Source organism: Neltuma alba, unplaced genomic scaffold (assembly GCF_004799145.2).
Source record: "Neltuma alba isolate B1F8T4 unplaced genomic scaffold, ASM479914v2 tig00013725_pilon, whole genome shotgun sequence".
NCBI classification, from domain to species: domain Eukaryota; kingdom Viridiplantae; phylum Streptophyta; class Magnoliopsida; order Fabales; family Fabaceae; genus Neltuma; species Neltuma alba.
Genome location: NW_021637875.1, coordinates 1 through 72,089, shown reverse-complemented (window position 1 = coordinate 72,089; position 72,089 = coordinate 1). Strand labels below are relative to the sequence as shown.

Genomic DNA, 72,089 nt, shown 5'->3' with positions numbered 1-72,089 from the left:
TGGTATGCAGATCTGGTTAATTATCTGGTTTGTGGAACTCTGCCACTAGACTTTAACTCCCACCAAAAGAGGAAATTTCTTCACGATGCAAAGATGTACTTCTGGGAAGAACCTTACTTGTTCAAAAGATGTGCCGATCAGATAATAAGAAGATGTGTTCCGAAAGTTGAGCAGCAAGATATTCTAGAGTGTTGCCACTCTTCTGCCTATGGCGGGCACTTTGGAGGAGAGAAAACTGCTGCCAAAGTCCTTCAAAGTGGTTTCTATTGGCCTTCACTATTTAAAGATGTATATGCCTTTGTGATCCGATGTGATTGGTGTCAATGAGTGGGAAACATATCAAGAAGGAATGAAATGCCTCTAAATAATATTCTGGAAGTTAAACTCTTTGATGTATGGGGGATTGATTTCATGGGCCCTTTTCCAAAGTCTCTCAATCAAGAGTACATTTTGGTTGCTGTAGACTATGTCTCGAAATGGGTTGAAGCTACGACATGTGTATCCAGTGATGCTAAAACGGTGATCAAATTCTTAAAGAAAAACATCTTTACTAGATTTAGAGCACCTCGGGCTATCATTAGTGATGGCGGTTCTCACTTTTGCAATCACCAATTTCAAGCTCTAATGAAGAAATATGGTGTAAAGCATAGGGTAACTTTGGCTTATCATCCTTAGTCAAATGGCCAAGCAAAAATATCCAACCGGGAGATCAAAAGTATTCTTGAGAAGGTAGTATGTGCAACAAGAAGAGATTGGTCATTAAAACTGTATGATGCTCTTTGGGCCTACAGGACAGCATATAAAACTCCGATTGGGATGTCTCCTTATCGGTTGGTGTTCGGGAAAGCATGTCATTTGCCTGTAGAATTAGAACATGGAGCTTACTGGGCCATAAAAAAGCTCAATCTTGACTTTCAAGCTGCTGGTGCAAAAAGGCTCCTTCAACTAAATGAATTAGAGGAATTTCACCTTAATGCCTATGAAAGTGCAAGGCTCTATAAGAAACGGACCAAGAAGTATCATGATTAGAAAATTATCCCTAAGGTCTTTGAAGCGGGGTAAAAGGTGTTACTTCATAATTCAAAATTGAGACTATTTCTGGGCAAACTCAAATCACACTGGTCAGGGCCATTCACTGTGGTACAAGCTGCTAACCATGGTGCGGTGGAGCTGAAAAATGAAAAGGGTGAAAGATTTCATGCAAATGGCCATCGTTTGAAGCATTATTGGGGTGGAAAGGTGGATCGTCAAGTTTCTACGATCTACTTTGCTGAGCAGCCATAAAAGAGCTGAAGAGTTAGGCTGAAGACTATAAATCAAGCGCTACTTGGGAGGCAACCCAAGCTCTAAACTTGCCTTTTATGTGTTTTTTCTATTTTGGTTTTGTTTTAGTAAATTTACGTTTGATCTTTGTTTTTGTAGGCTTGTTGGTTTATTCCTCAAACTTTGGAGCTTAGCAGGAGTGGCTGATTTCTAATTAGCACAACCAGGGAAGTGCACCTAGCTTTAATCTCCAACAGTAACCTTAACCTTCATTGGTTTGAATTTGTGTTAAATTGAGGCTTGTGGGTTTTGTTTCTGTGTGCTTGTTTGTGTTTTGTTGTTTTTTATGACTGTGCTTGTGTTTAGTCTTGTTTTATTGTGTGTAGGGTGTTTGATTGTGGTAGGTCCAGTCAATGTTTGATTTTTTGTTCCTTCAAGTTTGGCCTTCTCTGTTATAGGCACTGCGTGGCATTTAATCATAAGCCGCGGTGCCTCGTCTGTTTTAGTATCTTCTCTCTATGATAGGCACCGCGGCCCCTTCATGAATCCACCGCGGCGCCTTCGTCCTTGGTATTGGGTGGCCTCTCTGTAAAATCCGTCGCAGCGTTTGAACATAGATGCCACAGCGCCCTTGCTTTAACCAGAGTCTACGGTTCTGTGAAAGGCGCCGTGACTCCTGGGGGAATCTGCCGCGGCGCCTTATCACATTCAGGTCAGTTCCCTCTTTGTGTTTCCTGTTTTATCCTTCTTATTTCTCTCAATACCCACTTTGCCCTTATGTATCTGACTGGTTTTGAGGGTAGATTCACTGTTTTAATTTTAAAACCCTAGTCCTTTGGTCTTTTCACTCTCCTTACCAAATTCAAAACCCCCTTCCTGTTCGAAATTACCTCCCTTCAGTCCAAATCCACTTGAAACTCAATCTCCCTCATCCTGAATTTTTCTCTCTGTCCGTCGTCTCTCTTTCGTCGCCCTATTCTGACCAGGTCGCCGTGTGACCGCCTTTGCTAGGCGTGTAGCATCTCTTCCCCGCAATAGTTGGCCACTGTCTCATCTCCTCCCCAGTGTCTTCTCCTTTAGCGTAATGTCTCTATTCTTTCTTTAAGGTAAGTTCTGTTTTTTTTTTTAGTTTGTTTCTTTTATTTCCTTTAGTGAGTAGGGAAATATGCTACTTGGGTTGTGCATTATGGTTTAGAATAATGATTAGGTAGTTGACAAAGGGGAAGTTTGAGTATTTGAGTTAGATTGTGGATAGAGTTAGGGTTTTTACTGAAAAGGTTTTCATAAGATCTTGCTTGGGAATTTCATCTATTTTGTTTTCCTTTTGAAAGAGAAAAATACAGCCTATGGCTTGAAACTTGTTTAGTATTCATGAAAATTTTCCAACTAGTTCTTCTACATTGCCCAAGTTTTATGATAAAGGTGAAAAGTCAATTTGCGTTCTTGTTATTCTTGAGAAAATGAGTTGTTTGAATAGTAAAACCTTTGTGTAACTCTAGGTGAATTGAGAATCCATGTGAATTGAGGTTCAGAAGGACTTAAGGAATGGTGAGTGTATGTTGTTGGGATTGTTTGAGGTTTACTTTGACTTTTGATCTCATACTTTGATGTAAGTTTGGGGCAGAGCTTTCTTTTTTTTTTTTAGGTTAGTTTTCTTTTGTTTCTTCTTTGTCGGTTGTTTTATGGTTATGGTGTGTTGTTTGCTTAGTTTGTGTGTGGTGTGCTTTGCTTTCTCTTTGCAGGCCCCCAGGAAGAAAGCCCGTGCTACCTCCCCTGATCCTCCAATCAAGGAGCTTATTGAAAAGAGAGGGTTGCATCAAGAAAGGGAATTTCCTTGCACAAACAAATTTGGGTTTTATAAAAAAGCAAGGAAGCTCAAATTCTTAAATTTGATTGGTCCTAGAAACGAAGAGAATGAGAAGCTGGTCAAGAAATTCTATATTAGAGTGGCAACAAATTTAAGTAATGAGATGTTTATACGGTACCAGCGTGTCCTCATTACTCCAGAGTGCATTAGAGATCACTATGAGCTTCCCGAGGTTGAGAAGTGCCAATATCAGTGGTATCTCAGTAATCAAAAGGAGATTCCTCTTGATGCAATCTCAGTAACACTCACTGGTTCTGATGAGATGTGGGTGAGACCTAAGAGGGGCCAGGCATATATTATTCCGAAAGGACATGATACCTGAGGCCAGAATCTAGTTGCATATTGTCACAAGGAACATTATGCCGACCACTCATCTCAGTGAAGCCCCACAGAATCTAGCACTTCTGATGTATCTGTTTATGATCAAAGCGACAGCGAATGTAGGGAAATTGATTTTTGATGCCATATGGGATGCTAGCAGAGCCCACAACACAAATCTCGTCATGCCTCATCTCATCTCGGATCTGTTAACTAAAGCGGAGGTAGAATGGAAAGAAAAAGATCGAAAGTTCAAGCCGGTTTCACCATTCAACTACTCTAATTTGGTTCCTGAATGAGAACAACAAAGGATCACTGAAGCCATGTATGTTGAACAGTTTCCCGAGGAATATAGGAGGGAACAGGAAGCTCAAGCCAATGCCAGTGTCGACCCTACCACTCGAAGCTTGGATCTCCTCCATGAGAAATTGGACAAAGAGATACGTCACAGGAGACGTAGACAGAGATGCATAGAGGAACTGTTAGTCCAGATGGCGAGGAGACTGGACATTGACGTGTCGGATGTGGAAGATACAAGCACTGAGGCAGAGTCACCGGGAGAGGAACATGAAGCTGGAACTTTTGGTGTTGGTATTGGCTTGGGTGATGATATGGCCGTCAATCCATTTACAGAGGGTGATGAGGATCAGGGGGTCAGCAGTCCGAGGAGGAGAAGGATGATTAGCTGGGGTCGTTTCTGCTGCTGTTGTTGCTTGTTTTGTTGCTTTTGTTTATGTGTGTGTTCTTGCAAATTTCTTGGGTCTTTTTTTTTTTTTTGTGATGTTGTTTGCTTATATGGTTCTGAAAAGGCTACTGATGGCCTGTTGAACTGACTATGACTCTTGAACAGTATCTATCACTGTTGATTATAACTGCGTTAACTGCTGAGAAATGATTGAAAATGTGGATGGTTAACGGATCTTTTGATTGATTAATTTGTGGATACCATTAGTAATTGATGATTTTATTATGGTTATCTGATAGCGATACTATTGATAGTTGTGCATACTGCTATACTTGTACAGAAAGAAAAGCAAAATTTTGACCTTTCATGCAGTGAATATATTGTTTTTCAATTCTGACTGCATGCCCTGATCTTTACTTCCTCTTGTTGACAGTGAGGACACTGTCAATTTTAAGTTTGGGGGTGAGGATTGATTTTTGTGGATAACAAGATTTTTGTGGATAACAAGATTTTTGTGGATAACAGGGTTAAATTTGAAAAGTTTTGAAAGGTCGCTTTGTTGAGTAAATTTTGAAACGGTTGAAACAGTAGAAATTTTGTCAGCTTAAATTTTTGCTCGGTTGATTTTATGAAAGATGAGCTGAAGTGGCGAGTTGCTAGTTGAGAATGTATGAATGGTCCAATGATTGAACAAAGTGCTTAGTTACTATGCTTGATAGGAAGTTTTGAATTGCTCTTTGATGCTTGAATTGTGAGGTTAAAACCTGTGTTTCTTTAATTTTGGAGAAACTAATGCACTAAAAGGGTCAAGACATTTTAAGTGGTTATGTTGAGGTTGAGTGGATAATTTAGCCTTTATACTTTTATTTCAACTAAATTGTTTCAAAACCTTCTTCTGATTTCTCAAAGTTTATGGTTTGTTCTATATAAATTTGAAAAAGGATTAGGGCAATTCTTAAATGCGTTTGAGCCTTTCAAGCTGACAGTATAGATTTTGTCCTTTAAACCCATACTTTGAGCCCAAAAAAAAAAGTATATATGTTCAAGTTTTGTTTCAAACCCTAACCTCTTCCTAACCCAAAACCAATTGAGAAAAACCATAAAGTCCCTAGCTTTGAGATAAATGGAAGTTGGAAGGATAAGGAGTTTGATGAATTGTTGAGATTTTGAAAGGTTGGTAGGGGTGGTTCAAATATTCTGAAAATTTAAAGTGTTAGGAACTAAGCTGTGAGTTATTGTTTTCAATGTCCTTTAAAAAAACAAAAAAAAACAAAAAAAAATATATAGATAATTTTGGTACAAGTTTGGAAGAATGAAAGTGTTTGAAGTGAGTTCTGATTATTGAATATCTATTGATCTCAAAGTATTTGTATACTCTATTTTCCTTTTCTTTCCTAAGCCATCACCTCTTGGCCACGTTATAAGCCGAAAAGTCCCTTTGATTTCAAATGTATATAGGGTGAGTTGTAGACAGAGAGAGAGAGAAGAAGTTAGGCTTATTAAAGGATGCGGTTGAAGGTTAGTATGTTGGCCAAAGTCTCCCATTCCACTGAGACAGTATCATAAGAGATGCTCATTGACTCTATACACACACTCACACTCCAAAATCATTGAAAGTTTGTTTTAAGCTCATGAAACTTTTTCTTTGGGTGATTCAGTAATTTCCTATCCTGCATATTTTCTTGAGCATTTGATAAGGATATAACTGTTCCTACAATCTTTGATGTGCAATTTGTTACTTAGTCGCTGGTTTGTTGTTTTACTCGAGGACGAGCAAAATTCTAAGTTTGGGAGTGTGATAACCTCTCAAAATTCCTACTAATTTAAGTTGTTTTAGCGCTCTTTTATTGGGTTTGAAAGTCAATTTTGCAGGAAACAAAGCCTAAGGGGAGTAAGGAATTGAGACCAGAAGTGGAGAGATGAAAAGAGGTCATCCACCACAGCTTATAGGAGAAAACACCACGGCGGCTCGAACAGAGAGGAATGACTGCATTTCTGTCAAAGGCGCCGCGGCGCCCAAGCTGTCTTGGGAGGAATCCTATTCGCTGTAATTCGCCGCAGCCGATTATCACATGCGCTGCAGCGCCTAAGCCTCGAAGCAAAGCCATTCTGTGAAATCTGCGCTGCGCCTGAAGGAATCTGCCGCTGCGCCTAACCCCTCGCAGCTGTGCGTTTTATGATGTAACTTAAAAAATTAGGGCATATAGAGGGGGATACTGGGTTTTTCAAATATACTTCGACTTTGGAGTGATTTTGGAGGTTGGCTCTGCTAGGGTTTGGAGCTTTGGAGGCTTGGAAACTTTGGGCTTGAAGCTAGAAGAAATTCGAAGCTTGTAACTCGATTTTTCTGGGTTTTCTTCTTCTTCCCTTCTTGTTTCTGCTATAACTACTAGATACTCTCATAGTTGTAGTTCTTTACTCGATATGTATAGCTAAATCCGTTTTTCTATGATTATTTTGATCTATTGTATGGATTGAGACTTGGTTTTACTATTTCTTGAGTGTTAATGATAATGTTCAGTTGTTTTTACTTTGAGCTTAATGCTTCCTTATGTCTGGCCATCATTTGGAATGATTGTTTGATTAGTTTAACTTGAGAAAGTTAAGTTAATCTGTGAACTTTGGTAAAAACGTGCTAGTCCGGAAATTTAACTGAGTAAATAGACGGTTTGTTGATAGAACAGAGATGTATCTGTTGACCTGGCATAGACTACATGGGTTTTGGTTTTTAAAGTGCAACCTTTTCAAACAAATGCAAGAGATTGCTGTGTTTTAATCGTGATTGCAAACATTTGGTTTTGAGTTGAGAAAGCTTAATCAATTCTGCAAACCCCGACTAACTGAACTTATTGTAAAGCACTACTTGAGAAGTGATTAATCCAGTTTCATGAAGTACTTTAGTGAAGAATAACCCTAGTCTCTTAATTGTTTCAAAGTCAAGTTGATTTTATACTGCTTTAAACCATTGTTTTCCTAATTTCATTTCACAAACTCTTTTACAACAATTGTTTCACTTAACCTAACCAAGAACACAATTATGATTTTCAACTCATCTAGCCTTAGTATCTGAGGGAACGATACTTTTTATATTACTTGCAACCCGTCCACTTGCGGTTAAGTTAATCGGTGAACATGTGTTCATGCTTCATCATTTATCAATCATTTGTTCGATCATCATATGATCCATAATCTATTCGATAATTGCATATATCTACTATATCTTTTCTTCATATAATTAATCGATAACTTGATCCATCAAAGCTTTATCAATCAAGAAATCGGTCAAGTAAGTTCATCTTACTTTCTGAATATCTGAATATCTGATGATTGATTCTAGTTTTTCTAACTTATTATTTCTAAGATTATCATATACTTATCACTTGATTTGAGGAAGATTATTTCAGGTAAAGAGCCACAATGAATTTATAATGTGAAGAATCAACTTTTATCAGAAGCTTCTAACGGCTAGTTTCAACGGTCATATTCTTTGAGCCAAATGGGAAGAAAATGCTCAACGGTCAAGTACCCAACATCATCTATAAATAAAAGAGTATTCAAAACAAACAAAAAAAGTCTGAGCTTACAACATCAAATGCTAAAATGCCAAATCAACATATTCTCATTTAGAGCTCTGAGAGAAAACTCCCTTTCTCTGTACTTCAGAGAGTGTAACATATGTATTTGTAAGATAGAGAGGAGAGTTTCCCAAACATGCTTAAGATTCATCTATCACTTTTTCGAGAGAAGAAACATTCAATTTTCATTATCATTATCATATTGTATCCTTACGGTGTGTAAGGAGGAGTATTTACCTCAGTGTGAGGTTGCTGTTGAATAGACTGGATAGTCTAAGGATTGTAAGTGGCATCACAAGTGCCCGGATTAAACTTATGGTTGTAGTGGTTCTCAAGTACCCGAGTTAAACTTGAGGTAGATAGTTGATTGAAAATCTCAGGGGGAGCTTGGGGACTGGACGTAGGTCAGTGAGGACTGAACCAGGATAAATCGCAGTTTGCATCTTCTCTTACGTTATCTCTTTATATTTCCAGCTAAACCATTTTACTACTGTGATTATTCTTCTGTCAATTCATTGTTTTTATACTCAGAATTTATTATGAATTTCGTTATATTGCGAAAAGGTTTTTGATTTTAATTAACACCCAATTCATCCCCCTCTTGGATGATCAGCCATTCTTACAAATAGTAGTACTATATTAGCCCTTGGCATATCAAGGTTAATTTCGAGCACGCTTGTTATTTGTGGCTTCAGTCATTTTTGTTATTTGTGGCTTTGGTCATGTTTGTATTCATAACTTTAGCTGTGCTTGTATTGGTGTTCCATGGTTAACATTGAGCTCGCTTGATATTCATGGGCATTGTCACCGCACTTATATTTGTGGCTTCGGTATTACTTGATAGTTACTTGCCTTCATGGACTGTGTGTCCATGCTTGTTGTCCGTTCTGTTTAGGTCTTCAACTAAGGGGGTGTTTGGGTATCATCCCAAACCATGGTTTGGGAAAAATTTGCCCAAACACCCATTAAAAATCAATAACCATGGTTTTGGCCCAAAAGCCATGGTTTTGTAAGAAGAATTTTGCATATGCTTCTAGAAAAAAAATGGGAGTGTGTCAGCTGGTTTCAAGGAGAAGTATTTTGACCAGACATATATACCCCTTCGGTCCTTCACTGTTCAGAGGTAGTATATTGTTTTTTTTTTTGGACCAAAAAAGAGGTAGTACGTTGTTATTTATTGTTTTTTCAGTTTTTTTTTACCAGAAAATATTTAAAGCAAATTAATATTTTTCTGTTAGAAAACAATAATCATTTTTTTATAAACATATTTAATCTTATAATTTATAAATATATATACACATATTAATTATTTATTAATTATATTATCTTATATATTATTAATTATGTTAGTAAAAATTATTTTATTAACAATTTTATTCCTTCAAATTAAAATATATTATAAAATCTATCCCTCATATAATTATCATATTAACTTATGTCTTTTTTAGTAATTTGTGTATGTAAAAAGTGCTTCTGGTAATAACTATCCAAATACTCTCACTTCTCAGAATCACTTTTTACAAATTTATTCTTCCCAGAATCTATTCTCCAAACCATGATTTGGTTTTATCCAAACACCCCCTAAAAAGGGCTTTTCACACTATTTTATGGTTTGACTTCATACATAAGTTGTTTAAATGCCTAGTCATTTTTCTGTATTAAAAGCTCTTTCTATAGTTTCTTTTGTGTCCTAATGCCTTACTCAAAAAAAGTAAAAGCAGCGGTAAATAATTTATTTTATAAAATTATATTTACATAATTTATCCTTTTTTTTTAGCATTTGTTTATCTTATTTATAACGTGGGATGCTATTCATTGAAAAATTATTTTGGCCTCAAATAACACTGCTGACCCCGCATCTCCAATTGAACTGTGAAGAGCTTCATTGCTAATCAAACCTTTTGCGACTTGGATGCTCTACGTAATCTGTAGTTAGGATGTTTATTTTCTTTGGAGATGTATATATTTGAATTATAAATGAAACAAGGGTGCTCAAGATTGTTATAGTAATCCTGACAATAAGAATAGTATTATAACTATTAGGTCAAGTGTTTATTTATATGTTTAGAGGCTTAAGGAATGTGAATTCTTTCATATTCTGTGCCAATCAATCTTAAATTTCAGAACGTGACATATTATTTTTAAATAGATTAAAATATTTATGTAATGAATATAATATAATACATTCAATAAAATTTTTTGAGCCAAGAATGTTTTGTTTAGATTCAATGGATAATATTATTTAATATATTAATTTAAAATAAAGATATTATATAAAAATAAAAAAATCCCTTATTACGTCATCTGGATTTTTTATTTCTTTAAAATTTATTGTTCATCTAAATTAATTATATAATTTTTTTAAGAATTTATTGGCAAGTTTTTACCGTTTATTTTCAGTTTTTATTATTATTTTATTTCTTAACTATTAATTTATTAAAAATTGTAGAATAAATGTATGATTTATATTGATATTTGAAGATAATATTAAATAATTATATAATATCATATAAATATATTTAATCTATTTTTTAGACAAAAATATGATTATATCTAATTTATCCATAAGAGTATTTTGATTAAGCTGTAAAGAAAAAATTATATATGACCTGAGGATAAATTTATTAAAATTTTATAGGCTTAATTATATGATTTGTATTTATATTGCAAAAAGTTTTATATAGGCATAAAAAGATTAAGAAAATTAGTTAATTTAGTTGTTTATATAAAAATATGTGTTGATTTCTCTAAAATAAACCTTAAAAATTACCTCTTGATGAATACTCCTATATGCAAGGAGAGTTTGGAAAAAGAATTATAAATCTAAGGGATAAATTAGACTGACTCTTATATTTAAAACAAAAAAATGACACTAACTTTTAGAGGTAACATTTATAGCTACCGTCTCACTTTTAGCGACGACTATGTAAAGTTGCCACTGAAAGTCAGACTTTCAGTGGTGACTTTTATTATCGTCACTAAAAGTAACATATTCAACGGAGAATATTATTGTCACCGCTGATAGTCTAACTTTCAACAGCGACTATGTAAAGTTACCGCTGAAAATCTGACTTTCATCAGCAACTATAACTATTGTCACAGAAAGTCAAATTTTAGTGGTGAGTTTTTAGAGTGCTGTTGAAAGTGGTCGCCATTTTTTTTTTTTTTAGGTAGTGATTCTTGAGACAAATAGACCCATGTTATCCTTTATCTAAAGAGAAACCCATCAAGTTACCCTATCTCATTATTGGCGGGAATACACATCCCATCACACTAATCGCACAAACTAGAGAACTTTGATGTCGAGCCTATTTTAACAAACAAATAACACTTGATATCTCTAACAGAATTCTTCACTATCGCATATATATAGCTAATATTACAAATTTCCACGAATATTTAATGATGTCTTTCCAAAAATGTGATTTTCTTATTTCTAACAAAAAAAAAACTATAGGTCTAGTTACATATTTTTTGAAATCGTGGTAGGAAAAACCTAGGTACCCCTAATAGTTTAGGAAACGGCCCTTCACATAAAAAAGAAGAAGAAAAAATCATCTTAACCACCCATTTTCGTCGAGTGTAGGCAAGTTTTGTTTGAAAAGAATGACTTTAGATGGCTTGCAGAATTTGAAGTGTATATGAAGCAAAGATCCTTATAGTATTATAAGTTTTCTAAATCTGGAAAAAAATTTGGCTACTGATTGTGCTGGCCTTAAAACCATTTTTCCAGCATCTTTGGCATTAAATCTGGGGAGACTCAAGGAACTTGACGTAAGGCGATGTGATGCGTTGGAAGAAATTGTTGCAAAGGAAGAAGCAGTAGCAGAGGGAGCTAGCAGAAAATTTGAATTTCATTATTTAACCACTTTCACTTTGAGGCATTTACCAAGCCTCAAGTTCTTTTATCCTGGAAGATACACTCTGGAATTTCCCAGCTTGGAGAGTCTATCCATGTTTAATTGTAATAAGTTGGAAATATTCGCATCAGATTTTCGAAGCCGCCAAGGAGCAATAGGATGTTAGGATGAAGCTAATATTAAAACTAGTAGACAATCTCTTTTCATGGATGGAAAGGTAATTTGATCTTCATTTCCATCATTCCTTTACTTCCGCCAAGCTAATATTAAAACTAGTAGACAATTCTTATTCTTTTCTCTTCTTTTTTTTTGGTCTTTTTTTCACTAATAGGTTATTCAGAACTTGCACTATTTAACTCTTAATGGGAATGATATGATGATGTTATGACATGGACATTTTCCTAATAACCTGCTTCACAAACTGAAAACTCTTGAGCTGTGTTTTGGTGATTCCTATGAATCAATAGTCACATTACCATTTAAATTCTTTCAAAAGGTACCTAATCTAGAAAGTATTGTGGTAAGTAATTGCAATGCATTGGATGAGATATTCCCTTCTCAAAGACCCAAAGATATTGATCTTATCTTATCATAAATATACTCGCGTAAGTGAGAGAATTACGGCTAGATTCACTGCCTTTGCTCTCCTCTATTGGGTTAGATAACTCCTGGGTGGAGCCAATTGTTAAGAATCTCATAGCCCTACACATATGGACTTGTCCTCGTTTGACTGGTCTGGCGCCTTCTTCTACAGTATCATTTTGCAATTTGAAAAGACTGACAATAAGAGGATGCTATGGGTTGGTTTCTGTGTTCTCATCTTCAGCGGCCAAGAGATTGGTGCAACTTCATAGTATGGAGATAATTCACTGTGAATTAATGACGCATATAGTGGATTAGGGCACTGATGAATCAGATTCAGATGAGATAATTATATTTGAAACGCTTAGGCATATAACTTTAATGCATTTGCCAAGACTGTTGAGTTTTTATACGGGGAATGCCACCTTAGAATTCTCAGCTCTAAGAGTGACTACCATAGAAAAAAGACCAAAGATGGAATGTTTCTCTCAAGGAGTTGTAAGAGCTCCCAACTTTATAGGAATCAAAGATTCAAGGGAGGATGAATGTGATTGGCACAACTATAGTGATCCCAACACCACACCACAGTGCAGAAATTGTTCAATGAGAAGGAAAGTATTCATTCCCCAGCAGTTTTGTTTTATATATCCCTTTTGTCTTAATGTTGTATATACATGCACATATATATGACCGTAATGACATTTTTAATTTCTTCTTTTTAAATGATTGTTAATTTATAATTAACTTGTTATAATTTAATAGAAAAATATTTTGAATTAAAAAGGTTAAGGTGCAAATTTGCATTAAAAGTTTTTATTGAAAATTGCTGGGCACCCAGAAGGTCTTTTTATGTAAGTTTGTCCCAAAAATTTAAAATTATATCAATGTTTCTTCCTACTATTAAAATATTTAATAGTCAATGTCACTATTTTAACAGTTAATAAGTTAACAATGTTATTATTTTAAATTTACAGGGCAATTTGACACGTAAAAAAACTTTTGGATGCCCAGTTCTCCCAAGTAAAAACACTCAGAGTAAATTTACATCTTAAGCCTTAAAAATAAAAAATAAATAGATGGAGAATTTCTTATAATTATTTTGACTTAAAATACTCCTTCATTCTTTAGACTCTGGTGGTATTCTAGTTAAGTATAATTATAACTATGCAATAATTATTTTAAATAGCCATATTTTTAGGCTTTTTTGACTATCTTAAATTAGTTCCATATTTTATTATGTTTAAATATTTAAAACAATGAAGTGAGCGAGTTACTGTGTTTATATTTGAGTAAAATACTCTAATCATACTCCTACTACGTCTTAATTCCACAGACCTTCAATCTATTTTGAAAACATATATTTAAGTCTAAAATGTTATAATACTGTTAAAAATATTCTAAAAAGAATCCAAATATATATTTTTAATTAAAATAAATTTTATTTACTAATTTGTCCTTCATATTGAACCTCTAATTTACTAAACAGCTTGCAAACTTAGAAAGAAGAAAATTGCCATGGCCAACTGCAGGAACTACCATGGAGAAGACAAATGCAGCTATGGAGAATCATGAAAATAAAAAGGTACGAAAGTTATGAAGAATCTGTTCCTTCTATCAAATCCATGAGAGTATTTCAAATGTCCAACTGTTTTTTTTTTTCCTTCTCAAAAACAAAGCTCTTGTGTGGCATCTGCGCGATGATATGAATATCCACTATGCATCTAAGAAACTAAAATAAATAGGAGTAAAATATTTTAACCACCCTTACATTTTTGCTTAATTACATGACCCCCCCCTTCATTTTAAAAACATACAGTTAAGCCCAAACTATTAGGTCCATTAGGAATATTTTAAGAAGATGCCTTTTTTCACTTAGAAAGTATATTAGAAAAATTTTTACTTACTAATTTACCATTCATAATACTAAATCCTTAATTTTGGCTAAAATTTTTTGGAAGAATATTTCAATTTTTTCCTTTCATTAATTTTATTTTTATTTTTGCAAATATTTATTTGTTTAATTTTTTTTGGGGCAGAAATTTAAATAACTTAATTAATGGAGACCTAGATTAATTCTTTGAATAAATTTATAATTAAGTAAATATGCTTATAAATGCTTGTAACAAAATTTTGTTTGAAAATTCTAAATATTAAATTTAAATTATTATACATTCTCCCAAACTTACATCATTTATATTATATAATGAAAAAAAGTGTATCTAAAAAGTTGGGAGGAAAGAAAATGGTAGGAGAGAAAATGCAAAGAAGAAAAAATAGAAAGAAAATCTTATAATCCCTTCTACTTAGATGGACAAGAGAAAACGGGGAAAAAAAAAACAAGAAGAAATGGACAAATATTTAAATGAACAAAATAATGTTACTTCCATATTAAAACATATTAAATTTCATAATGAAACAAATATACTGATATTAACAAAATCAAATTATTTGATAAAGATATATTACCAAATTGTTATTTTTAAAACTAAATAATTTTATATAAAATGTTATATTTGAAGATTAAATAATAAAAATTTAATATAAAAATAAACTATATATTCTATGGGATATAAAATCTCTGTAATTGAAAGACCAAACTCCCACTAAGAAAACACCAAAATCTGTTTCTGCAAAACAAATAGATTTTAATGATTTTCTTACTGTTATTTTTTAAAAATTTATCAGGTTAATATAATTTTTGGTTCTTAAAATTTGAGCCTATTTTTGTTTTTAGTCTGTTAAATTTCAAATACATGGTTTTAATCCCTAAAATTTAGTCTATCTTAAAGTGTTAGTCCCGAAAGTGTAACAGTGTTAAAATATAATAAAATGTCATAAATACTATTAAAGTGATGATGTAAATTCACCAAATAGCACCCAGCTAGATGTTGTGTCGATAACAGAAGGGGAAAAAAGAGCATGTCCTCAAAATGCAACTCTCTCTAGCTTCCTGTTTGTTCTTATTCACTATTTGTTTCTAGGAGCTGTTAACTGTATTGCACTCTGTTATCCACACAAGATCCAGTTAGATGTGATCTGGTAAGTCCACATCACCACCTTTAATGTCATTGATGGCATTTCAACATATTTTGAGACAATTGTGCTTTTAGAGACTAACATTTTAGGATAGGCTAAATTTCAAGGGCTAAAACTACAGGTTTGAAATTGAAAGGACCAAAACCAAAGTGAACTCAAACTTCAGGAATCAAAAATTATATTAATTAAAAATTTACAATTGAATAATAGGATGAATCGGGCGCCTTTCTTTCCCTTTTTCCAACGTTTTCGATAACTTGTCATTATTATTGAACTTGTTAATATAAGGGGTAATTATTAATAAATAGTTGACGTGAGGGAGCCCAATGTAAGGGGAGGGGTGGAATGTTCATTTTCTTCTCATTTTCTCTCCATCTGTGGAGAGAAAAGTTGAAGAGAAGAAGAAAAAATGGGGTGGGTTCACACCCATCTTCTCACCTTCTTTTCCTTCCTCTCACTTTTTCTTTATTTATCCCCCTATTTTTTTCTCTCTAATTCTCTTTCCTCCCTCATTTTCTCTCCATCTAAAAATGGAGTAATTGAAACCTATATAAATAATTCTTAATTGAAGAAGGGATATTTTGGTCAAAACGAAAGCTCAAGAGTCAGACTTTTTGGTCAATTAATTGTTAGATGGATAAAAATTAAATCTTAAATATGTAAAAAGGTTTGTGTAATATATGTTTTAATTTTAATGAGGAGAAGGAGGGAGGGAGGGAATTAAAAAAGATGATAAGGGTATTTTAGAAAAACATATTATGTTCACTAATTTAATTAGTATCCTTAATCTACTTAAATTAGTTAATTATGTCTAAGAACTACAGAATTGTTTATAATTATTTGGATTTAAAATGTCATTAAACAATTATAGATTACTAATTAAATTAGATTAGAGATGATGAGACAACTTAAAATATTATAAAAAGTGACCAAAATTATCTCTTAAAATCCCTTCTTCTTTTTCCTTCTGTCTATTTTTTTTGAAAGATACTTCATATTTAAAAAAAAAATTCACATTCACTAACAAATCGTTGGTTGTGGTGATATTGGCTTCATTCTCTTAAAGAAGAGAGCATAAGTTTGAATCTAAAAACCAATTATGTTGTCTAGATATATTGTATTTAAATCTGAATTTGACATAGGTTAAGATAAGTTATCCTCCGCTATAGAGAGAGAGAGATATATATATATATATATATAATATACATGTATTTTTTTGGTCAGAATATATACATGTATATTGACGAAAACAATTCGAGTTGTTAGAAGATAGAAGAAAGAGAAGGAAAATTTCTCCCCATTTTGCCAAGAAGAAAATTAAAATGATTGTAGATAGTAGTCTACTTGACCTGTGTCTCAATTACGGATTCTAAATGAATTTTATATGTCAAATATTACCCCAAATAGTATCATAGGATCAATTGTTTTGCTTGCACAGCTTGCAAGCTTTGCACGTGAGGCATCATATTTGTTGAAGTTTAGTGATCACCCTGAGCTACCGGCAATATGGGAGGGTGTCATTCCAGTCCCACACAGAGCGTTCACTAACTTGAAGACTTTGTCAGGGAATGGTTCCCAATCTTTGACTCATGTGATTCCCTCCCATTTGGTTCTCTTCCTAATCTGTAATTTGAAATCATTAACAGTGCGAAATTGTGATTCCGTAAAGGCAATATTTGAGGTGGACCCGACATCCACCCCTTTCTCTTTCCCACTGAAGAAAATGGTATTAAGAGAATTACCCAATCTGCAGCACGTTTGGAATAAGGACCCTCAAGAAATTCTCGTCTTTCAATCTCCGCAACATGTGTATGTTCAAGGATGCAACAAACCAAAGAGCTTGTTTCCAGCATCGATGTCCCGATGCAAATTTGAAAGCCTTGAACTACTAAAAGTTGAATGCTGTGAGGAATTAGTAGAGATTGTTGCAAGTGAGAAGATTGTCTCAGAAGAAGCGGCCAGAAATTCAGTTATCTTCCCTAGCTTAACTGTGTTGAAGCTATGGAAATTGCCAAAGCTCAAAGTGCATCTATTCAGGACTGAACAATGTGAAATGGCCAAAGTTAAAAGAATTGGATATATACCAATGTGGTCACCTAAAGAATATTGGATTGGAATGGCAAAAGCTAGAAACCTTGAAAATTAGTAGCTGTCCCTATTTGATTAACTTGGCACCTTCCATATCTTTCTAAAAGCTAAGGTGCCTACGTGTGAGTGATTGTGATGGACTGATATATTTGTTCACATCCTCGACGGCTAAAAGTTTAGCTTTACTTGAAGAGTTGATTGTATGGCGATGTAAATCAATGCAAGAAATAGTGACACATAAAGGAGATGAACCAGATGAAGAAGATGATGAGATAACCTTTGGGAATCTCAAAACTTTGTATCTTGAGTATCTCCCAAGTCTTGATGGCTTTTACACAGGGACGTACCATTTGAAATTCCCATGCTTGCAACGAGTTTCAATATACCGTTGCCCTCAAATGAAGGTTTTCTCTCATGCTGACATATATGCACCGGATAATGTAACTGTTACTTCAACTTATGATGTTAGAGCCATCATAGAGAAGGCTTTTAAGAAGGAGGCAGCCTGAGTTATTATAATTGACAAAGTTTGCAATGCTATTGGCAGGTATATAATTAGTACCTGCTTCTCCTTAAAGTAATACTACATCCGGTTCTTATTATAAAAGCTATACAGCTAATTTTGAGAGATTAAGAAAATTAGTTAAGAAAAATAATTGTAACAAATGTGTGTTGACTTTTCCAAACTATTCTTTTTTATCGGATATTGAAACCATTTCTTAGTGAAAACCCCTTACAATCAATACAGATATTTTAGGAAAAAGAATTATGAGTTCAAGATTCAATGTGGGGACATAGTTTACCATATTTGGGATGCCAATGGAAATTACTAGTGCGTTGTTTTGTTCAATTTTTTTCAATCCAGGTCTTTTGTTTATTGTTTCAGGAAGTTATCCTCTATAACACAAGTTTATTTTGGTTTTGCTCCTCTTTCATATGGCTTTAAAGTCTATAGTAAGTGACATTAGCTACAGTGTTGACTAGAGGAGAAATAACAAGTCAAAATAAAATTTCTAACTATTGTGTGTGTGTAACTCCTTGAAATTATGCAGGTTGAGGGAACCAGCCGACCATATCGTTTTCCTTGGGTTGATGATTTAGAAATTGAAGAAAAAGTTTGTGTAGTGCCTCGGTTGCAGATTGTAAGTTGTAAATATTCAGACTTGGAAAACCTCATTGTATTCCAATTTGAGGTTGTTTCATTTATATTTGAACCAGAAGCAACTTTGAACAAATTGTTCATTCGGATGAAGATGTCAGAGACATGATAGAGAAGGCTTTTAAGAAGGCAACTTGATTTATCATAATAATTGAGACATTTTGCAATGTTGTTGGTAGGTAAAATAATTTAACCAGTCATTTGAAGACCTACTACTTCTGATTAGAAAATCTATTATTTATGCTGATAGTCGTTTGTACATTGTTTTACTTGTTTCAGGAAACCATCCGTGTGGCTTTCTGATTTGGGTTGATGGATAAAGTTGATCTCTTAATACGAGGTTATTTAGAAATCGAAGATTAATTTGGTGTGCATGGTTTTTCAGTGGCTAAGTTGTAATTTTCTGATAATACTCATCCAGACTGGAAAACTTTTTCTGAATCCCCTTTAGAGGAAGTGACATTTGTGTTTAAATCTGAAGCTACTTTGGAGCAGTTGTTTGAATGGCATTGAATAAACTTGTTTAGCTAATATCATACCCTCGACCATGCACGTCTTTCAATTTTTTTTTTTTGGGTTAGATCTGTTTTTATATCTTAAAAAACAGAGGCAGATATAAAGGGTATAAATCGAAAAAGAAGTAACATAAATTAGTCTAGTTGTACGGACATATTCTCTAATTTTTCATTGGAAGAAGCAGAAATGAATAATTTGCATGAGCTGGTATCTATATGATTATTGTTAGAGAATTCGTGGATCCGGCGCTCAATTCCTGAGCCACTACTTGGATCATTAATTTTGCAAGTTCTCTGAGAATACCCTTGGAGCGCATTCTAGCAAGACAAGAAAGCATTGAAGTAATTAATTTTCTCAATTTACTCCATCCACTCATATATACTGCGGCTAGTACTGGGATTAAAACAATAATATACAAAAGCTCTCTTTTAATTTTATAGCAACTGGGGGTCACACGCAACATGGTCGGCCATCTTTTAATTTTATATTGAAGGAAAAGCAAAAGCATTTTCATAGCTAATGTTGATGAGTCTTTGTTTAATTTAAAAAGATTAATTTGCGGTTTAGGGTTTATATCACCAAAAAAAATTAATTTAATTTTTTTTCCTAGTCCTAAATATAGGACTTAGTTAAATATTTTATTTTGATATTAAATATAATATCTTGATCTATTTTGTTTTCTGAACTTATAATTATTTTTCTTAAGATATCCCTATAAATTGCATCTATGAAAGAGAGTTTTTATTAATAGCTAGAATAATGATCTAACAGGTTATTTAGAAAAAACAATATACAATTATAACAAATAATTTTAATATTCATAAATTATTTATTTAGTTCGCATGCATGCGTGTTCGCAGGGAGTGCATGCAATATTACAAATTTTAATAATTGATAGTCTTTTTTTTTTTAATATTTGATAGTCTTTACAAAAATGTGTCCCTAATTTCCAACAAAAAGTAATAAACTATGGGTCCAATTACATATTTGCATTGGGCAGAATGGAAAGAAAAAATACTTTTCAGGAAATATGACCAAAAATAAGTAAATTAGGAACAAAAGTTGTAAATTTATAAAAAAAAATTATTCTCTCCAATTTTAAATGTAAGATTCATTTCATGGTATAAATTATATTATAAAATGGTCTTATACTACATTTAATATTGGAGTAATGTTAATTAATTTATATTGTTAATTTATTGTCTTTTTTTTTTGCTTAGGTGGTCTCCTTCACTAACTTTATTAAGAAAAAAGGAGAATTATGATGAGATCTTAAGAAAAAAATAATTACAAAATAAGTTGTAGAAATTATCATTTCTTACCCTAGAACTTGTTATTATATAATGTTTAAATTGTTATTAAGATTTTTTAGTAATTATTTTTTTTTTAAACTTTATTATAATTCTCCTTTGAAAAATCTCACTTTAGCAGGTGGCTGTCATCCTCGATCTATTGGGGCCGAGGCGAGGGGGTGGGTTTTTTTTTTTTTTTAAATACAGGAGGGGGGAGTAAAATTATTTCACCAAATTCTGAAATTTCATTTTTATTCAACAAATTTATGTGGCATTTGATGATCTTGGGAGAGTAATTTGGGTTTTTTTTTTACTAATTTAGTCTTTTTATTCATTTTCCAATTAAATTTTTTATTTTTAATTCCTTTTTAAAACATTTTTGTCATATCATTAGGAGATAAGATGAAATTTAAAAGGGGAGATCTCAAATTGACTTAGTAAAGAAAAAAAGAAAGAAAGTATGTACGATGTGAGAGCAGTCATGCCAGTTGGTCGGATTCCAACCCCATTTTCCTTTTTCTTTTGTCTGTTTCCCTCATTTTTCCTCAATCATTGATTTCTTTTTTGACCAGACATATGAGCCAAAAGAACATAATTTGGATGAGGTGAGTAGAATAAATTTTTTGATATGTGCAAGTGACTTTTATTTTAAATCCTTTTACATGTAATTAAAATTAAGTTGAGTAATAATATAGAAAATGAGTTACATAATGTCTTTTTGGCAAAATAATTTTTTAAAGAACTTTTCGTTGAAATTTTCAATTTAGTATTTACTAAAAACCAAAAACGATGTGGCAAATTAAACCAATAAAAACAATAAATAAAATAAGGCCCCCATAGCCATGTGAATTCATACAAAAGTATGAAAATACATTTTATTCTTTTCTCTATTTTTCATATTATAGTTATAAGTTGAAAAATATTGATATAAACTATAAAATTTATTTTTGAAAAATTATATTATGTTTATCTCACTAACAGTAAAATTTCCTTTTTTTAATTTAAGTCTTATTTTTAAATTTTTATATATTTATTATGGCCAAATTTTTTAATTTATTAATTTATACTTATTTTAACAATCCAAATCAACGTGAATGAATAAGGGGTGCCGCTGGTTGATGATAGTACTAATAATTAAATATAACTTGATGTAGCTGGCAAATATATATATATATATATATATATATATATACACACACATATAATTTGATGTAAACGCAAAAGCAAAAAACATTTTGATTTTTTTTTTTTGGGCCAAAATATCCATACGCCTTTCTTGAATCATGATTTTTTTTTGTTTTTCCCTCCAAGCAGCTAGTCAACAGGATCAGAGGTGTGGGTGGATGAAAATCAAACTGCGATTTTAGAAGTGATTCAAGTATATAAAAAAAACGTGTAAATATTTTTTTAAAGTGCTTTCCAAAACTCCCAAACACGCTCTAGGAAAAATTGGGATAAGTCACACGTTAAAAAAAATTAATTGATGAATGATTGTTATGGATGGAAAATTTAACTTTTTTTTTGTGAAATTTATTTCTCTTATGTGCTATTCTTCTTTTCTTATGTGTAATTATTTTCCCTATATATAAATTAGCCCCTCATATTCAAATAATATTTTGTGCCAATAATTTTCCCTTTGAGCAATTTAACTTTAGCTTAAATAGAATTTTTTTTGTCTTAAACATAATATTTCAATCTATTTTATCTTCCAAACATATAATCTTTTCTTAAGATATTCTTATAAAATTGCATATATGAAAGAGTAATAGCATAATGATCCAACAAGTTATTTTAGACAAACAAATATACATTTATAACAAATATAAATTTAAAACAATTAGTATTTTTAAATATTACAAATTTATCAATATAAATTTTTTTATTATATTGTAGAGAAGAATTCAATATTTCCTCTAATTTTCTTACTAACTATTGAGATAGATTGCAAATTCAAATTGTATTTTTTTTCTCAAGTTATTCAATCATTAGATAATTAGTAAAAAAGCCTAATTATTCAAAAAATTAAATATCACAACTCATAAAATCTAATTATTCTATATAAAAAACTCAAATTTTGTCCTTTTATAATTCAAATTCAAAGTTCTCTTCAATATTAGTTTAGTCAATAATAGTAAAACTGGAGGTGCATGCATACAAATCTATTTGTCGATTCTGAATTTCTATCATACGTTACATCTTCCAATATATTGTATAAATAATACAATTATTTTTTTATATTAATTTTCATAAGGAACTTATTAATATTCTTATCTTATTGCTGTAATTATTATTGATGATAAAGAAGAATTGATTTAAATAAAACATAAAACAATTTCTTTCTTTATGTTAGTAATTAAGTGTCCAATGATAAGATCAATGATGATGCTCTTATTAACACCAACTTTAGAAATATATTAATTTTTTGCAATTAAAATATATCTATATTATTTTATTATTGATTATGTTATTATATAAATTGTTCTAAGATTATAATCCAAAATAATAAAATTTGAAATTAGCTGTGTATTGTGATGAAATATATTTACGACGAAAATTTTCTTAACAAACAATTTAATGGTGAAATTAGCAACGAAAATTATAGTAATAAAAAAATTCATCGTTAAAAATTCAGTGACAGAGCTTAGTATTAGGAGAGACAAGCTGTGCACAATATAACCAGCAAAGACTTAAAAGTCTCATGAGGAGAGTTGTCCATGATGAATAACTCAAACATGATTATTTTGAATAGGGGAATATGCTCAATTGAGGGGGGGTGGGAACCACAATCTTCCACACTCATCTCATGAATAAACAATTCTCCATTGCTGTTTATGATTTTTTTTTTTTCCTTGTATCGTCATGCTGGCAATGTGTTATAAAAATAAGAAAGTTGGAGAATTAAAAAAAAAAGGAATAACAAGACAAGAATTGGGAGGAAAAAAAGTATTGTTATGAAAATAAAAAAAAAGTTAGAAAGTAGAACAAAATAGCAAGATAAGAATTGGAAGAGACAATAAAAGAGTATTGCTTATTCACTTATGGGTTACCAATACCTGATATATAACCTTTATTTATTTAAGCCTCCAACCATTAAAGTCTAATCCTAAAGTTACCAAAAAAAAAATAAAGAGTATAATGACATTAAACATGAAAAACTTCTTCTGAATCATTTACTCTGAAGTTTATGAATTTAGAACATTTAAAAATAAAGAATCCTACAAAAAAAAAATCTTAAGATTTGGGATCATGGACATCAAATATACACAATATTTATAACACTTTCAATTTATAGCAATCAGTGGTCACACGCAACATGGCCGGCCATCTTCCAATTTTACACTGAAGGAAAAGCAAGAGCATTTTCATAGTTAAAGTTTAGGAATCTCTGTTTAATTTAAATTTAAATTTTTCTTAAAATTGAATGCTCTTGTTATCAAAATATAAACCAATAAATTAGGAGAATATTTTACTACCGCATACTCCCTCTTATCCTAAATATAAAAGTTAGTTAAAAATTTTATTTTGATATTAAATATAATATCTCAATCTATTTTATCTTCTGAACTTATGATTCTTTTTTTGTTTTAAAGATGTCTCCATAAATTACATATATGAAAGAGGGTTTTCATTAATAAAATAATGATCTAACAGGGTATTTTAAAAAAATCAATATATATTTATAACAAATAACTTACTTAATTGGCAAAAAAACAAATAACTTACTTAACTAATTTCTTAATATTAATAAATTATTTATTTAGTGACATATATTATTCGAGGGAGTATATGCAATATTACAAATTCTTAACGACATTTGATAGTCTTTGTGAAAAAAATGTCTCTCTAATTTCTAACAAAAAATAATAAACTATGGGTCCAATTACATATTTTTATAAGTCAAAATGAAAAAAAAATTTAAGGGAAAAATCACAAAAAATAATAAATTAGGAACAAAATTTTTAAATTTATAAAAAAGCGTTATTAATTAATTTATATCGCTACTTTATTGTTCTTCTTTTCTTGCGAGGCCGCTTCCTGCGGTAGTCTCTCGGTCTATGGAGGCCACGGTGAGTGGCTTCTTTCAAAATACATGAGGGTGAATAAAATTATTTCACCAAATTCTGAGATTTTATTTTGATTCAAGAAATTTGTCTGGCACTTTGTGATCTTGGTAGAGTAATTGGGTTTTTTTTTTTTCTTGGGACTCATTTAGAAGGTTGTTCTTTTTCTTTTTATTCTTTTCCAATTAATTTTTTTATTTTAATTCTTTTATAAAACATTTTGTAATATCAGCAGGAGATAAGAAGAGATCTAAAAGTCGAGATCTCAAATTGCATTCATAAAGGAAAAAAACAACGAAGTGGGTCCGCAGTGGGAGCAATCATGGCACTCGGTCGGATTTCCATTCCACCACCACTTTCCTTCTTTTGTCTGTTTTACACATTTCTCCTTCATCATGATTTGTCTATTTTTCATTAGACACATAAGCCAAAGAACATAATTTTCAGGAGTAAAGTAGATGCAAAAGAGTTTGGGAACTCAGACGCATTTAAAACATATTTTCACATAAGTTGAGCTTAAAAAACATCTTTATATGCTAATTTGAATTTTATAAAGTCACTTTAAGAAAACTAATCCAAACACTTCAAATATGATAAATTGTATGTGGATAAGAAGAGTCGCAACATTGAAAATGAGTCCCACAGTGACTTTTTGGCAAAATAACTTTTAAAAGAAATTTTCATCAAAATTTTTAAGTTGGTATTTATTACTGCTTCGAGTTAGTAGATTAATTTAAATAGATTAAAAAAATTAATTAATTAATTTATTTATAATAAATAAGTATTATATTTCTTAAAATATCTTTGTCAATTAAATATATTAGCTATAACTAATTATTATTACAAAGATAATTTTTTTAAAAAAAAAAAATAAAATATAAGAGACAAAATGAATTGGAGTTTTATATTTATGACTAAAGTAAAAGTCAAACAAACTCTTATATTAAAGATTAAAGATAGTAAAAAACAAAACACAAATTAGATCAATAAACAAAATACTCTTCCCATTCTAAATATAAAATTTTTTTTATAACGTGTACAAGAGCCTCTGGGAACGGAGGAGTGAAAAATACAAGGCCCCATGTGAATTTTCATTTGATATCATCCGGTAACCTGACATTTTTTTCTGGATCCCATCGCCAGGTTTCAAGGTTCGTGGCTTTTCTTCGCCGTAAAGGTTCTGAAACTCGAACCTGGGAATCAAAAAAATCTAGCCGGGCTTTACAATGCTAGACCTACTTTTAATGTTGGCAAGGCCCCGTGTTAAGTCTTACTTACGTAAGTGTGAAAATACGTTTTTTTATTGTTTTCTCTATTTTTCATATTATAGTTATAAGTTGAAAAATATTGATACAAAACATAAATTTTATTTTAAAAAATTAGCTTATCTATATATCACTAACAGTATAATTTTCTTTTTTTTTTATGTAATTCTCAGTTTTTTTAATTTTATATATTAATTATGCCAAATTTTTTAATTTTGTAATTATTTTAGCAATTCAAATCGAGATGATGGAACAAGAGGGCCGCTGATGATGATAGTACTAATAATTCAAGATAACTTGATGTAAAGCAAAAGCAAAAACATTTTACCAGACTATTACCGGTATATGATAGGAAGCAATTATGACGTGGACAAGCTTATCACTGTTTCTCCTTTTCTTTTGTCTTTTTCATGCCCTGTTTTTTTTTTTTTTTTTTTTGTGAGTAGGCAAGCAGAGCTTGCAGGCAGGGATCGAATCTTGATAAGGGCCCCCAACAGGTGGCTGCTATGCCACTGCACCACACATGCTCTGGCTTTTATGCCCTGTTTTGAGTCGTGATTTCTTCTCTGGACAAGTTAGTCAATAAGACTAGAACAAGAAGGAGAAAAGATAGAAAAATGACATTTTAATATTGAACTATCATTTAAATAATAGGAAAAATTATTTTGAGTCAAATTGGGACTAAATGTCTTTTAATTTTTTTAAAAAAAACTATTAAGCATTTTCACCAGTTGCTCGGTCACCAAAGTTCAATTTTTATTTTGGACTTTGTTTTCAAATCATTAATAACAAGTTTGGTATAGTAATTAATCACAGATTTTTCAAAAAATTAAAAAAATTATATTTTTATAATTTCAATAACATAATTAACAAATCATGTAACTATATTAATAACTCTCATAACGTCATTAACAACTCTCATAACAAATCATGTAATGTATAACACCGCCACTTACTTCACCAAAACTAACCATGACAAAAAGAAATAAAACTAATAAACATACATTATCATAGTTATTTAGAAGCAATCACATCTTTAAGGGCTAATCATAATAGAAAGGCATTCAACCTCAATTAAGATTATCGTTGTTAGAAAAATACCTTATTATCTGTAATCATAATATATACCCTCATATAGCACATTCACATGCAAATCATATTAAGAAGGATTAGTCGCAACCAACATAGTTATAAAATAACATATCTTTGATTGATAAATTATAATATATAGCAGTTCAGATTTGACTATCTTAATCGATATTAATTGTGAAAAAATCATATTAATTATTTCTTATATCTCTCCTCTCTCTCTTATATTTAGTAAGATTAAAGGAAAAATCATATTAGCTATCCTGACAACGTTTTATATTTTGAATAACCATTTTTTTAACCAACTTCTTATATTATAGATCAAAGAAGTAAATAATTTGAAATTTTATGTTTTTAAATTGATATTGAAATTAAATCATTTTTTATACATTAATATATCACTATAGGACGTTTCAACTTTTGACATAGTAACATATTGCTTTTGTCATTTGAGCCTATACAACTTGTTCTACAAAATTTACATAAGATGTGTTTAATTTTTTGTTTTGGTGAATAGAGTTTATTTTAGAATTAAAGTGCGAATCTACAGATGAAAATTTTGGCATGAGCATCTAGCATTATAATTTTTTTTTACGTGCAATAGCATACATGAAGTTTTGAAAATAATGCAAAATGTCACGGTTGTTAAGTTAATAAACAATGACCGTTTAGCAAACTTGTCACAAAAATTTTTTCTAAATGATGCGAAATATCGTAACCATTGAAAACTTCACATGTATTTTTGTATTATTTTGGATATTTCATATGTAATTTTTGCACAATTTTTCTGATTGACTTGTTAAAGCTGAAATACTTTCTTCCATTATAAAAAGAGAGGGTTGGTACGTGATAGCATGGAAGTTATGAGTTATAATGCGCAGAAAATTGTTCCAAATGTATTGCTTCTGTTTTATAATTCTTGAGTCACGTTGCTACTTGGAATCCACCACCGTTTCCATTTTTTTTTCTTTTATTTAAACTCCACACCACTGTACAGATGAATAACATTGAATGAGTAAAGTAATATCCACAGTTGATTTTATTTATCAGAAGTATTTAATATCCTGATGTTATTTTAATGCATCCAATATTCTGATTTATTATTGTGGTGAATCCCATTCTAATTTATTTTCTTTGTGTTCAATAACCTGAGTTTAGTTTATTTTTTGGTTACATCTAATGTCCTAGTCTTTTTTTATGATTAGGATGTTAGATGCTGCTTTATCTATTATACATTATAAATTAAAGATGTGAAAATGAGTCAGAATTTACTCTAAAAAAAAAAAAACATTACTTCCTCCTAATTCCTATTACGATACATTTTTTTTGAGTGATGCTTGCTATAAGTATTAAGTGAGGCGTTTAATCACTTTTATTGTCTTATTTAAAGTCTTATACAATTTTTTTCTTAAATACCGCTAATTTTTCAATAAAAAACTCATTTTCAAACAAAATAATAAATTATAACCTTATCTCTTTAGCTCTAATAAGGAACACGGCTTTAATCCTTTGCCCTTGAGAACCGCTGCTCTCCTTTATCTAGATACTACGCCGTTTTAGGTCAAATAGGGATGTTGGACATTTTTTTCACACACAAAAAAATAAAAAAACAGAGTATACAGTGTCTTCAAGTATTTTTTTTTTTAGTAGTCAATATGCTTTTTTTTGGGCAGCCATGAGCAATATCCTTAATGCATGTGCTCAATTGCATTGAAAATTACTTTTAGAATAGTAGGTGCTATTGAATAACATGTCAAGCTGTGTTGAGTGCTAAATGGTAAACACTGAGTGCTACTAAGGGCAAAAATAGTGAAGGTGGACTTTTATGTGAAAAAAGTATCAATTATCCTAAATATTTTCAGTATCATCTAGTATGGTAAAATTTTTTTGGTGCACTTACATTGTAAATATTTTTCTAATAGCATGCAATGTTTTGCGAGTCAGTAATCTAAAGTATTTTTTTAATAGCACCTACTATCCTAAAATGATTTTGATGCATTTTAATTGGTTCTAAATATGAGACTTTAATCTACTTTATCTCTTAAATTATCTATTTTTTAAGGTAGTTATTGCAGTAATTACACATGTTAATATAATGATCAGCAAATGGTATTTTAGAAAAAAACAACACCTATTTATTATAAATAACTTATTAATTTTTTAATTTACATAAATTAATTAAGTAACTTTATATTAAAGACTCGAGATGATTGAAGTTTGGAGGTGACTCATAGCAGAGAGATGATAGGGTAAGTTTTTCTTCCGAAATGTACAAGAGAGAATATTCAGAAGGAAAGGCACGTATATAATATCCATAGGTCGATCTATATGTAAACTTCCAGATCACACAACTAGAATTATGCTCCTTCCCTCATCATAAATCCTAATCTTTATAGTGGTTCATCCACCTTATAAGATTATTTTGGGTTTATTTAAATATTAAATGGATTTTTACTCATTTTATTCTTCCATCATTATTTTTCGCATATATTATCTCATTGTTTTTCTCACTTCCCTTACCACATATAAATAAGCATATATTTGGGGGGGAAAAAAGAGAGAGTATATTTTCTATATATTTATTATTTTTAACGAATTTAATAGTTTTTTAGTTATTATTAAAATCTTAATAAGAGAGACATAGGAATATACTGGACTAATGGGTCTATTTGATTTGAAACACTTGAATTATACATCATCAAAATTATACATAATCTTAATACCAAGTACCAACTCTGGTAATTAATATAAAAGTTAGTTATAAATTTAATTTGATTTTAAATATTTATCTATTTTGCCTGTAAGTAATTCACTTTTTATCCAAAATAGTTCCAATACATATGATTAAGAAGGATTTTTGCAGAAGATAATACTTATTTATTACAAATAATAATTTAATTAATTTTTTAATATTTATAAATAGTTATCTCGCTGTTGTATCGGCAGCTCATTCATGAAATTCAATCGAACGTATCATCTCACAGGTGACCTTGCCCATTTCCATGTGATGATTGGTTTTGTCGCATATGGCGTTCCAACAAGCAAATATTGTGCTCCTCGATAATCGAATTGGAGTCGGCAACAATTATGAATTATGATCTTCCCTCAGATAAGTTCAATAATTGAAGTCTTCCCTCCTCCGCTGTTAGCCTCAAGACACGGGACGACCGCGTTTAGCACATTAAAGTCTTTTATCGTTAATTTAACATTTTGAAATATTTTTTAATATTCAATACCCTAAAATATTTTGTAGTATTTTGTTCTTAAATTTAAGGCACTTGTGTACTTAAAAGATACTTTAGTATGATGTTAGATGACTTTACAAACTAATTTAGAATGTTAAATGCACTTAAAAAGATACTTTAGAATTCTTGATAAACCACGGAATATTTTAAGGAACGAATGTTCGTGAAAAAAGAAATTGCTTCTGTAAACCCTATTTTAAAAGTGTCCCCAATCAATAGCTGAGACTTAACAATTATTTATGTTGAAATTAAGTAGACAGAGTAAATCTTCATTTAAATTTAATCTATGGAATCAAACTTCTGAACATTCATTTAATTGAGATATTGGGCATATGAATCAAGAATATTATATTTAATTTCAATTTTAGACAAATTAACATTAAGATACAAATATGTTCTAAAAATTTTTACTTAGAAATGTTGAACACCCCAAAATTTTTTTTTGTTTTTCCAGTTACGGAGGGACTATGCTAGCTAATTCTCTTCTTGTATCATTTTGCCTGTCATTACAAAAGGAAAAAGAAAGAAAGAAACCGTATCCCCTCCATTTTTTTTTCTTTTCAAAATCTCATATACACCACTATATTAAAAAAAGGATAGTTTATATTTAATATTTTATAAATTACTATTTTATGAATGAATAAAAAGAAAATATTTAAGTCACAAGTTACTTCTATTTTTACCAACAAGTTTCTTATATCTATTATGTCAAATTTTTCATCATGTGTCACATTTTTATCATCTAAGCTTATAATTAAATAATAATATTTCAAAAATAAATTGTATGACCATGTGTGATAGGAAAACTCATCATAATGAATTAAGAATATAAAGAACTTAGTGTAAGTATTATCTTAAAGAAAACTATAAGAATTTATAGATTAATTTTTCTTACTTTAAAACTCAATTTTCTCATTTAATTTTTAATTTTTATCCGTTTTAAAAAGACTTCTGTAAATAAATAAATGATGAAATGTGAAAAACTAATAATCAAGGTCTCAAACTGCCTTAATAATAAAGTAGTCTAAAAGAAGCAACTGGAGCAATTATTATTTTACTTTAATAATTCCTGAGGCACCTTGCCTCCTGCCAGTTGGACGCAGCACTTTTTTACCTCCTTTTCTTTTGTCAGTACTCAGTAGGCGGGGTTTTTTGAATCATGATTCCCCTTCATGAGGAGACTCTCGGTAGTCGGTAGGACCGTAACGGCTAAAAGAGTAGAGCCAAGGAAAAAAAAGAAAAAGGGCTATAAAACTATAAAAGTAAGTGATCACTCAAAATAATGTATGAAGACATCCAGGGTATGGGACAAAATTAATTATAAATAATTTTAGGTTAAAGTGTATATTTGTATGAAAATTTAAAATCATAATAATTTTATCTTATGCCTTTAAAAAATAATATTAGCAGTTAATATTTTTAACTATATAAGATAAAATTGCTATGATTTTAAACTTTTAAAATAATTTATATTAAAAAATTTCAGATGTCCTGTATTTTTTATTAAAACTTCCAAGATAAATTTGTAACCGAACATATTCTTGATTGGCTATAGTTTGAAGATGTTTAAATATTTATATATTTTTCATATTTTATTCTTAAATGATTATATTTTTTTATTTCATTTTTTGACTCAATATAACACTTTAATACATTTATTTATAACTATCAGATTCAATCCTCAAATCAAATCTTAGCATATGAATTATTTTTCATAAAAAAATTCATATTGATAAAGTTTTAAAATTATATTAAACTGTTATTAAAAATAAAAATTGTATATGGCAGTAATTAAAGGGAGAATTAGATATAATAAACATCAATCAAAATAAAAAATATTTTATTTTATTTCATTATTAAAAAATTATAATTAATACAAAATGTATTTTAAGTTTTTAACTATTTGCATTTAAACAGCCTTTGCGGATATGCGCATGCGGAAAGGGGACCAGATGGAACGCGAATATGTGATGGGGATGAGGGGTGGGAAAATTCACAGATAGAATTACCGACCCTCCTTTGTAATTAAAATATAAAATATAGTGTATAGTTTATGGGAAAAATCTTAGAATAATACTTTTAAAATTTTAAAATCCCAACTTAAGAATTTATTATAAAAATATGTTGTTATTTGCTTTTTAAATGTAGTCAACTGTTATTAAGATATAGTAAATGAAATTAATTTTACATTTTAAAATTTAAGAAGTATTGTTTTGGGATTTTCCCTATGTGCACATACCTTTGCTTAATATATAAGTTATTAACAAAAAAAATTTATTCATTCATTTTTTCATATTATTTATAAGTGGAAAAATATTGAATTATTAATTTCATTGTCTCCATTAAATACTTGATGTAGCAGAATAAATAATTTAAATACATGCAATTCAGACAAAGGTTACCATAGTTTAAGATACTGAAAAAATACTTACTCTTTTTCTGTGTGAAAAAAAAAAAACTTTACCTTCACTAATTTTGCCCAAAACGGCCTAGTGTCTGGGTAAAGGAAGGCAGCAAAAGGATGGATGCCGAATTCATCTAAAAAGATCGTTGGAGGTGCCTCGTAGCATAGACATGAGAGAGTAAGTCTATCTAAGTCCAAAAAAAAAAAAACTATCAAATCGCACAACTAAAATTATGTAATGGGTTTATTTAATTTGGAACACTTAAATTAGCAAAATGTATCAGAATTATATACTGCTTTTAATCCTTAATATAAAAAATAATTAATTAATTTGAAAATATTAAAAAAATTAGATAAAAGATGTTTAGCTAGAAACAAAATCATAATTTTAAAAGTGTTTTTATGGTATGCGAAATAAATATATAGAGGAGTTTACTTCAATTTGTAAAAAATAAGCTTTTAAAAACACTTTTTGAGCAATCTATATGTTATGAGTCCCACATTGGGGAATCTCACAAGTGTTGTGGGGTTTATAAGTTCAAGGGGCTCTCCCTCCCAAAAGGCTAGTCTTTTGGGATTGGGCTCTCCCCTTAGACTTATGCTCATCACATTGGTGCTTTCATTGAGAGTTGGCCAACCGGAAAGGGCTACCTGCGGAGGGTTCTGACGGGTAAGAAGACCGAGTAAAGTGCCGTAGAGTGGAGTCGCCGGGGACGTCGGCTCTCGAGAGGGGTGCTCTGTTATGAGTCCCACATTGGGGAATCTCACAACTCTTAATGAAAGCACTAATGTGATGAGCATAAGCCCAAGGAGAGAGCCCAATCCCAAAAGACTAGCCTTTTGGGAGGGAGAGCCCCTTGAACTTATAAACCCCACAACACTTGTGAGATTCCCCAATATGGGACTCATAACACTATACCCCCTAAGTTGATTAAGGAGATGTTTAGCAAGACTAATAAGTGTTTTTAAAAAAGTATTTTTTCCTAAAACAAGACAATCTTTTCACATATTTACTTTATATACCGTAAAAACACTTTTAAAACTATGATTTAGTTTTTACACAAATACTTCCTAATTTTGACTTTTTTGAACCATTTTTTTTAATCATGTACGCGGGACATATTCTTCAATAGGAACTTCTTGTAATCAGTATGCACATTTTAAAAAAAATAAATAAATTTAAAAGAAAAAGTAGATTAAAATATTATAATTAAGATCAAATTTAATTTCTATTTTACTCTTGATGAGCTACTATACTCGTAGTCCGTGAAATTCAACCAACCAATATATCATCTCACATGTGTGAATAGAATCTCGCCGATTCCCATGTGGTGATTTGTTTTGGGGCATATCACATTGCAAGAAACAAATATGATATCACTTAAAAAAATTGACTCCTTTCAATGAGTCTTCCCTTCTCCCCTATAGCCACAAGACAAACGCCGTTTTCCCTACAAGTCGGATCAAAGCACACCATTGATTCTCTGCTAACAAGGTCTTTCTCTTTCTCTCTGAACTTTACTTTCTGAATCCGTTTCACTTGCTTTTTTCACTGTGTTCTTTGTGCTGATCGTCCTTTTCTATTTGTATTCTGCAGTACTTGCTCAGTGATTTCGGTACTTCAATCACTCACGATTCCAAAACCATGGCGTTCCTTCTGTTCATGTTCTAGTTCATCCTTGTTTACCGTCTAGTTTTCCTGATCTCAGACAGAAAGTCATTCTTCTGCACCAAAAGAAAATCCCAAAAAAAACAAAAAAAAGCAAAGAGAAAAAATCCAAAAAAACAACAAAAAGAAGAAAACCCAAAAAAGAGCGACAGAAGAATGGAGTTTGCAACAATTATCATCTTTCATTAGAAGTTGAATAATTGAAGTCTTCCCTCGTCCGCTGTTAGCCTCAAGAAACGGGACGCTGCTTCCTGCAGGCCAGACCGGCGAACTACTGTTCTTTGATAACAAGGTCTTCCTATTTCTCTCTGATCTTTATTTTTTGAATATATATCACTTGCTTTTTTTTTCAGGTAAATATTCTCTTAACGCATTCACTAGGCTAAAGTGCTAAATTATTTTACGGTGAATCCAACATTGAAAAATATTTTTTAATGTATATTTAATATCTTAAATTTTTTTTTGATATAATTAGTATTTTAAAGTATTTTTTAGGTGTGTTCAGTGTCATAAAATATTTTTTAGTAGATCCAGTATTAAAGCAAAAAATTATTTAAACTGCTAGATGCACTTTTGTAAGATACTTTAAAGTGCTAAATGTATTTGGAAAAAAATGAAAGAATTATAATGAGGTCTCAAAGAAAAAAAATAATTACAAAACAAGTATCATAAGTGCTAGATGTATCTGAAAAAAATGGGAGAATTATAATAACGTTTCAAAAAAAAAAAATTACAAAACAAGTTTTAGAAGTTGTCATTTAATATCATGAGATTTATTATTATAGACTGATTCGGTTGTTATTAGGGCTTATTACAAAACAAGTTTTAGAAGTTGTCATTTAATATTATGAGACTTGCTATTACAGACTGATTCGGTTGTTATTAGGGCTTATTACAAAACAAGTTTTAGAAGTTGTCATTTAATATTATGAAACTTGTTATTACAGACTGATTCGGTTGTTATTAGGGCTTTTTACTAATTTTTTGTTGGGACCTCGTTATAATTCCCCATGCAACTTGTTTTTATTTATTTATTTATTGTGTTCTTCATGCTAATCATCCCTTCGTATTTGTCTTCTGCGTAGTACTTTAGTATTTCATCATTTCATTCCCTCACGATTTTAAATTCATGGCATCTAAATTTTTCATATATTTAGTAGAATGTATGCGTTTGTCTAAATTTATAAAGCAATTAGTATTCTTTTTCTAGCAATCAATACCCTTGATATTAACAAAGTACACTTATCGTAGAGAGGGATCAAGAGAGATGACTACAATTTTTTTTTTTGGGTGAAAGAGATGACTAAAATTGAGTTAGAACTTTTTGCAAATATTGGATAGTCTTCTGATGTATTATTTTCTCCCATATTGTCAACTAGCTTCAGTGACTCAAAAGTAGTACTCTCTCCTGTCTCTTGTCTTGAATATAAAACTTATTTTATAATGTAATTTACATTATAAAATGGGTCTTATATTTGTGATCGGAGGAGTATATTTTTAGAATTAAAAGTGGTGTGAAATCAAATCCTGACCAATTTTTTGCAAAAAATTCGCCAATCCAATCTAAAGTACTTTGTAGTTTATCTAACCCATGAAGATTTTTTTTTCTTTTTTAAGTGTGTATAGCATTTTGAAATATTTTTTTCAGGTGTATTTAATATTTTAAAATATTTTGTGATTCAATTTTATTTCTTAAATACTTTTCAGAAGCACTTTTAATTTTATTATTAACTCCCAAAAGGTCCGTTGAGTAAAGGTAGTTATCTTTCATGTTTTCAGTATTGAAATAATCAAAGATTAAGGTTGAAAACATAATAAGATAAGTCTAGAAAATACTGAACATGATTACTGAGAATTTGCAAAACTAATTATTAAAAGTGTTAAAATGAATACTAAAAATATGAAAGATAACTACAAAACATATGAAAAACAGTGATAAAAAAATTAACTGAAAAAAATTTTAAGAATAAAATTATATCACAAAATATTTTAAGATATTGGAAGTATCTAAAAAAAAAAACTCCTTCGATCCTTAATATAAGACCCATTTAACTAATTTGATTAGATTAAAAAAGTTAGGTAAGTTAGTTAATTATAAGAAATGTGACATATTTTTCCTAGAACACTATAATCATCTTTCTTAATATCCTCTTTTCCTCTTCTACTTGATTGTGGTTGAAGGAGTATTCACAGGGATAATTTAGAAAAAATTAATAAATATAATAAATATGTATTATATTTAGGATCAAAATCAACTCAATAATTAAATCTTATATTAAGGATCGGAAAAGTATTTCAAGATAGATTAATCATCAATCCAATATAAATTATTTTTTTGGGTCAAAATCCAATATATTTAACTGCCAATACTGTTTTGGTGGCTCCCCGATCTAGGTAGGCTTAAAGACAGAAGGGGCTTTGGTCTTTTTATCTTTGCATTGTGCATACCCTGTGAAAAATGCACCCGATTTACATATGCACTGAACATTTTCTTTTTGGCAAAAAGTTTACTTTTGGTGTTTTCTTGATACTTTAATTTTATAAAGTGCTTTCTAATCTTCTAACCCTAGTACTTTTAGTTTTATTATAAACAATGTCGCCATTAAAAATTTAAATATTAAGAAAACATTTATAAATGGCGACATTTGATGATTGGCACGAAAATTATCATTTGAAATTAATGTTATTAGAGTTTGGAAAATTGAAAATGTACTTTATAAAATTAAGGTACTAAACCAAAACATTGTATAAAATTATAGAACTAAATGTGCAATCTTCTCTATTTTAAGACTTAATTTATTTATTTTTTTGGGCCCAAATTAAAAACCAATGAAATGGCACAAGACGGTAATCCAAAAGCATTTTATAACAAAAGTTCTTTTAATTTACTTTTTAAACTAAAAATAGACTCAACAGTCTTACTTATAAAAGTGCCGACCATATTTGCACTTGACCAATTGCCCTCGGCGAAAGAGAATCAACTCACTCGGAGTGATTCTTCCGTGAAAAATTGTGGGAAAAATTTAATTTGGAAGTCCTCATAATTTTAACAAAATTTTAATCACGTCTATGTAATTTTTTAATCAGGTTTTTATAGTTTCATTTAATTTTTAATCAGATGCATGTAAATGTTTTTTCAATCAAATCTTTTACTGGACTTTCATTGCTGGTCATGGAGTTAATAGTTTTTTTCCCGTTAAAAGAGGGGCAGTAAAATTAATTCACCAAATCCTGAAATCATATTTTATTCCTTTGGATGTGTCTATCATTTTCTATGTTGGGTGACTGATTTCGGTTTTGAATAATTCAGGGATATTAACTGTCTTTTTCACTATATACAACCTATTAACTAAAAATTTTATTCTTTTACATTTTTTTAATAGTTGAAAACTATGAATTTATATTATTTATATCTGAGTAACAGTATAATTTTGTTGAATTTTTATGTAATTCTTAATTTTTTAATCTATATATTTATTATGTGCCAATTTTTTTGAGTTATTCATTGTTAACTTATTTTAATAATTCACATCAGTATGAATGAACAATTATACTAATGAAATATAAATTACTAATGAAATATAAATTGTTATAAGATATAAAGTTTACAAACAAATTATGTTATTTATGACGACTAGCGGTATAATTTTCTGGAATTTTTAGTTTTTTTTTTCCATGTATTTTCTTAGAATGTGCCAGTTTTCATATTTAGTCCCAAACAACGGAAAAGAGAGGGGCTTATAAGCTAGGACAATTCACTCAGACCAAAATGAATAAACACAAGGACATATCAGACTGTAATAAGAAGAAGAGAAAAGTAGTCCATCTCCATGTGATGATTTGTAATTTGTTTTATGGCATCATGTTTCGGGTACCAATTATGATATTCCTTCAAAAATTCAATCTTTGAAGTCTTCCCTCCTCCATTAGCTATTTCTGTTTAATCTTTACTTTATGAACATGCATCACTTGCTTTTTTCACTGTGTTCCTCGTGTTGATCATCCCTTTGTATTTGTCTTCTATGTAGTACTTGCTCAACGACTTCTGTGCAAAACCATGGCGTTCCTTCCGTTAATGTTCTAGTTCATCCTTGTTTACCGTCTATTTTCCTATCTCAGAAATAAAGTTGTTATAGTGTACCATGAGAAAACAGAAAGGAGAAAACTAAAAAGATAGAGAACAAAAGAATGGAGTTTATAGTGACCATTTTTGGGACAGTGTTCAATGGTATGGTAGAACCTGTTAAACGACAACTAGGTTACCTTTGCAACTACAGAAGCAATGTTCAGGAGCTACGAAGCCATGTAAAGGAACTCCAAGATCAAAGGGCAAGTGTGATAGTTCGAGTTCGAGGTGCTGAAAGAAATGGTGAGAACATTCACGATGTTGTCACCAATTGGTTGACGAAGACAAGTGAGAAGATTGCAGAAATTGAGGAGTTTCAAAGCGATGAAGGCCACCAGAAGACGAGGTGCTCCTATGGTTCATTTCCTAACTTGAAGATAAGGCATAAGCTTGGCAGACAAGCAAGGAAGATGATCCCACACTGTGTTGATCTGCTGCAGCAATCAAACTTTGCCGCTTTTCTTATCGTCCAGAGCCGAAGCATCGGATGTTGCTCTTTATGATGATGGTTATGAGCCATTTAAATCAAGAGATGCCATTGCAGTACAGGTTATGAAAGCGCTAGGTGATCCCACAATTAAAATGATTGGTATCTATGGTCAGGGAGGTGTTGGCAAAACCACTTTAGTTAAAGCAGTTGCAAGGAAGGTGAAAGCAGAAAAGCTATTCAATGTTGTGGTTATGGCAAATATTACGAGCACTCCTGATGTAAGAAAGATTCAAGGAGAGATAGCGGATATGCTAGGCTTGAGATTGGATGACGAGAGTGAGATTGGAAGAGCTGGTCGTTTAAAACAGAGATTCAAGAAGGAGAAGGAGAACACCTTAGTCATCTTGGATGATCTTTGGGCTGGACTTGACTTGAGTCTATTGGGAATTCAATTGAAGGATGATGACATGAATCAGAAAAAAATTCCAAATATGCTAATATTGGTATGACCAGTTGAAAGACGATAAGATGGCAAGTGATTCCAAAAAGTTCAAGATTTTGTTGACTTCTCGACACAAAGAGGTATTGTCAAGTGAAATGGAAGTAAAGGATTCAATTTTTAAAGTGAATGTCATGGAGGAAGAAGAATCAGAGATGCTGTTCAACAAGGTGGCTGGAATAACTGATGAAGATTCTGAGCTGAAATCAATATCAACTAAAATTGTTCTTAAATGTGCAAATTTGCCATTGGCAATAGAAGCAGCTGGAAAAGCTTTAAAGAATAATAAGAACAAAGTTGCTTGGGAAAATGCGCTGCAACAATTGGAGAAGCAAGAAATGATTGAAGTATTAGAACCTGTGGAGTTTTCTACGATGTTAAGTTATGATCGCTTACAAAGTGAAGAGCTGAAGTCTATTTTCTTGCTTTGTGCTCGCTTGGGTAAGGATCCATCAATTATGTATTTGGTGAAATATTGCATTGGTTTAAGGATATTTCAAGAAGTCAACACGATGAAAGAAGTTCGAGGTAGAACAAATGAATCTATCAAGAAGTTAAAAGACTCAAGCTTGTTGCTGGATACTAATTCTCCTGATTGTGTTGCTATGCATGATATGATCCGTGATGCCGCCTTATCAATAGCTTACAAGCATAATGGTGTTTTTACTCGAAGATATGCTGAACTTGATGAATGGCCTGATAGAGAAACATTTGAAAAGTATACTGTTATCTCCTTGCACTACTGCGACATCATTGATGGGATTCCAGAAGGTATAAATTGCCCTCAGCTCAAAGTCTTCCATCTTGATAGTAAGGATCCTTTCATGAAAATACCAGACAAGCTTTTTGAAGGAATGAAAGAATTAAGAGTGTTAATATTGATTGGTATTGATCTATCAGGCTTCCCTTCTTCAATTAAATGCCTAATAAAGCTTAGAATGCTTTGTTTGGAGAAATGTGTGCTAGGTGACAACATATCAATCATTGGTGAGTTGAAGAAGTTAAGAATTCTAAGCCTTTTGGGATCTAAATTTGAATTATTGCCCAGTGAATTAAGGCAGCTAGGAATGCTACAATTGTTGGACATCAGTTCTTGTACTAAACTTAAAGTGATTCCATCTAATGTCATGTCAAAGTTGAATAGGTTGGAAGAGTTGTATATGGGAAAAACCTTGATCCCATGGGGTGTTGAAAGAAAAACAAATCACAATGAAATTGCTAGCCTTGCTGAATTGGAATCTCTTCAACAATTGAGAAATCTTGATATACACATAGAAGATATTACAACTTTGCCTAGTAGCTTGGACTTTGACAAGTTAGATAGCTATAAAATTGTGATTGGGGACTCTAAGATGCTTTTGTTGGAAGATTTTCAGATGCCTTATCAATACAAGGCTTCAAGAGTCTTGGCATTGCATCTAAAAAAGGATATTGACATTCATTCGCAAAGGTGGGTTAAAATATTGTTGAAAAATGTTGAACAGTTGCTTTTAGGGGAAGTAGATGGTCTTCAGAATCTTACCTATGAGTTAGATGTAGAAGGATTTCAAAGTCTTAAGCATTTAACCATTGAAAAAAATTGTGACATCAAGAATATAATCTACTCAACAAAGTGGGAATATCAGGTGAAGGCTTTTCCCTGGTTGGAGTCAATGTGTTTGTACAAATTGGAGAGCCTAGAGAAAATTTGCAATTGTCAACTCGGAGATGTCTCTTTCCAAAGTCTAAAAACCATGAGGATCAACATTTGTGGCAGACTAAAATATCTCTTCTCATTGGACATGACTAGACTTCTCGTAAAGCTTGAAACACTTGAAGTTTCTGAATGTGATTCTTTGGAGTATCTTGTTTTTGCGGAAAGACAGGAGAATATTGGTAATGATACAGAAGATGATAGAATTTCATTACCCCAATTACGCTATTTGACATTGCAATCTTCATCAAAATTAACATGGTTCTACGCAAATGACAAGACGGAGAGTGCCACAAATTGTATTCCACTATTTAATGCAGAGGTATGTACGTAATGAACTTTCAATACATATATTTCTCTTTACTCTTGAATTTATACATTTTAGATTATATTTACTTTAAAATCAAGGGAGTTGGCATGGCTTTTAAAATTTTACTTTCTAACAAAACTTGTTATGAAGATCATAATCAGTTACTTTGGAGGTTGAAATTTCTTGTGCGCTTTTTGCAGGTATCAGTTCCCACCTAGAGAGCTTAGAGTTATCCTCAATCAATATCAAGAAGGTGTGGGGTGACCAACCAGTGCCTAGTTCCTCCTTTCAACATTTGACCGAACTAAATGTGAATGAATGTGGTGATTTAAAATATTTATTTTCATTATCAGTGGTTGGGAATTTAATGAAATTAAAAAGCCTTTTTGTAAGTGGATGTGATATGATGAAGGATATTTTTGACCCAGCAGATATTTGTGCAAGTCAGGTATGCAGTTGCATGGGCTTTGATTAGACACAAAACTAGGCATTATTTTCTTTTGTTATTTTGGTTAAAAATGACTACTTTGATTCATACACAGGATGTTGACATCTTTCCACAATTAAAGGAAATTGAAGTCAACAACATGGAGGAATTGAAAACCATATGGCATGCTCGAGCCAGCATAAATTCCTTTTGCAATTTGGAATCTATGATAATTGGAGACTGCCACAAACTTGTCACTATATTCCCTCCTTACATGGTAGGAAGATTTCATAATCTGGGCATATTGGAGGTTATTGATTGTAAGTCAGTGGAAGAGATATTCAACTTCCACCAGCCTACACCACAAATAAGTGGCGAGGATGAAACAAGCTTGCGAGTTGTTAAATTACAAAGGCTGCCAAAGCTGAAGCATGTGTGGAACAAGGATCCGCAAGGACTTTTGAACTTTCAAATTCTGCAAGACGTTTTTGTCTGTGACTGCCCAAGCCTAGAAAATCTGTTTCCATTTTCTATTGCCAATGATCTTACGAAACTAGAGAAGCTTCGAATCTTGCGTTGTGATGGCATGAAGGAAATTGTAGCTAAAGGTGACGTATCAGATATAAGCAACTTAGTGTTTAAGTATCCTAAGCTAAAAGGTCTTGGATTAGTCCATCTACCAGAGCTAAGGTGTTTCTATCGGGGAACACATGCTATAGAGCTCCAGGCATTGACTTGTTTGTTCCTTGGTCATTGTGATAAGTTGGAAGCATTTGGTACTGAAACAACGCATTCTGAAATGAAACCAATTTTCTCATCGTTAGCAAAGGTACAATAACAACTATCATTGACAGGATATTTGGAAATAGAAATAAATTTCTAAAAAGTAGTATATATGCTTTACTTACACTTGGGTCTCATTCTTTCCTTTTTCTTTGTATGATGGCAAAAAAGTACATAAGCATGTATCTAAGATTTTCTTAATTTAGTTACTATAAATGTTTAATTTCTTCTTCTAAAATTGTACTTTTTCCCATGATGATTTGTAGGTGATATCCAACTTGGAGGTACTAGGAATATATGGGCTGAAGGAAAGGAAGTGGTTGCAGGACACCATTGGCAATAATGTTTATCTAATGCGCAACACAAAAGAACTACACTTTGAGCGATTGAGCAGCATAGAAATTCTCTTTTGGTTCCTCCACATATTTCCTAATCTAGAAAGCTTAAATTTGTTCAATTCTGTTCTCAAAGAGGTATTGTCTGATGGAAGTCATGCTTTCCTCGAGAAAATTGGAACTGTCGTACGGCTTAAAAACATGAGTTTATGGTATTCAGATATTCCATTGAATATAGGCTTTGAAAATGGTGCCATTCTTCAAAGAGTTGAGAAGCTATGCATCGTGGAATGTCACTATTTGGCAAACTTAACCCCTTCCTCCCTAGCGTTGACTCAATTGTCACATCTTGAAGTCAGCAATTGCAACAAATTAAAGAGTTTATTGACATCATCAACTGCAAAAACCTTAGTTCAACTCACCATGATGAAGGTCTCTCAATGTGCAATGATGGAGGAAATTGTTACCGTAGAGGAGAATGAAGAAGTGAAACAAGATGAGATTGTTTTTGGCAAATTGAGAAGTTTAGAACTTGTATCTCTAAGAAACCTCTCCAGTTTTTGTAATTCCCAATGTAAACTTGTCTTCCAGTGTCCGTTACTTGAAGAGGTGAAAGTAAGCGATTGCCTCAAGTTGGAAAAATTCTCAGAGAAAATTTTAAGCCCAAACTTGGAAAAAGTTGATATTGTAGAAGGAGAAGAGGGAGATAAATGGTACTGGGAAGGTGATTTGAATGCAACAATTCAAAAGATTTTTACAGACAAGGTACCTACTACTGTACTTTAACATGATTTTAAGAATTTTATACTAATAAACCTAATAAGATGGTTATTAGCTTTTGATAATTTTGATTTCTAAATAAAAATTCTATAGTTTACTCTTTTATTTTGTTACCTTTTTCTCCTGGTCTATGTAATCATCACACTTCCTCGGTCTCTAAAATGCATATCCCCTTCTAGAGTTATCACTTTGTTCTTGGAAATATTATAATCAATTATCCAAGTCAAAGAAAATATTTTTATTCTTGTAGTGAAAAGTTGCATTCTTGTTACTTTATTGAGATTAGCCTAATGACATCTAAATTTATTTCATTTTGTAGGTTCTTTTTGAGTCCTGTCAGAATATGGAACTTTCTTGTTATCCTGGGCTACAACAACTATGGCGGGAAGAAATTTCCTCACCAACCAACTGCTTTAACAATCTAAGAACATTGATAGTGAAGAATTGTTCATTTCTGTCAGAAGTGTTTCCTTCTAGGTTACTTCCTTACTTTAAGAAATTGGAGGAATTGCAGGTAAGCTCGAGTCCAGTGAAGGTTATTTTTGATATTGATGGCAACAATTTGACAGAAATAAAGGGAAAGCCCTTTCATTTGAAAAGAGTGACTTTAGATGGATTGCAGAATTTGAAGTGTATCTGGAGCAAAGATCCTCATAGTATTATGAGTTTTCCAAATCTGAAAGAAATTGTTGTTTCTAATTGTGCGGGTATAAAAAATCTTTTTCCAGCATCTTTGGCAAGAAATCTGGTGAGACTCAAGAAACTTGAAATAAGGCAATGTCATGCTTTGGAAGAAATTGTCGGAAAGGAAGAAGCCGTGGCAGAGGGAGCTAGCAGAAAATTTGAATTCCACTATTTAACCACTTTGACTATGTACCATTTACCAAGCCTCAAGTTCTTTTATCCTGGAAGATACACTCTGGAATTTTCCAGCTTGGTGAGTCTAAGCGTGTTTGATTGTAATAAGTTGGAAATATTCGCATCTGATTTTCGAAGTCACCAAGGAGCAATAAGATGTGAGGATGAAGCCAATATTTCGGCTAGCAGAAAATCTCTTTTCATGGATGGAAAGGTAATTTGATCTTCATTTCCATCATTCCTTTACTTTCTTTTTCTTGTATTGTGAAAAGGAAGTATCTATTTACGCAAATCCTTATTCTTATTCTTTGTTGTTTGTTTTGACTAATAGGTTATTCAGAACTTGGAATTTTTAACTCTTAGTGGGAATGATATGATGATGTTATCACATGGATATTTTCCTGATAACCTGCTTCACAAACTAAAAACTTTGCGGCTGCACTTTGGTGATTCCTATGAAGCAGGCGCTACTTTGCCTTTTAAATTCTTTCAGAAGCTACCTAATTTAGAACGTCTTATGGTTAGTAATTGCAATGCATTGGATGAGGTGTTCCCCTCTCAAAGACCCAAAGATACTGATCATATCATCAATATTCTCGCACAAGTGAGAGAATTAGAGCTCGATTCGCTGCCTTTGCTCTCATCCATTGGGTTAGATTACTCCTGGGTGGACTCAATTGTTAAGAATCTGAGAGCGCTTCGAATGATGAATTGCCCTCGTTTGACTATTCTGGTGCCTTCCTCTGCATTATCATTTTGCAATTTGAAAGAATTGAGAATAGAGCAATGCCACGGGTTAGTTTCTCTGTTCTCATCTTCAGTGGCCAAGAGGTTGGTGCAACTTCGTCGAATGGCGATAACTGAATGTGGATCAATAACACATGTAGTGAGTCATGAGATTGATGAATCAGATTCAGATGATATAATATTTGAAAGGCTTAAATATATAACTTTGAGGCATTTGCCAAGCCTAGTGAGCTTTTATTCAGGGAATGCCACTTTAGAATTCTCTGCTCTGATAGTGCATGCCATCGAACAATGCCCAAAGATGAAATGTTTCTCTCAAGGGATTGTGAGAGCGCCCAACCTCAAAGGAATACAATATTTTAGGGACAACGAATCTGATTGGCACAACTACAGTGATCTCAACACCACGATGGGGAAATTGTTCAATGAGAAGGTAATAAGTATTCATTCCCCAGCATAATTACATACACGTATGACCATAATGACAATTTTAATCAGCATACAATCTGGTTCCCATTTTTAATTGACTGTTAATTTTTAATTAACTTATTATAATTATTATAATTTCATAGAAAAACATTTTTGAATTAGCAAATGACAAATAAATAGGAGTTGAATATCATTGTAATTTTATCGACTTAAACTACTTTTTCATTCTTTAGACGCCGGTGCTATTCTAGTTAAGAATAATTGTATATTTTTTTGGGTTACTTGGAGAAAACTGTAATAATCTTATGTTAGTCAAAACAATACCCCAAGTCAACATAACAACTAATTAACATTTATATTTGCAAAATTAGTAGCTTTTATACAATCAGAATAGTTCTAATACATATTTGCAAACTTTCTGATTTTTGATATATTACAAGATTTATTAATTTTGATTATATTTATATTATAAAACTTTACAATTCTAATTTTTCGTCACATTTGCTGAATTTTATTTATTTAATTTCTTTTAAATGGTCAAACATATATTTCAGCACACATTTTTATTTATCATATTGTATAAATTATTTGAATTTATAATTTAAAATTTTTAAACACACTTTTTCCTGTGAACATTTGCAAAATTGATTAGTTAAGTATAATTATAATTCCTAATGTCTCATTATGCAAGCAATAATTACTTTAAATAGCCATATTTTTACTCTTTTATGAGTATCTTGAATTAATAATTTATTATGTTTGCATATTTAAAGCAACGAAGCGAGCACGTTATTTTATTTAGTTTTTTAACTAACAACATCAACAAACTTTTAAAACGCTATACGTATTCAACTCTACTTACTGATGCTTCTATTTCTATTGGTTTTCATTCAAATATTTGAACTATATATCTTATATGTTTTTTTTTTCTTTTTTTGCCATTTCAAGCTCGATAGATGCAAAGCCATCTCTCTTTTCCTCATGTGTAATCACTATGCATCATGTTAATTCCCGTTTAATCTCATATTTGTTTCAACATTTTTATCTCAACTTCTCCAATTTTTTGCCGTCACCTTCCCACCGTTCTTTCCAACATAATATCAAGGCCTAACATTCATGGCCAGATGGCATCATTGGTCTTGTAAATATTTGATAAAAATTTCCTCTAAAATTAGCGCATATTTTTCAGTCAAAAATAATTTTTAATTCCTTCCTCTATCTCAACTACCCAACTCCTATCTTATATGCAAAACGTGTTGGTCAATGTCTTAGTTATTTTGCAATATAAATCTTCGTTATGTTGCACTTTAACACTTGTAAATTTATTGATTTTTGTTAAAATGAGTTTAATTACGTTGAGTCTATAAATGTTCTTGTAGAGGAAAGTTTAACTTTTTGCGTTAGAAATGAAAATGGCGAAACTATGTAATATTTCTTTTTTCTTTTTTTTGGCAAGCATAATATTCATTGAAATCCCCAAGAAAGTTGTGGGGAAAAAGCCGATGGTAAGAAGTGACAGGTGGCTGATAAACTGAAGTAATATTAATTATTTATGATTTGCGCATATAAATATTATGAAAGTCATAGAAATAACATAACTGAACTGTTTTGCTCGAGCAGCTTGAACAATTTACATGTGGTGTGCAAGAGTTAAAGCTTGGAGATCACCCTGAACTTGGAGACATATGGCAAGGTGCAATGTCAGTCTTAACTGGAGGCTTCAGCAAGCTGAAGACTTTGATAGTGGATCGTTGCCAATTTTTATCAAATTACGTGATCCCTTTCCGTTTGCTTGGCTTCCTGAGTAACTTGGAAGATGTAAGAGTACAAAATTGTGATTCTGTAAAGGCAATATTTGGGGTGGGATCGTTGTCTTCCCCTTTCTCTATTCCCTTGAAAACATTGACATTGCAACAACTCCCTATTTTGGAGAATGTTTGGAGTGAGGACCCTTATGAATTTCTCATCTTCCAATCTCTGCAACATGTCTATGTTCAAGAATGCGGAAGCCTTAAGAGTTTGTTTCCAGCATCAATGGCCCATGGCAGACTTGAAACCCTCGAGGTACTAGACGTGAGAGGTTGTGCGGGATTAATAGAAATTGTTGCAAAGGATGAAACAGTCCTAAGAGGGGCAACTTCAAACTCAGTTATATTTCCAAACTTAACCACGTTGGGTCTGTGGAGTTTGCCACAGCTCAAGTGCATCTATCCTGGATTAGACGATCCGGAATGGCCAAAGTTAAAGGTTTTTCAAGTATATCATTGTGATCAATTGAGAATCTTTCCAACAGATATGGAAGCTATTGTCTCAATTGAAAAGGTATTTTTCCTCTTACATATGTTAATTTTTTTTTTTAATTTGATGTGGCAACAATGACGTCCTCTTTAGTTGTGATTTTGGCCTTTTAATTTATATTTTGGTTTGTCCTCAACCAAAGTTGATCTATTCTTTTAAAAAACACTTGAAACTCAAAATATTGTTCATTTCTTTGATTAAGAAAAGAAAATGTCTGAAATAGATCCTATTACTAGCTTTTCAAGTCTAATAACAACAATTTGGTTCTTACCAGGGTTTTCCCAACCTAGAACAATTGTCACTGAACAAGGCAGACATCGTGAATATTAATCGGCAAGGAAAGTGTGAGGCAAACTTCATTCAGAAAGTGAAATTTCTCACATTACAATGTTTCCATGAGGACACAGATGGATTTCCATATGAACTCTTCCAAAAGGGGTCATTTCCCAATTTACAAAAGCTTCGAGTGGCATGTAGCAAGTTCAAAGACATTTTCAATTCTCAGAGACCTGATGTGGATCTTGAAAATGACATGTTTGCACATCTCAAAGGATTGGAACTAGTTCTTCTGGAATATCTGGAATCCATTGGATTAGAGCAGCCATGGGTAGCCCCAATGCTTGAAAACCTGGAAACCTTGCTAGTAAAAAGATGTCCTCGTTTGAGGAACTTGGTACCATCTGCTGTATCTTTCTCAAAGTTAAAGGAATTGGTTCTAAATGATTGTCGAGAATTGGTACATTTGTTCACATTGTCGATGGCAAGGAGTCTAGTTTTACTAGAGGTGCTGTCTATTGAAAGTTGTGCATCCATAGAAGAAATAGTGTCAAAAGAAGGAGATGCATCTCATGAAGATGATATTACATTCAGCAACCTTAAAAAATTGTCTCTTCTGTCTCTCCCAATGCTTGGCTGCTTTCACTCTGGGAATTCAACATTGAATTTCCCATGCTTGGAACTTGTCTTCGTCCGTCAATGTCCCAAAATGAGATTTTTCTCCAATGGAACCATAAATTCAACTGAACATCTACGAGTTTCAACCAAGGCTGTTGAATACAAAGATTTCCCCCCACAACAATTCACCTGCTCAAATCTAAATGCTTCCATAAATTTGCTTTTCCCTTTACAGGTAAGTGTGATCCCATCTTCCCATTTCTTCATTCATTTTTGAAGCTTTGCACCAGGCGTATGATATTTGTTTCCAAATTTCTATTATATGTATTATTGTTGTTCTCTTGCCCAAAAAAATTAATCACATATGCTCACATTATCGAAAAATGCTTCAGGAGATAACTACAAGATTTTATTTCAAAGTTAAAGAATATTTATCGTAATGTTTTTTCAAATACATATCTTCCAAGAATAATGCTAAATTGCTTTCAAAATTTCTCCATTTATCTTTTCCTTCACAGCACATCTTTACTATTAGATGAAATTTTGAACTCTCCTAATATAATATTTGACAAAAATATTATTAAAATATAAACTTAGAAAAATAAATAAATTCGAATTTTAACATTTGAATTAGCATCTCAATAAAAAAATTATTATGAAAGTTATAGAAATAACATAACTGAATTGTTTTGCTCGAGCAGCTTGAACAATTTACATGTGGCGTTCAAGATTTAAAGCTTGGAGATCACCCTGAGCTTGGAGATATATGGCATGGTGCAATGTCGGTCCCAAATGGAGGCTTCAGCAAGTTGAAGACTTTGATCGTGGACGGTTGCCCATTTTTATCACATTATGTGATCCCTTTTTATTTGCTTCGCTTCCTTAATAACTTGGAAGATTTACAAGTACGGAATTGTTATTCCATAAGAGCAGTATTTGAGGTGGGCAGCTGGTCCACCCCTTTCTCTTTTCCACTGAAAAGTATGACATTGGAAGAGTTACCCAATCTGGAGCAAGTTTGGAATGAGGACCCTCGAGAAATTCTCAGCTTTCAATCTCTGCAACACGTCTATGTTCGAGGATGTGGAAGCCTGAAGAGTTTGTTTCCAGCATCAATATTGAAACGCAAACTTGAAAGCCTTGAAATACTAGAAGTCATATGTTGTGAGGGATTAGTAGAGATTGCTGCACGTGAAGAGACTGCCTTGGAGGAATCAGCCAGAAATTTAGTTATCTTCCCTAGCTTAACTGATTTGAGGCTATTGAAATTACCAGAGCTCAGGTGCATCTGTTCAGGACTAAGCAATGTGGAATGGCCAAAGTTAAAAGAATTGGATGTATTTCAATGTGGTCAGCTCAAGAATATTGGATTGGAAGACAAGGTAATGCTGCTGTTACAATTTTATTTTTTTAAAAAAATTGTAGTTAATAAATGTGATAACCATTAATCCTCCTTTATCATTGTCGTTTCCTAATAGTAATATTTTTGATCCTAGGTTTTTCCCAACCTTGAGCATTTGTCACTTTGCAAGGAAGACATTATGGATATTCGGCAAGCGCCATTTCCTGAAAACCTTCTTCAGAGAGCAAAAATCCTCAAATTGCATGGCTTTTTTGATGATTCAGATGTATTTCCATATGGATTCTTCAAAAAGGAATCACTTCCCCATGTTGAAAAGTTTGCAGTGTCTCATAATAATTTCAAGCGGATATTTACCTCTGAAAGATCAGATCTGGATTGCTGTGCTGATGAGTTCTTTTCACAACTAAAAACTTTAGAACTGATTTCTCTATCGAAGCTCTATTCCATTGGATTAGAGCAGAGTCCTCTACCTGGAAACCTTGAAATCTTGAAAGTGACAAGCTGTCCCTGTTTAATAAACTTGGCTCCATCCACTGTGTCTTTCTCAATTCTAAGGGTTCTTGATGTGAGTGGTTGTGATGGATTGGTCAATTTATTCACATCCTCAACAGCTAAAAGTTTAGCTTCGCTTGAAGACTTGACAGTTAGTAATTGTGGATCAATGCGAGAAATAGTGGCTAAAGAAGAAGATGAGTCAGATCAACATGAGATAGCATTTGAGAATCTCAAAAACTTGAAGCTCAAGTCTCTCCCAAGTCTTGACAGCTTTTGCACAGGGGCTTACCATTTGAAATTCACATGCTTGGAACGAGTTTCAATATACAATTGCTCCCAAATGAAGGTTTTCTCTGATGCTGATATAGACGCACCAGATAATGTGACTATTGCTTCAAATGGTGATCTCAGAGACATGATAGAGAAGGCTTTTAAGAAGGCAACTTGAGTTATCAAAATTGAAACGTTTTGCGATGTTGTTGGCAGGTAAATAATTTAACAATCCATTTGAAGACCTACTTCTTATTAGGAAATCTACTATTATTAATTTAATATCCATATTTATGCTGATAGTTGTTTTTACTCACACACGCACTATTTAGTTTGTGACATCCTTTACTCAATTCTATTAGTTGTTTCAGGAAATCATCTTTGGGTGCAAAAGACAGGCTCATTCTGGTTCTGCTTCTCTCATACTACTTTAAAGCCCATTTGTTCAGTAAGTGACGCACTAACAACAATGTTGATGATTAGATGAGAAAAAGTAACAACTCAAAGTAATATGTTTATTCTAACTCGTACTGTCATTGTTTAAATTTTGCAGGTTGAGGTTATTAGGAATCGTCCGTGTGGTTTTCTGATTTGGGTTATTTAGAAACTGAAGACTGCTTTGCATGGTGCTTGTGTTGCAGATTGTAAGTTGTAATTTTCTCCCATCGCTTATCAAGACTAGAAAACTTTTCCAAATCCCATTTGGAGGTTGTGCCATTTGTATTTAAATCCGAGGCTACTTCGAAGCAACTATTTGAATCGCACTGAATGACGTTGTTTAGCTTAAAATATCATTTGCTTATGCCATCAACCATGTCTTTCTGGTAGTTTAGTAGCTGATGAAGTATCAGAGGATTCGTTCAGAACGTCCTCCCTCTGCTTCTTCCTCTGAAATTCTGGTTTCTTTGATTATTTGAGAGACTTAGCTTCCTCCTTTCTCACTTTTGCTTGAGCCTTTGGTGTTTTGGTCAGTTGTGCCGTTTGAACTTTCATTTATCAGCATTTCCTGTGACTCGAAGGAAGCTTGATAATCATTCAAACTCATTGTGCCAGGGTCTTTAATTAGACTCTTCAATAGCTGTTATCACATTCTGGGTTCATCATTTGATGTTTGTTGGATTATGTTTCAATTAAGCATTTTGTGTTCTATTTTTATATGCGTGGGCATGACATTTGGGATATTTTGCTTTATACATATATGTGGGTTTGTCACAATAGAATCCTTGAATTTGAGGGATCTGTCACGGATTTGTACATTTGTTAACATCCTTAACAGCACAAAGTCAAACTCTACTTGACAACACATGCAACTTTATTCGAGACGTACTGGCTAAACAAGAATATGAGTGTAATAGCATTTACGAAGCTCAAAAATTGGTCTCTAGATAGCTTCCACATAGGGTCAATGCTCAAAACTTGTTCTACCATAAGTTATTATGATATCTGATTGTGAATTGAGCAATCTATTATTCTGCGATATCCACCATTTGTGTGCTTACCTACCTACTCATGCAACACACACACAGAAGATTTAGGGGAGAATGATAGAAAGCAGAGGAGAAGGAACGGAAACAGAACAGAATTTGAAGCTAATTCGAAACGAAAATGAATCAAAACTTGCTTCTATGAGAAGTTTTTCCATGTTTATTACTGCTTTAATTTTGATCATTCGTTTCTGTCCTTTGAAGCAAATTAACAGCATCATTTATTATTTATTATCATTTGTTTATTTTGTTTTATTAGGTTCTGCTCTTCACACATTCCGCTTTGAGGCCAATTTGTTTAGCAAGTGACGCACGAAATCATATTGATAGATGATTAGAGGAGGAATAAAAGTTTATAAACCTCATATCCCAAATATAAGAGGTAGTTATTAGAAGTTTGAGTTTGGATCTAAGTATATAAGATGTCAATCTATTTTGTACTTCATACTTATTACTATTTTTCTTAAAATATCATTATTGATTATACATGTTAAGGGAGTTTGAATCAAGGAGCAGTTTCAACACTAATAATTTAAGAAAGTATTTTAGAAAACCCAACACATATTATTTATAAATAACTAATTTAAATTGTTTTCTCAATCTATTCAAATTAATTAAGTATATTTTATACTGGGAACTGGATATAGTAATATTCATTACTTAAGTATAATGAAGGCCATAGATTACTTATTATATATTTATGCCATCCTTAGTTTCACAAATATTGAAAGATGAATGAAGTTTTTCACTTCATGAGGAGTCAAAATGGCTATAAAACTGATGAAACAATAAATCCCCAAAAACTGCAAATTGTAATTGCTGATTATGAAAGAAACCATTCATGAGTACTCTGGATGTGCTAAAACAACTAGTTTGAATTTGCATCTACTGCCTCCTTGAAAACCGTGTTCTTCTATTTTCCAGTCCTCCCTTTACTGGGTCGCTCTTTACCTCTAAAGTCCAACCTCCTCTCATCCACACGGCATATATGTTTACTTCCTTTACGCCAGATTCCCACTTAAAAAAAAAAAAAACAATTGCCAACCGACTTTCCATATTCACTACACACACACACACACACACACACACACACACACACACACACACACACTTCCTCGTCTGTAATATATAATATAAGAGGTTGGTTAGAAAAGAGATGAGAATTAATGTAATTTTTTCATTTTAGCTCCTATTAAATATAGGAAAGAGATGAGAAAGAAGAAAGATAATAAAAGTGCAATATTAATGACACTTTTATCATTTTTGCACTTTCACCCTAATAATGGTAAGCTTTATTGTTTGAATTTTTATTTTTTATTATCATGATATGGTTTTTTTATTTATCATACGGTAGTTTCAAATTGCCATAAAATAATTTTTCTAAATTCGATACAATAGTAATAAGAATACACTACTTTCAATTTTCAATCATATTTCATCATTTTTCTTAATTTTATGTTTCTAGAAATATATATTACTTTCACTTTTCGACCATTTCTTTTTTTATTTTGGAGGGAATATTATAACATATGGAAAGAAAGAAAATATTCAAGAGGAAAGAATGGATCAGTGGATGCTATGTGATTTAGGTTCACCATAAATTCAACATATTGTATATGCAACTTTTTTAAGTGACTACTGTCTACCCCCAAACTATTTATTTAATTACCTAATTTAGTATTTAAATAATGATAATAAATATTTCACATTTTCCCCTACAGATTTATCTTATTTTTAAAATTTGTTTCAGTTTGGTTTTGATGAAAGTTGGACGTAGTCTTTGCCCTAGAATTGTTGGACAGAATGAAGCATGTTTCGAAGAGTCCAGTTACAACAACAAAAATGAAGCCGCCACTATAATATGAAGCACAAAATATCTACTATTTGAAAAGGCCCTTAAAATAGCCCATCTTATCTCATTTTAACAATTGGCCCAAACCCACATCAATTTAGTAAACTCAAATGGAACATCAACTTTAATCCTTTGGGTTACAATTCAGAGATTCCAGAAAGAAGAAATAATAGAGAGAAAAGGGAAGAATAACTCAAAAGAATAAAATTTAGAGAGGAAAATTTAATTATTTAACCAAAGCAAAGAAGATGAGAAAAACTCCACAATCGCAATGACCATCGCTAGATAATTTGTCGGCCCATTTGTCTAAATCAATCATTACATTTAATTTTAAAAAAATCTATTTATTTATTTTGAAGGTGGAATTGGAATTATACTTTAAGATACAACTTCCAGCTTGCTCTTATCATACGGAGGAGGTACAGGTGTCATTGGGCCAAGAGCCCATTAGCTAAAAAACTATATCTATTTGATTAAATGTATAAATGTAGTTATTTTAAAGTATCACATATACTTAATTATTTTAATAATTATTCAGCAAGGTTTCTCAATGGATTTTTTGTTAAAAATTCAATTAAAATTTTTACCTTCATTAAATATGTATTTATTTACTTAATGTTTTAGCATCAAGCTGACTTGTTTTGTCCTATATTTGTTTAAATAAAATAAATAGTAATACACTAATAGTAGGAGTAAGACATTACTTTCAAGACTGAAGTTTGTTTACTGAGTGGCAATCAAAATTTTTATTTTATATGTTTTTATTAGAAATTAATATTTTTGAAAAGTATATTAACTACTGTTAATTGATTAAAAATATTTGTTCTGTGTTTAAGATTTTATAGTAAAATTATGATAAACTTCTTTCTATGGACGAATAGTTGTTACTTGGCAATTGTATATGGGAAACTATCTCAAAATTTCTCCAATCTGGAGAGACTATATGATTTTTACAAAACTTTCTTCCGCTCAAATATGCCCTGGTATACATGTCAATGTCTTGGGAAGAGAGTGTTGTAAAATATAAAACACCTGAAAGTAGATCAAAGTACGAGGAAGTTGTTTGATTTCCAAATTAAGGTTAATACTTTGAACTTTTAGAAAAATCCAATGACATCACAAGAAATTAGTACAAGAACCTTTAAAGCAAGAAAAACACAATAATCTCCCTAAATATGCAAATCTCAATTCATGATCCCCAAAATAACCTAATCATCACTGTGAAGTTCTTAAAGATTAGCTTGAAATTAAATTTAGTAGCAAAGTTATCTAAATGCTCTTTTAATTTGAAGAAAAAGAAATGAAAATGAATATATTAATAAGCAACAGCTTTAATTTACCAAATGATAACAACAAATATGACATTGATCAAATTTCGATAAAATTATATTTCTCGATGAATATCAATGACTTTGATAAGTAACAAAACTACACTTATCAAATGATAATAGCTAGCAACTAAGATAATAATAGAAACTAATTTTACACAGAGCAATCAAGTCATTTTTTGCACCCAAAAAAAAAACTTAACTGCAGAATATTCTCTAAGCATTTCATAAAAATTAATTTATTTTCGAGGAACTATCTCAAGATTCTCATATTTCGATGTTGTATCTCTTTCTCTCCCGTTTTTTAAAATGTATGTCTTCACTATGCAATGGTGCGAACATTAAAAACTGACTGATCAAATTTGTTCAAAACCAAGAATAGATCAAATAAAAGAGAAAATGAATATGAAAGCATGTTCATTCCCTTATATAACGAACATCATTTGCCCTCCCACAAACAACACGATTAACCCATATATTATCGTAGAATAAATGATCTGAAATTGAAACTCATTCTTCTGACATCAACCTCTCCTATTTTCCCATTCCATTCCCAATCGAGCCATGTTCATGCTAGAACTTCCTTCTTGTTTCAGTTCTTCAACAGCATCATGCTGCAGAACTTCCATTGCTGCGCGAATTCTCATTCCGTCATCGCCAATCATCACTCTCTTTATCACCTTCGTAATCTCTTCCCTTTCCACTATTCCATTCTCATTGACCTTTACCCTCACTGCCAGGATTAGGCCATCGCTTAGAATAGCAGCATTCATTCTCTGCTCAGCAAACAAGGGCCAAGCTATAATGGGCAAGCCATGCAAAACACTCTCAAGTATAGAGAACCAGCCACACTGTGCTAAGAACGCACCAATGGCTTTATGACTAATAATCTCAACTTGGGGTGCCCAGCAAGAAACCAACATGCCTTGTCCGCCAGCTTTCACGACCCTTTCTACAAACCCATTTGGCAAAAGCTGTAAAGGATCTACTTTTGAACCAGTGAAGTAATTAGCACTTGCTAAATCATTTGGTTCTCTCACAACCCATAGAAATTTTTGACCACTCAGTTGTAACCCTAATGCTAGCTCATTCATTTGGTTTTGAGATAATGTCCCACCACTTCCAAAAGAGACATATAACACAGACCTAGGTTCTTGTTTATTCAGCCACCTTAAAAACTCAGAATCGTCATGATTGATCACATGATTGCTACTAGCCCAGCGACCCACTTGATTCACATTAGGTCCTACAGGATATATGGAAGGATGTTTATTACTTTGTTCTTTCAGCAAGGCTGGTATTGCTCCTCCTTCTAATCCTTCGAAGCTGTTCACCAAGATACCGTCAGCAAGATGTAACGCTTTAGAACGACGAAGAACGTTACTATAATCTTGGCTGGATCGATGTTGAAGTGAATTTGGAAGATCTCGACCATGAATTGGGATACAACTTGGGATGTTTATGTGTTCTGAAAGCTCTCTGAATTCACATGAAACTGTCTGGTTGAGCCACGATCAATGAAGACATAGAGAAAGAACCGAAGATGACAAGGGGAAATATATGTATGACAGTATGTTGAGTGTTTTGGCCAATTCTAATGGCTCGTAGGCTAGGTAATCAGCGATTAAAGCAACGAGCTTATTGGTTGAGTTTAGTGAGTTCAAAGCATCACGAATGGAAGGAATAGATTGGGACATTGTTAGAGGAACTTGAAGAGCAGGATGAATATTGGAGCCTTGAGGGAAGGTGACAGGAGGAAGAAGAATGGTGTGAATTTTGAAAGAAGAGAGAGAATCAATGAGGGATTTGGAAGCATTAGAGAGAGAATTTAGAATTGGAACTATGAAGGTGATATGAAGGTGTGGATTGATTTGAAAAAGGCGTTTGCATAAGGCCAAGGTTGAAGCTTGATGGCTGAAGGCAGGTATTGAGATTACTGCAATGTGACTTTTGGGCTCCATGGGAAACACTATGCGCGAATTGAAACTTCCTCTCTTGATATTTTAATTAGGGAAAATGGCCACAAAATACCATGTGAATTTAAAAAAACAAATAAGGCACCTGAATAAGTAAAATGACAAATAGAGTATTGAGTACCAATTTGGAATTCAGATTTTTGGCCAAAAGACCGAATTGCCCTGATTGTCTCTGAACATTGAGCAGTGTATTCATGCGATAGAGAAAGGGAGAAACTGATTTTCTTCGACGAAACTAAATCCAAGTTCCTGCAGTCACCAAAAAGGGTTCTTTGAAATCACATTGCCGCCGTCGCAAGAGTAGATTGCCGTCGCTGAATTTGGTTACCATCATTGAAATACATTGCCCTATCTGAAACAACTCGTACTCCCTGAGAATGTCGCTGTCGGAGAGATCGTTGAAGTAACACCAACTGTGATAAACAAGTAGGAAGCTTAAATATTATTCTTCATAGAGCATTTTCAATAGGTCCCTATAGCTTAAAATGTTATTGTCTAGCATTCCTCTTTTTGGTTTTGTCTCTGTTCTTCACATAAAACCGTTTTCAGAGAATGGGGTTGATTGGGAGCTCGGTAGCTAAGGAAGTGGGTCAAACCAGGCTGGAGAAAGCGAACGTTACGATCCTGTTGACCTTTCCTAAATTTATTATTCCGGTGGATGCAGATGGTGTTTGAATTTGAAAGGAGAACAAAGCCGTAATTTCTTAAGAAAAGAAAGATCATAGCGTGTATACTATAGCTATTGATTCAACCTCCTCCTCATATAAAGTCAGAAGATTGAGTCTCTGAAGCTAGGGTTTTCTAGTATTATTCAACCATTTGTCCTGAATTTTACAAAACACATATTGTGATTTACAACTTTCGTAGTGAAAGTGACCATTTTGTTAATGGGTTTTGCAACCTGTTTTCAAGAGATAAACAACTTGTTTGTAAAAACCAATAAAATTCCACGCTAAATTTGACAAAACATATAGTGGGATTTATAACTTCCATAGTGGAAAAGACCACTTATTCAATGGGTTTTGCAACCTGTTTTTAGGGGATGGGCAACTTGTTTCTAAAAACTAATAAAATTTCACACTAAATTTAACAAAACACATAGTGGGATTTACAACTTTCGTAGTGAAAATAATCACTTCTTCAATGGGTTTTGCAACATGTTTTCAAGGGATGGGCAACTTGGTTCTAAAAACCAATAAAATTCCATGCTGAATTTTACAAAACATATAGTGGGATTTATAACTTTCGTAGTGAAAATGACTACTTAAATGGGTTTTGCAACCTCTTTTCACGGGATGAGCAACTTGTTTTTAAAAAATCAATAAAATTTTACACTGAATTTTACAAAACATACAGTGAGATTTACAACTTTTATAGTGAAAATGACCGCTTCTTAGATGGCTTTTGCAACCTGTTTTCAGGGGATGGGTAACTTATTTTTAAAAACCAATAAAATTTCATGTTGAATTTTACAAAACATATACTGGGATTTACAAATTTTGTAGTAAAAGTGACCGCTTTGTTAATAGGTTTTGCAACATATTTTTGAGAGATGAGTAACTTACTTTTCACCACCAATAAAATTTCACACTAAATTTTACAAAACACATAATGGGATTTACAACTTTTATAGTGAAAGTGACCACTTCTTCAATGGGTTTTGTAAACCTGTTTTCACCGGAAGGACAACTTGTAAGTATAAATAAATCATTCAGTGAACATGCACCTGAAGTACATTACAATAAACATTGAACTATTAACTTTCATAATTAACTACATGTATAATAAAATCTACCATTCACGTAATGGGATTTACCAAAAACCAGCAGGCATATGACAACAGTTACATTACGTAATTGCTTGCCACTATTTTCTGATTTCTGCTTCATCATTCACTAAATACTGAATATAAACCCTCAAATGCAATAATCCTGTTCCTATTTCATCATGAAGCAGCCACAAAAATGAATAATCCAAATCCTGCCATCAACTTCTACTCACTCACGTAATCCTACAGGTTCACTCTCTCTCTTACTACAAATCCTCTTTCCCACAACCAAAACCCACCAAATCAACAATGTCTACAGAATAGTGATGCGGAGGAGTAAGGTAATAGCATTTCCAACATTCTTCTTTCCTTCTTCCTGTGTTTCATCAACGTCTTCCTCTGTCTGCTTTCTTCTCACTTTCATCTCCTTTTTACCTCACTCATCAGGGCAATTCGGTCATTAGGCCAAAAATCTAAATTCCAAATTGGTACCCAGTGCCCTATTTGTCATTTTGCTTATTCATGTGCCTTATTTGTCTTTTTAAAATTCACATGGTATTTTATTGTCATTTTTCCTTTTAATTATAGGGTCTTCTTTTGATCTATGAGCACGATATTAAAGTGTAAATTTATAATAATATTGTGAAGTCAATGATAATACTTTAGAGATATTGACAACTGTTTAAGAATCTAATGTCTCCATCATCTTAATTACTGATCTCTAAGATTAACCCTGTAAATTAGGTTCTGTTCAACGTGTTATATATATAAGACATAATTGTATAAACTAAGACTATCTAGTTTTAAATGTGAGAGCTTGATAATTAATTTGTAATTAAATAAGTTAGTTATTTGTAAAAAAATATGTATTAGTTACCTAAAGTAATATTTTTAATTATTTGCATTGAAAACTACTTCTTTATAGAAAACGCCTTATTATGTTCAATTGATATATATATATATGTGAATGTTTAGGAAAAAATTATAAATCTAGATTGAAGTCTTACATTTAAAATCGAAACTAACATGTCGACTAACTCTTATATTTAAATCCAGATTGAGCATAATATAAGTCACTTGCACTCTAAGCTCGCAAACTAAGAAATACATTAAATTAATAATTTTTTTATCCCTTTTTCCCTTATTAAAGGAATGGTATTAAAAAAATATGTTATATTTTCTCTCACCTATTTAAGTTAACTTGGGTAAAATTAGAAGGAAAACAAAACTCATTAATTACTCTTCAAGTGACCTATATTTAGGAATAAACTTTTTTTGTATAAATGACTTATAAATAGAAATAGAGTAGTATTTGGCATGGGTGAAAAAGAAAATCTCTTGTTTGGCGTGTGTAATTTACCCTAAAAATTGCGTTAAAGTAATATGAAGTGTGCAACAGGGATTGCAACTTGTATTATTTCTGATGACACATTTTACGCCTGTTTCTAAGCTTTTTTTTTTTTTTGGTTCAATTCACCCGTCATTGTGATATTAATTAATGTACATGGATAAATAGTGCGAGGCAATAATACTGTAAAGTCAAAGATAACACTCGGCTTGGTCCTTCTTATAAACCACTTCTGAGCACCTCATCAAAACTAAGGAAAGATAGTTAAGTTATTAACCTTATCTAAAATTTAAAAAAATTATCCATATTTAAAATTAATGAGATTTTATATAGGGGTAATCTTAAAAAATATAATTAACACTCCATTTGGTGACTTATAATAAGGATCATTTATTTATTTCTCTCCTGAAAGGTATCCTATAACAAGAGTCAGAGGGAGTAGGTAAAGATTAAGAATCTAATCACGTGTCCCTAAATTATATTAAAGTTACACTTGCATATGGGAAATTGGGCTCATGCCTACGATCCTTTCGTTATGGGAATCATGACTACGATCCTTTCGTTAAAAATATTTTAATAGTAATTGATTTAACCAAAACGGCCAAGCTACAACGAAACCTAGTACACCTTAGTTGCATGTGATATTATGGTCAACGATCTCTAATAATTACTCCATGGGATAAGCCTCTTTGAGGTATATACTATACTACTACCGGTTCTAAATGTAAGGGCCAGTTGATACTTCTAAATGTAAAACCCTAATCTATTTTTTCTTTCAAATTTATAATGTGTTCTCAAAAATATCTCTATTGGTTATAAGGCACACCAAAGTGTAGTTCAATGTACATAATTAAATAAGCGTAATTTAAGAAAATCAATACATATTTGTAACAAATAACTAACTTAACTAATTTTCTTAATCTCTTTAAATTAATTATTTAACTTTTATATTAAGAAACGGAGGTAGTATTACTCATTTCACTGCTTTTTATAAGAGACAATCAGGGAATACGATGTGTTCTTTTTTATAAGAGATATTTAGAATTTGTCTTAAGCTTTCTTTGTTGATTTTCTAATTACTTATCACTGTGTTTAATTTTCATACATTATCTTTCCATCATACATTTTTTCTCTTCCACATAAATGAGGATATTTTTAGGGGAAAAAAGATTACATTTTTTACATATTTATGGTCTCCAACTCATTGTAACCAACATTTCGAACAACGTTAATTTTCTCTTACAAAAACAGAGGGAGTACTACTGAACCTATTTAAAAGAAGCCGCAGGTAATACTGTATAAATTACGTTGAAGTAAATGTGATACATACAACTTGGATGCTTGCATGATCTGTTTATGATATATATATATATATTATGTGCCTCCTTTCACATCCTCATCGCTTAATTTTATATTGACATCGATAAATGCACAATTTTGAAAAGTCAATGATAATAGAGATAATCATAGATGAACGGCTGTTTAAGACTCCAATATATGTGTTTCTAAAATAATATTAAGAGAGTTGCAATCTCATGTGAATTGTGAATGTGATCATGTCTCCATCGTGCATCTTAGTTACAGGAACATATATAAAGCCTATACTTTTCTATTATAAACAAATTGAGTTACTAAGAATTAGCCAGAAACTGTGTGGATTTTTTGTGGATGATTAATGGTCCAAACAGATAGGACGAAACTAGGGTTTAAGGGACTAGAGTATATAATTACAACAAAATATTTGTCGATAGAGCACAACGTTGGGCAATCCATATAGCCAATTCCATCTAGTGGGATGAGGCTTGTTGTTGTTGTTGTGTGTATTAAAAAAATTGGAGTATTATTCTTTTCTATAATATTATCAAACTTACAATTCAATAAATTTCTATTTAATGCTTTATCAAACTATAAACAATGTTGAGTCAAGGCCTTCTTGTAACATAAATGATATCAAACACTTGTCTTAAGGCTTTTTTAAGCATGAAATTTTGAGTTCGAACCCTTTGCGGGGAATATAACGGGTGTGTGTGAATTATATGGGAAAAAAACAATGCCAAGATTCCTGGTTGGCTTGAATTGAACTCCTTCTCTATTGATCGCCGCCAAGCAAAGAACAGTAGACTTCTTATATTCAGTTCCCCACTTGCTTAATGTTGACTTTTTAGAACTCTTATTTAAAAAATTTCAAAGTATCGTTTCCCATATGTGCTTTCATTTATTTCACATGAAATCGCGTGCACTACTTGTAAATTATGATATATTATTTTTTATTTTAATAATAAGCTTAAAAAAATAATTACTATATATTTATATTATATTTTTTGTGACGGAAATTAGTAATGGAAAAATTTCATCACTAATTTCCGTCACAAAATATTTTGTGATTGGAGTTAGTGATGGATTAGTGATAGAAATTAGCGACGGAAAAATTTTGTGGCCAATTTTCATCATGAATCATTTAAAGTAGAATCAGTGATACCGTCACTAATTTTTGTCACTAATCATTTAAAATAGAATCAGTCACGGATTTGCAACAAAATTTAGTGGCAGAATAAAATTTCATTATTAATCCATCGCTAATTTAGTGACCAAATAAAATCTCATCACTAATCCGTTGCTAATTTAGAGACAGAAATTTTTCATCTCTAAATTTTGTCACTAATTTTAGTAACAAAATTCCGTCACTAATCTCCTTTTTTTTTTTTTTTGGTAGTGGAACATCATTTGCCCTGCCACAAACCATACGATTAACGCGTATATTATCACAGAATAATATATTAACGCGTATATATTCTTCTAACATCAGCCTCTCATATTTTTCCATTCCATTCCCAATCGAGCCAAGTTCATGCTAGAACTTGCTTCTTGTTTCAGTTCTTCAACAGCATCATGTTGCAGAACTTCCATTGCTGCGCGAATTCTCATTCCTTCATCACCAATCATCACTCTCTTTATCACCTTCGTAATCTCTTCCCTTCCCACTATTCCATTCTCATTGACCCTTACCCTCACTGATACATTTAGGCCATCGCTTAGAATAGCAGCATTCATTCGCTGCTCAGCAAACAACGGCCAAGCTATAATGGGCAAGCCATGCAAAACACCCTCAAGTATGGAGAACCAGCCACACTGTGTTAAGAAAGCACCAATGGATTTATGACTAAGAATCTCAACTTGGGGTGCCCAGCAAGAAACTAACATGCCTTGTCCACCAGCTTTAACGACCCTCTCTAGAAACCCATTCGGTAAAAACTGTAAAGGATCTACTTTTGAACCAGTGAAGTAATTAGCACTTGCTAAATCATTTGGTTCTCTCACAACCCATAGAAATTTTTGACCACTCAGTTCTAACCCTAATGCTAGCTCATTCATTTGGTTCTGAGATAACGTCCCACCACTTCCAAAAGAGACATATAACACAGAGCTAGGTTCTTGTTTATTCAGCCACCTTAAAAACTCATAATCGTCATGATTGATCACATGATTGCTACTAACCCAGCGACCCACTTGATTCGCATTAGGTCCTACAGGATATATACAAGGATATTTATTTGTTTGTTCTTGCAGTAAGGCTGTTATTGCTCCTCCTTCTAATCCTTCGAAGCTGTTCACCAAGATACCGTCGGCGAGATGTAATGCTTTAGAACGATGAAGAAAGTTACTATAATCTTGGCTGGATCGATGTTGAAGCGAATTTGGTAGATCTCGACCGTGAATTGGGATACAACCTGGGATCTCTATGGGTTCCGAAAGCTCTCTGAATTCGCATGAAACTATCTGGTCGAGCCAGGACGAATGTAGACATAGAGAAAGAACCGAAGCTGACAAGGGGAAATATATGTATGACAATATGTTGAGTGTTTTGGCTAATTCTAAAGTCTCGTAGGCTAAGTAATCAGCGATTAAAGCAACAAGCTTATTGGTTGAGTTTAGTGAGTTCAAAGCATCACGAATAGATGGAATAGATTGAGACATTGTGAGAGGAACTTGAAGAGCAGGATGAATATTGGAGCCTTGTGGGAATGTGACAGGAGGAAGAAGAATGGTGTGAATGTTGAAAGAGGAGAAAGAATCAATGAGGGATTTGGAGGCATTAGAGAGAGAGTTTAGAATTGGAACTATGAAGGTGATATGAAGGTGTGGATTGAGTTGAAGGAGGCGTTTGCATAAGGCCAAGGTTGATGCTTGATGGCTGAAAGCAGGTATTGAAATTACTGCAATGTGAGCTTTGGGCTCCATGGGAAACACTCAGTGCAAGAATTGAAACTTCCTCTCTTGATTTTTTATAGGGTCCTTATAAGAAATTAATTATCATAAGATTAGCAATTATTGAAGAATCTAATCGCGTGTACCCAAAATTACATTAAGAAAGTTACACTTGCAAATGGGAAATGAGGTTCATGACTACGATCCCTTCATTAAAAAAATCAATTAATTGAAAATAGTTTCATATAATTTGATTTCACTATGACAGCCAGGCTACAACCTAGCATACCTTTGATATTATGGTCAATGATCTCTAATTACTCCGTGAGATAAGCCTATTTGAGGTATATAATATACTACCTCTCTGAACCCATTTATAAGAAACCGGAGGTACTGTATAAATTATATTGAAGTAAATGTGATGCATCCAACTTGGATGCTTGTATGATCTGTTTATGATATATTTTATGAAATTTTTTTAAATGTGTTCTTTTCTTTTCATGTTTTTTTCTTTGGCCTTCTTTCACATTCTCATCGCTTAATTTTATATTGCCATTGTTAAATGCACAACGTTGTAAAGTCATTGATAATAGATAATCATAGATTAACAGCTGTTTAAGACTCCAATCACATGTTTCTCAAATAATATTAAGAAAGTTGCACTCTCATGTGTGATTACGATCACGTCTCCCTCGTGCATCTTAACTACGGGGACATCAAGCCTAAATTATTATTATTCTTTTCTATTATGAGCAAATTAAATGAGTAAGAGTTAGCCAGAAATTGTATGGATTTTCTGTGCATGATTTATGGTCCAAAATCCAAACAGATAGGAGGAGACTAAGGTTTAAGGGACGAGAGTATACAATTACAACAAAATATTAATATATTAAAAAAAATTGAAGTATTATTTATCTTATATAACATTACTAAACTTGCAAATCAATCGGTAAATTATCCATTTAATGCTTTATCAGACTATAAAAAAAAAAAGTTGAGTCAGGGCTTTATACATTAACCACCTCTCTTAAGACTTTTTTAAGTGTGAATTTGAACTCTCTATTAAGGATACAATAGGCGTGAGTTATAAAAAGGGGAAAAAAAACAATGCCCAGCTAGTTGGCTTGAACTAAACTCCTTCTCTATTGGTTGCCGCGAAGCAAAGAATAGGATACCTACCCCTTACATACATACATATTTATATATATATATATATTTATATATATATATTCAGTTTCCCACTTGCTTAACGTTGACCTTTCAAAACCCTTGGTTAAAAAATTTCATAGTATCGTTTCTCACATGTGCTTTCATTTATTTTCACATGAAATCGCGTGCACTACTTGTTAATTATGTTGAATTATCAATTATGAATTTACATTCGAATGCTGTGGTAATTATATGAAAAGCAAAAGATGATTATAGTGTGAGATCTATGCAGGAGGGAAGAAGGCTATACGTTTTCCATGGAAAACAAAGCTCACATTGCTGTAGTTTCAATTCCAGCTTTCAGCCATCAAGCTTCCATACTATCACTATGCAAACGCCTTCTTCAACTTCATCCAAACCTCCATATCACCTTCATACTTCCAGTTCTTAACTCTCTTTCAAATGCCTCCAAATCCCTCATCGATTCTCTTCCTTCTTTCAACATTCACACCGTTCTTCTTCCTCCTGTCACCTTCCCACAAGGCTCCAATATTCATCCTGCTCTTCAAGTTCCTCTAGCTATGTCTCAGTCTGTTTCATCCATTCGCCATGCTTTGAACTCGCTCAACTCAACCAGTAATAATAAGCTCGTTGCTTTGATCGCTGATTACTTAGCCTATGAGACGTTAGGATTAGCCAAATCACTTAACATATTGTCCTACATATATTTCCCCTCATCAGCCACGGTTCTTTCTCTGTGTTTGCATTCCTCGTGGCTTCACCAAACAGTTTCATGCGAATACACACAGCTTCTAGAACCAATCAAGATCCCAGGTTGTATACCAATTCATGGTCGAGATCTCCCAACTTCACTTCAGGATCGATCTAGCCAAGTTTATGAGCATTTTCTTCGGCGATCCAACGGGTTATATCTTGCCAGTGGCATCTTGGTGAATAGCTTCAAAGAATTGGAAGAAGGAGCAATAACAGCCTTGCAAGAACAAAGTAAAAGCTATGCAAGTGAATCAACATCATCCATACCTAATAAATTCCCTTCTGTATATCCCATAGGACCTATTGTTCAAGCCGGTTGGGTGAGCAGCAATCATGTGAATCACGATGATTCAGAGTGTTTAAGGTGGTTGGATAAACAAGAACCTAAGTCTGTATTGTATGTTTCTTTTGGAAGTGGTGGGACATTGTCTCAAAACCAAATGAATGAGCTAGCACTAGGATTGGAGCTGAGTGGTCAAAAATTTCTGTGGGTTGTAAGAGAACCAAATGACTTGCCAAGTGCTAATTATTTCACTGGATCATCAAAACATGACAACACTTTGCGATTCTTACCAAATGGCTTTATGGAGAGGATGAAAGGGAAAGGCTTGGCGGTTCCATGTTGGGCACCCCAAGTTGAGATTCTTAGACACAAAGCCACGGGTGGCTTTTTAACTCATTGTGGTTGGAACTCAACACTTGAGGCTGTCGTCCATGGCTTGCCGATCATAGCTTGGCCACTATTTGCTGAGCAGAGAACAATCGCTGTGATGCTTAGCGATGGCTTGAATGTAGCAGTGAGGCCAAAGGTTAATGAGAACGGAATAGTGGAAAGGGAAGAGATTGCGATGGTGATAAAGAGAGTGATGATTGGTGACGAAGGAACAAGAATTCGTGCAACAATGGAAGTTCTGCAACATGCTTCTTCTGATGCACTGAAACAAGATGGAAGTTCTAGCATGATCCTGTCACAATTGGCAATGGAATGGAAAAATATAGGAGCGTGATGTTAGAACTTAGAATGAGTTTCAGTTTCAATTTTTTATTAAATGATAAGATTAATTATGTGATTTATAAATGTGGTTCAAGTTATTAAAGAACTCGACGAATACTGAATCATCCTGCAACAATCCATGTTTGAATATTAATTTACTTTATGCAAAACCAACTTCGGTTATTACATTGATGGATTAGTTTGGAGTGTTAAAACCATGTTAAAATTTTTATTTTTATTATTTTTATTTTTTGCCTTTTTGGGCGACCAAGCAACATTCAACTTCCATTCAACTGAGTAAAAACAGTAAATGGGCACAGATCGAAGTCAGAGAAAGAATCATAAAGACCATAACATAAGAGGATTTACATATGCATGCTAGACTAATGGCCTGCTTTCTTCATCTTCTCCGACATCCTCAGAAGAATGGACCCTTAATTCTTGTTCATTACCATGTGGCTTTGTCACAACGGCAGTGGAAGGAGAGGTTGAGGCTCTCTTATTGGAAGGCTTGTTATCATAAGAAGGCACCATCTTCAATATGATTCCCATGGCTATAAGTAAGAGGCCACTTCCATGTTGTTCTGTTATTGGCTTTGTGAATATCATGTATGATAGTAGCAACGTCATCGCCTTTCTTGCTGTTGTTATCTGTGAGAACAAGATTATTAATGAAACACAGAAAGAAAGGATCCAACAATATCATTAAATGACAAGGGAATATGTATCTTATGATAAAAGCACTCTTGCTAGGAGTCATACATAAAAAGCCAATAGATAGTTTACATAAGCATGTCAATATGCCAAATTTAGATTAGTTTTCACTGGTCCAGTGTACCATCAGCTTATAAATTTTAGATGTTCGCAGTACAAAACAATTCATCTACAACTCTGAATATCTGGCTATCTCTCTCTGTATAAGAGAGAGAATAAAGTTGAAGTCCATATAGCACGAGGCTTCTAAATTGATTTGCAAGTGATTTATAGAAAGTGATATGGAGAGAAGACAAAAAGTATGCTGGTAAAACAAAAACAAAAACAAAAACAAAAAAGAAGCCAAAAAGTAAACTGTTTGAATTACGCCACCAAGATGGAGAGAGAATCAGTGTATCTGTATTGCACTTAACCCAACTTGGGCTAATCTTGCAGGCATGAGCCCATCTCCTTCCTTAGATCTTTTAAAGGCCCAATATCATATTAATTAACATACTACTCCCAATATCTGCACCGAATTTAGCCCAATTCGGCCCAATCAGTGCCTCACTTTTCTCCTTCCTTTGATCCTTACAAGCCCAATAACTATTTGAAATTCACATAGGCACCCAACAATTTCAAGTGCCAACCATCTTAATTTTCTAAATCATATTGCAATCAAGTTAATATGGTAGCAGAAAACTCAAATATTGATCGTTTTATGACAATTAACCCTAAGGCATTTGTATGTTCACATGCCAAATGCCAACGTTAAGGTAACGTGAGTTTCTAATTCTAGGAGCTAAAATTCAGACCATGGTCCAAGGTGACATTATGGAGGCAGCAAAAAGCTTGTGAGAGCAACTTACCATGGCTGTGGTGGCGGCACCAAAAATGGCAATAAGGGAAAGCACAGAGACTTGGCCGATATATGTGGCCATCGCTTCAAACACTAGCACACCATACACATAGAGATGCTGAAAGTAGAAGAAAAGATCATTCCCCATTGGAAAAAGCAAAAAGTGAATTCTAGAAAAAGATCTGTTTATTCTAAATTTACCTGAGAGCATGAACTCCAAGCTTTGAATAATTCTCCTGTGAACAGCATGGGTGGGATTAAAAAAGGTAATCCCACTACAGTAGAGCAGAAAAGCATCTCCATCTATGTCAAACATGAACAAGTAAGGTATTTCATATGCTTTTCAAAAGACTTTAATACCAGTGTGAGTATGCGACTGTGTAGTTAAAGTCATAATGATAACATGATTTCCTTTTCCTTCACCTGTGTAGTTTCAGGGTTCATAGTAAAGATTGCTTCTTGCAAATTTCCCAGAAAAGAGTCCATGACCAAAGCTCCAGATATCATCATAATGCCAATGACACTGAAATTTGGAGATGTTTGCGCATCTGCTAGCGTGAAAAGGATCAAACCCACAACCAAGAGTACTGCAGATACATATTCATGAAATGGATATTTTCGTCTCAGGCCTGGTATGAAAGCACCCATTATCATCACGGGCAGAACCTAATGTACCAAAGTGGGATCACATTACATTTCAATATTTTGTAGCTACACAGCTAGGGGATAAGTAGGAGAAAGAATCATGACAACAATCTCAGGAAAAGGAACAGATAATTAGATTTATGAGGCTATAAACTATTTATTAGATTCAATATCAAACACACAGTTCTCAGATTCCCTGTAACTCAGTAATTGCATCAAACATATTTTAGGTGTTTCAGTTTTAAACCATGTCTAATAAAGAACAGATAATCGAGATTCTGGAGGCACTAAACTATATATCAAATTCAATATAAAACAATAAACTAAAAGGGAGAATTTGATTCTCTGTAACTTGGTAATTACATCAAACACCTTCAAGGTGTTTCAGTTTCGACCTTAATCTGTCAAGAAAGTTTCCTTCTGAAGCGGGTAAAGTGACAAAAGAGATCTTCTTTGCATGTGGTCATGTCAGTTACCTTTGTGGATTTAAACATGATCTGTGCAGGGTAGTTCAGAAAAGCCAGTGACCCCTTTGTGAGGCCATGGGAAGCCATAAGTACAGCAGAAAGCTTCACATAGGTTTTCCATGGATTCACCATTTGCTTGCTTGTGAAGCCTTGCAGGTAAATTAGAAACAAGTAAACAAATCCTTGAACAAACGTGAAGTACCAGCCATAGCTGAAATGAAACAGAAACCAAACCACTTCTTGAGTTGATTTTTTAATAAGTATATAGAGGCCCTCAATTAAAGCTAAAAATCATGAATAACTGACAAAAGAAATATACATCATTTGAAATTTACCTGAATTGTACACCTGTTATATACATATTCCTGAAAATAAGGCAGATGAAAAGGCTTTATTTGGTTTTGGCACATATCAAAATTTTGAATATACTCTAAATGCCAGGAACAAGGACAAAGGGAAAATGTTGAATCCGAAGACGAATTTTGCAAATGCAATGAAATCTTGGGAAGAAAACTCAAAGAAAAATGTTGAAAAAGAGGGGGGGAAAGGACTTTTTAAGTAAACAACAATCACATATGACCATTACTATAGAGAGAAAGAAGCAAGAAACTCAAATTTGGTTTACTTTCTTCCAATATATTGTTCAAATTCCAAAGTTCTATGATGGTATTACGGAAAAGAAGCCAGAAAATGAAGAACCAGAGGAAACAGAGCATGTAACTAATTCACCTCACAGATTCCGTTAACGAGATAACCAAAGAAAAACCCAGAAGAACAAATGAGGAATTGTTGCCATCTGGGTCTGTCCGACAGAGAAATTCCAAACAAACTACGGGCTGTTCTTCCTTCTTCATCAGTCCCTAGCTACCTGAGTACAGTTCTCAAAAACCAAAATCAATAATCCCAAAAATGTGCATGGAAGGGGTAATTTAAAGGATTGATTTCTTCTCGAATTAGAAATTTCAAAATATTCAAACACAAAACGATAATAACAACCGCTGGAAATCAAAAGTTTATCAAACAAGAGGATGAAGAATAGCCGGACTCATTTGCATGTCGGCCTTGCGAACCCAGAGAAAACAGAGAAAGAAAAAGCTTACTCGGAATGGAAAATGAAAAAGCTATATGGGGCTTGATCAGTTGTGCCTAGAATGAAGCATACTTCCATGCAAGGAAGGTTTAGAGAGAGCAAAATGGTCACTCTCCAGACTATCTAACAAATACGAATTCTCTCAGTTGGAATGATTATAAAACTGATGGTTTTCTCGGAAACGCTCTCTTCTGAGAAAAGTATTTAATAATAGCACAAGAAAGAAGCTCGAGCAGCCTTGCACGGCATTTATATCGTGTGGTCTCCGAGCACACTTTCAAGAAACTCTCCATTACTCACTATGCCTACACTCAAATTGCTATGCACGCTGCTGAGGCGGGGGAAAGTAGGCAAGTAGCAGACTTCCCAAATAATGGCTATGGGACATTTTATTTGAGTTTCTTAGCTTTAATTAAGAATTAGAATATTTAAATTAGAATTGACTGCATTTAAATAAAAAAAGACCATTATTCATGATTTGAAAATTAATAATTTTTATCTAAATTAATATTTATTTATTTTGAAAGAATTAAGATATAAGGCGATGTACATGGTAAATTATTTATCTAAAAAAAAATGATTAAAATTAAAAATTAAAGTATCTAATTAAATTTAACTAATTCAAACAGAAACACACAACACATGCATGTATATTAAATTTGAGATCACAAAACTATGTAGGCAATTGGGACTTTTTATAATTTATAAATAGAGTAGGGCTCATAAATTAGAGTAAGTGACTTAT

General features: G+C 32.4%; 5 protein-coding genes, 1 long non-coding RNA gene and 1 pseudogene across 6 annotated transcripts; 4 read left to right on the top strand and 3 right to left on the bottom strand.

Annotated features, from left to right (window-relative positions):
* The first annotated feature begins 33,738 nt into the window (after positions 1-33,738).
* LOC114738933 (uncharacterized) lies at positions 33,739-38,082 on the top strand. The gene is made up of 3 exons (XR_003739570.1): positions 33,739-33,800; positions 33,903-34,266; positions 38,003-38,082. It is a non-coding gene; the product is annotated as an uncharacterized LOC114738933 (long non-coding RNA).
* Positions 38,083-39,058: 976 nt separating this feature from the next.
* Positions 39,059-40,658, top strand: LOC114738940 (probable disease resistance protein At4g27220). The gene is made up of 2 exons (XM_028927003.1): positions 39,059-40,479; positions 40,655-40,658. Exons 1-2 carry the CDS (start codon positions 39,059-39,061, stop codon positions 40,656-40,658), a joined length of 1,425 nt encoding a protein of 474 aa, XP_028782836.1.
* Positions 40,659-41,685: 1,027 nt separating this feature from the next.
* LOC114738939 (uncharacterized) lies at positions 41,686-51,102 on the top strand. The gene is made up of 7 exons (XM_028927002.1): positions 41,686-42,288; positions 42,509-43,342; positions 43,677-44,429; positions 44,547-45,395; positions 49,285-49,965; positions 50,080-50,927; positions 51,074-51,102. Exons 1-6 carry the CDS (start codon positions 41,686-41,688, stop codon positions 50,887-50,889), a joined length of 4,530 nt encoding a protein of 1,509 aa, XP_028782835.1. The 3' UTR covers positions 50,890-50,927; positions 51,074-51,102.
* A 4,797-nt stretch (positions 51,103-55,899) lies between these two features.
* On the bottom strand, positions 55,900-59,543 carry LOC114738938 (hydroquinone glucosyltransferase-like). Its single transcript, XM_028927001.1, has 3 exons — positions 59,437-59,543; positions 57,680-57,764; positions 55,900-56,874 (listed from the first exon to the last, which is right to left on the bottom strand). Exons 1-3 carry the CDS (start codon positions 59,541-59,543, stop codon positions 55,900-55,902), a joined length of 1,167 nt encoding a protein of 388 aa, XP_028782834.1.
* A 3,726-nt stretch (positions 59,544-63,269) lies between these two features.
* LOC114738937 (hydroquinone glucosyltransferase-like) lies at positions 63,270-64,706 on the bottom strand. Its single transcript, XM_028927000.1, has one exon. It carries the CDS (start codon positions 64,704-64,706, stop codon positions 63,270-63,272), a length of 1,437 nt encoding a protein of 478 aa, XP_028782833.1.
* Positions 64,707-66,139: 1,433 nt separating this feature from the next.
* Positions 66,140-67,603, top strand: LOC114738936 (hydroquinone glucosyltransferase-like). Its single transcript, XM_028926999.1, has one exon. The coding sequence runs from the start codon at positions 66,140-66,142 to the stop codon at positions 67,601-67,603; it is 1,464 nt and encodes a 487-aa protein (XP_028782832.1).
* A 243-nt stretch (positions 67,604-67,846) lies between these two features.
* On the bottom strand, positions 67,847-70,837 carry LOC114738935 (UDP-galactose/UDP-glucose transporter 4-like; annotated as a pseudogene).
* Positions 70,838-72,089: the final 1,252 nt, after the last annotated feature.

Bases quoted from the DNA above. Each gene is read 5' to 3' on its own strand.
- LOC114738936 (XM_028926999.1), top strand. From the start codon at position 66,140: ATGGAAAACAAAGCTCACATTGCTGTAGTTTCAATTCCAGCTTTCAGC.
- LOC114738938 (XM_028927001.1), bottom strand. From the start codon at position 59,543: ATGAAAGTGAGAAGAAAGCAGACAGAGGAAGACGTTGATGAAACACAG. The intron at 57,765-59,436 runs GTAGACATTGTT...TGTTTATCACAG, and splicing joins CTCCTCCGCATCACTATTCT to TTGGTGTTACTTCAACGATC. The intron at 56,875-57,679 runs GTAACCAAATTC...TGGCTCAACCAG, and splicing joins GGCAATGTATTTCAATGATG to ACAGTTTCATGTGAATTCAG.
- LOC114738940 (XM_028927003.1), top strand. From the start codon at position 39,059: ATGGCAAGTGATTCCAAAAAGTTCAAGATTTTGTTGACTTCTCGACAC.
- LOC114738937 (XM_028927000.1), bottom strand. From the start codon at position 64,706: ATGGAGCCCAAAGCTCACATTGCAGTAATTTCAATACCTGCTTTCAGC.
- LOC114738939 (XM_028927002.1), top strand. From the start codon at position 41,686: ATGATAATTGGAGACTGCCACAAACTTGTCACTATATTCCCTCCTTAC. The intron at 42,289-42,508 runs GTACAATAACAA...GATGATTTGTAG, and splicing joins TTTTCTCATCGTTAGCAAAG to GTGATATCCAACTTGGAGGT. The intron at 44,430-44,546 runs GTAATTTGATCT...TTTGACTAATAG, and splicing joins CTCTTTTCATGGATGGAAAG to GTTATTCAGAACTTGGAATT.